Here is a 72089-nt window from a genome sequence, read left to right as displayed (position 1 = left end):
TTGTTGTTGCTGGCTGTGCTTTGTACCTCTTTGCTAACATGCAGTTAAAAGTACAACTTTTTGCTGAGTCCTGTCTTTCTAGCCAGTCACTGACCTCAACACAAAGTCTTCCCTCTCTCACATCCTCCCAAGTGATCTGTCTTTGGGGAAGACCTTAGAGCCAGTGGCTGAGGTTGGAATTCCATCTTTATAAATAGTGTCTGACTGCTGCCATGCTCTTAGGTCTTCTCACTACAGATGCATATAGGGTTTGCATATTTTATTATTTTGTTTATATAGTGCAAGGAATGCTTTTCTGAAGAAAAGCACTCTTTACCACTGGCCTTAGTTTGTTTGAGAAGCCACATCTGAAAAAAAATTTGATAAACACAATCATTTAAGAAGCAATATTCTTTTATCTATTATCCATTTATCTATTTTCTATCTTCTCTATCTATTTACCTATCTATCCATCTCTCTCTCTCTCATCAATCTATCATTAATCTATGAATCTGCCTATTTATCTGTCCATCAAACTACTCTCTACTATGCTCACCACACCATGTCTACATTCTCCATTCCTCACAACTATTCAGGTCCAGACCAGGGACATACAGTAGCTCACCTGAACTATAGCCACTATCCTAGCGATCTGTCTTCACTTTTTTTCCTGAAAGAGTTTTCCTAGTGTTGTGAGAGAAGATGTGAAGCTGCCTCATTACTCTTTTTTTTTTTTTTTTTTTTTTGGTTTTTTTGAGACAGGGTTTCTCTGTGTAGCTTTGTGCCTCTCCTGGGACTCACTTGGTAGCCCAGGCTGGCCTCGAACTCACAGAGATCCGCCTGGCTCTGCCTCCCGAGTGCTGGGATTAAAGGCGTGCGCCACCACCGCCCGGCCTCATTACTCTTTCAAATGCTTCTGTGATTCTTCTTCCTTAGACATCTCAGCTTGGTGTCAAAGCTCTTAAAATCATTTTCTTGTCCTTCCACCCATCTTTATTTCTCTCTAAACATTCTATTATCACACAACTTTATGAAAGCTACATAACTGGGAAGGGGTGGGGCCGGTTGGGCTTATAAGTCATATTTATCATTGTAAATTGTGTCCTTTATTGTGTAGTCACCCCACCCCTTTTGTTGATACATGAGTTACCAGGAAGCTTTGGTGACCTCAATAAGGCCAGAGGACTGGAACTCAGGCTCTTACCCAGGACAAAGTTTCTTATTTTTCTAAACAGTATGTTTAAGTATAGGATCTCTAATTAATGAGTGCTCGATTTAATTTCCTTAGTTTTGTGTCCTTAGGGAGATTATATAAATCACCTATGACTGAATTTTCTTTTCAAGATAACACAATAACTTTTCAAATTATTGTGCTGTACCCATTAAACTATCTATCATGTTATTTTTCCTCTTATGAGAACTAGGATGTAGAATTTAATTTTAAATCCTCCTAAAATACAAAATATATCTTTTATAGAGCACTGACAAGTAGCAATTTTTTTGTTTTTGTTGGTTTGTTTTTGACAATGCTCATGATGTCTCTCTGATTGGCTTGGAACGTGATATGTAGACCAGGCTGGCCTTGCACTCACAGGGATCTACGTACCTCTGCACTCTGGGAACAAAGTTTAACATAGTGCTCTGTATTTTAAGCAGTGAATCTATTAGTATTTTGGAAGAAAACCTGATTTTCACATCCGCCATATTTTCTGATTAAATGATCCTGAGCTGTATGCTTTCTGAATCATGCTCCTCTTTCCCTGACTACAGGGGGCTCAGGCTAACAAGTGTTATGCTCAGCAAGTGTTCTTTTTTCAGGAAATTTACACTGGGAAATTCATGGGACAATATCAGTTGTTCAGGGGAAGGGAAGGTGAGATACAAAGGAAAGCAGAGTTCAAACAAAGCTGAGACATACTATGATGCCAAAAGAGTAAAGAGCCATGAGCTCCTGCTTTGAAAAGAACCAGAGACACCCAGGCCTCAGGACTGAATGGAGTGAGTGTCTGTGGAATCTAATGGTCTTTCCATTCTATCCTCTAAGACATACAGTTAGCTTTCCATAGAAAGCTACTTTTCCTTATCCTATTGTCTACAGCCTTATGAATAAAAAGGTAAACAACTTTAGCATTTTATATGAAGAGAAATGCACATTGCTATTGTTATTCATTTATTCTTCTGTTGCAGACGAAGAAGGCGAAACTGATACAGAAAAGTAATTATGTAAAGTATATACAGCCAGAAAATGGCCAAGCTGGGATTCAGTCCAAGTTTTGCTTGGCTTCTTGACTCATTCTATTCTGATCCTGTTATAAAACAAAATATCTGTTGAGTTTTTCTGTATTGCACTCATTTTCTTTTTGATAGAATGATAGGCCCCATTTCTCCCTCGACAAGAGGAAATATGAATTACAATGGATGTGGGATAGCTTTTATGTGGAGTGGGCTGGAGATGCTGCCCATACATTTGGAACTGTGATCACCCTTTTAGACATAGACAGTGAGAAAGTATTATGAATGTTAGCACAGTTTTTCTTGAGAGATGTCTAAGACATATGGAGGATAAACATAATTCTAAAGGGCTGCTAGTAATTGACTCCTACAGAATGCAAGCTAAATGCACAGGCACAGTTATATATAGAATCTCCTTAGTGATTAGGATAGCATATAATCAAGTGTTAGTGGTTTTCTTTCTTGAAGAAATTGCTAATAATGCATGTGAGAAAAATGTCATGTCTAAACCATATAAAATAAAGGGAAACAGCAGTTTGGTCAATATAAAGATGTGAGAACACAGTTGGGAAGAGGAGGGTGTTCTCTCACCATGGTTGAGAAGGTATCATTTTACCATGGTAAGAAAGGATGTCTGGAATACAATTTCTTAGGGTCAAGTCACAGTCCTGTCACTTAGCTATGTCCAACAAAAAACTATTTAGCTTCTCTAAGCCTTATTTCCTCATAAATAAAATGTGGATAAATATGAATACCTGCTGTGGGATGGTCTTTCTGTATGCTGTGACTATGTGTTGCTCTCATTGGCTGATATATAAAGCTGTTTTGGCCAATAGCCAGGAAGAATAAGGGTAGGTGGTACATTAAAATGGAAGATGAAGATGAAGAATGGTGGAGTTGGGGCAGACACCAGCAACCTCTGAAGAAACAAGATACCAGAGTACTCATAGGCCATGGGTCATGTGGTGATACAGAGATGAATAGAAATGGGTTAATTTAAAACATAAGAGCTAGTTAGTAATAAGTCTGAACTATCAGACAAACATTTATAATTAATAGAAGCCTCTGCATGATTATTTGAAAATGGCTACAGGATGGGGCATAACAGAGAAAAGCCTCCATTTACATCAACATTCGGCAACTCCATCCACATAAAACCTGAGAGCTTAAAAAAAGGTTTTAAAACAGAGCCAAAAACAGCTTCCTAGTTCATATCTCTCATGTGGGCTACTGTACAGAGATGTATCCCCATGCATACTTGAGCTGTAACCCACTAGCTTACATGGGCCATGAACCAAGCATGTGCTACATGGCAAGTTCAAGGCTTTTGCTCAAACAGATAAGGCTAAAAGATACACAATAAAAAGAGGTCCTGACAGAAAAACCTCTAAACAAGTTCCAGTATGTTTTACAATGTATGTAGGCTTAAGAAAGAAATAAAAAGGTCATGGACAGTTATAGAAAGGAAAAATGATTAAAAAAGTAATACAATAAAGTCTTTAAAGAGAGAAGTAAAATAATAAAAAAAAATAAGCCATGTAGAGATGGAAAATATATGGGGAGTCTGAATCCTGTATGCTATTGTGTTGATTTTGGATTTTTTGATGACTGATGGGCAAGAGACAGCTGCTGGGAGACATGGGATTGAAAGAGAGACTGATGAAATATACCAACCCAAATATTTAAGAAGGCCTTGACTTTACAACAGAAGTCAAAAAATTTAATTGTAAAATTGAACTTAAAAGATGTATTGCTTTGGTGAAACAGTTTTGCTTTTTGTTTCCATAGGAAACAAGAGGCTGTGGATTCATTCCAGGTTAAGATGGACCAGGTTTGACCAAGCAAAACCTCCTTAACCTTGACAGGTGATACAAAGACTTGGCCATTATCTCAGATTTTCTCAGCATCCCCATAAGATTACCAGCACTCACAATTAACAGGAAGTAGTTTAGAGAACTATATCCAAATTTTGAGGTGATATTTTGTTCCCCAAAATATTGTACACCCTAATAAACTTATCTGGGGTCAGAGACAGAACAGCCACAATATTAAACATATAGGATAGGCAATGGTATCACATGCCTTTCATCCTAGCATTCCAGAGGCAGAAATCAATGTGTTCAAGGATACAGCCAAGCATGGTGACTCATGCCTTTAATCCCAGGGAGTGGTGGTAGAAAGCAGAAAGATATATAAGGTATGAGGACCAGAAACTAGAAGCATTTGGCTGGTTTAGCTTTCTGGCTTTGAAGCAGCACAGTTCAGCTGAGATTCATTCTGGATGAGAACTCAGAGGCTTCCAGTCTGAGGAAACAAGATCAACTGAGAAGTTGGTCAGGTGAGGTTAGCTGTGGCTTGTTCTGTCTCTCTGATCTTCCAGTGTTCACCCCAATACTTGGCTCTGGGTTTGTTTTTATTAATAAGAACTTTTAAGATTCATGCTACAAAATTTTCCATATATTGTTTATGAATGTTTGTTTTAGTTTAAGGGGGATTGGTTATAAATGGTTAATTGTCACAGTCAATCTGTTTCTAAAGAAAAAGGGGGGATATGATATAGAAATGATGGAAAAAAGGATAGATTATTATAATGGGACAAAAGGGTAGATTATTGAATCAACCTTAATCCCAAAAAACCCTCTTAATCTCAACACATTTTACATTGGTATTGATTTTGGTTTATGAATACAAATTTAAGGTCAATTTTGTTTTACTGTATTTATATTTCTACTCTTGTTTAAGATATTATGTTTATGCAGCTCATTAAAAATATATTATACAATTAAAAATACAGATTAATAGTCAACTATAATACTTAAACTTATAACCATATTAGGTTTTTTTAGTTATACAAAGATATATTTCAATTAGATAGGTAATATTTAAACACTTCAAAGACCTACAGAATATGACATTTAAAATGTCTTAATAACTTAGACTTTTCTCGACAATGAGACACATCTGCTCCTGGCAGCACCAATTACTTTAAAGAGGACCATGGGCATTGAGGAACATCCTTATGGAGTTTGCTTTCAATGTAGCAAGGCTAGCCACTTGGGTAAGGAACTGCCCTGGCCTGGACTGCTTGACAGTATGCTCAATAAACTGGACATGCAAAGCCCACAGTAAAGTGACCACTAAACTTTGCCAAAACAAGGCAGAATGGTCCCTCAGGTTTCTGCTTCACAGAAAAAACTATTAGACATTCTGTAGGACATAGAGGAAAGCAACTGATGAACTTTGCCACTACAAGTCAGGACAGTTCCTCAAATTTCCTACTTCACTAAAAAAGTATGCCAGAAACTCTAAGTTTATAGGCTGAAGATAGATGCCCCAATGTCACAGAAGTACTTGGGGTGACTTTCCAGGCAGCCAGATGTTTTTATCATTTATAGAATTTTGGAAGTTGCTTGCAATGCACTTCTTGTTTACTCATGTAATATTATATCCTTCTGGGGTCTTTCATGGAGTTGAAGACTAGACAGTTATAATTATAGTTTTCCTTATTTATGATAAAAGGTAAATTAGATAGAAAACTTTAGACTTACAAAGATAGGATAGATGATAAAATATATTCTTTAATTTTGCCAAATACAAGTGGACTAGATATTGTGACTGTAATTCTTGCTTGATAACTGTTTTGTTGTATGTAATTTTACTACATTAAAGTGAAATCCTCCCTTTTTGATTAGACAGAAAGGGAGAAGTACTGTGGGATGGTTCTTTCTGTATGCTGTGAATATGTGTTGCTTTTGTTGGTTGGTAAATAAAGCTGTTTTGTTCAATAGTCAGGCAGAATAAGGGTAGGCAGTACATTCAAACTGAAGATGGAGATGAAGAGAGGTGGAGTCAGGGCAGATGCCAGCAGCTACTGAAGGAGCAAGATACCAGAGCACTGGTAAGTCACAGACCATGTGGCAATACAAAGATGATTAGAAATGGGTTAATTTTAAATGTAAGAGCTAGTTAGTAATAAGCCTGAGCCATTGGCCAAGCATTTATAATTAATATATGCCTCTGAGTGATTTTTTTAAAAAATGGCTACAGTACAGGGTGGGACAGAGAAAAGCCTCTGTTTACAAGTAAGTGCCTCAGAGGTGATGAAAATACCATTTTTGTATGAGTACCTAACAGATGGTGTACCATGTAAATCTACCAATGTTATCATTGTCATTTCAGTTACTTCTTCATGAATGAAAATTACACAGACCCCATCCACACTTCTCTATCATCTTCTCTCTTCTTTTTATTTTTCAGTTCTTGTTGTTCTACTGCTTGGCTTGAGTTTCTGTTCAGCCAGCTTGAATTTGGGAGATATCCTTATCTTACCATGAAAGAGTTTCAGCACCATGGCCAGCAGCTTTCTGCTCTGGTCTCCATAGCTTCCCATTTCAAGTAGCTTTAGGTCACCAAACTTTGCAAAAGAAAACAGGAGAGTTTGTCTCTGGGCTGAAGTGGGAAATCAATATGTAATTAATGAGAGAAAACAAATGCAAGCTATTTCACATGGGCAGAATGTCTATCAGCACAAAAGATCTTGGCTCCAACCTAATTGAAAACATTTACATAGCTTTAAAGACAAAATATGTTCTAGGAATTTAGTTGTTCAGCTACACAAAGCACAGTAGATATAAGAGTTTCTTAACCAAACTCTACTCAGCAGAGAGAAGAAAAAAGAATTGACTCTGAAATTTATAGTAAATGAGGATATATTGACTACTGATTTTAGAGTTTGTGACTGGGAACATACACATTTTCTATGTTGTTGAAGGGATTATTCTCAGTGAGTTTGTGATATGTGACTAATATTTGGGGGAGGCTTCCCAGAGTTCTATGTAATTCATTTCAAAGCATGGAAGTTGTTAAGATTCAAATCTACTTATAGTCTCATGCACTAATATTGACCAACTCATGTAACTTAACTTTCTTGTTCATAGGGTAAGGATCTTGTGAAGATTTGCCTAAATCTTGGTAATGGCTTTCTATCATTGTTGCTTTTGTAGTTTTTCTTCATAAAATAATTACCCAAATTTTCCTTGCCTGGTGACTTTGTTTTCTAATAGTGTCCCATTGAAATTCAGCATTAAGGCAAATATTCACATAGTTCTTCCATCATCTTAGTTTTCATAAAAAAAAATCTAGCCTATTTGATAAAAATCTTTACAGACTTGACAACCTCAAGTCTGATATACCCTGTCACATCAAGAATCTGGAAGCCTTTTGGCTATGAGAGAGTTCAACCAAAGAATAAGCATTGGTTAGACATTCTTCTACTTATCTCTCTTGTGTCTATCTGCAACATGAGAAGTCCTCCTTAAAAGGAGATCCAAAAGTTATAATAGATTATTTCCTCCTGAGTGTTCATGTATAAACAGAACCCAATATCTACTCCCAAATGTAAGCTGGAGGATTTCCCAGACTCAGGTACCTTTAGCTCCTGTGATGACATTAGTGATGAGCCTGTAAGTAGTTTTAAATCTGAGTAATAATCCAACTACTATGCTTTGAAATGAATTACGTAGGACCATATATATATATATGAAATATCTCTATTTATCAATCTGCTGAGTACATTTTTTGTTGTTTATGTGTATATCATTTCAGAGCATGACCAATAAGGGGCCTCACCTCAGGGAAAGGATAATTCTTCTGCTCCCAGAAGTGATTAGGTGCCTGAAGTTCTTTGTCTAGGGGTGGGACTCAACAAAAATTTCCCTTTCCATGTTAACACTTCTATTGATATTGCTATTGTTCCACTTTTGTTTATATGGCCATTTCCAGGAGGTATGTTTTCATAACAGACTTCCTGGTATTCTGTCTCTTACAATATTTCTGCCTTCTCTTCTACAATGTTCTCTGAGCAACTGTTGCAGGAGCTGCAATGCAGATGTCTCCTTTGGAGACGGGTTTCCCATGATCCATTGACCTGAGCGCTGTGTCCAGTTATAGTTTTCTGTGATTGTCTCCATTTGCCGTAAAGAGTGACTTCTTTGATAAGAGGTAGTAACTATACTTAACTGGACATATGGGTAAGATTTAGAACAGTGGTTATCAACCTTCCTAATGCCGTGACCCATGACCCTTTAATACAGTTCATCATGTTGTGACCCCAACAATAAAATACTTTTCTTTGTTACTTCATAACTGTATTTGTACTACTGTTATGTATCATAATGTAAATATCTGTGTTTTCCAATGGTCTTAAGTGAACCCTATGAAAGGGTTGCTTGACCCCCAAAGGGGTTGCACAGGTTGAGAACTGCTGATTTAGAATGCAGTAAGGAATTATGCATATTAAAATTAGCTGAGCTATAAGGTCCAGCAAACATTCAGTCTTTTTAGAGTCAAGAAGTATTTTCATAAAAGTATTTCACTGCAGTAGTAACCAGTGGCTATTTGTCAGTTAACTCAAAGCTCACGCATCACAACCGAGTCATGCCCAAATGATACAGATGTTCTTCTCTGAAACTTCAGAGTCTGACGTACACTCATTTCTGTTCATAAACTTGCAAATCCCAGTGTAGCGAAGGGAAATATGTAACTGTGTTGTGATTATGTTAGCATTGGTGTGGGAAGTGGGAAACTGACTCTTTATTATTTTGATGACAATCCTGAGGGGATCCAGAAAATATATGATTTCATATTCTTTGATCTACATGCAATTTTAGATGTCTTGATATATTTCTAGTATTTTGATCTAAAATGGCATTTTCATTTTGGAGTCATGTGAATCTGTGTTGAGGGAGTAAGTAGCAGGGTGAGGATAAACTTCTGTTCTGGGAGAGGATTAACTTGTATTTTACAAGTTGGCACCCAGTGAGGAATCAGCTAGAGAAGGTGCCATATTCTTGAAGACTCATTCCATCATCCCATTTTCATCCATCACTCTCTGAGAAAGACTTCAAACAAAGCCCCTCACTTCTTCTCCTTGTAGTTTCCATACTGTGAGCCCAATTCTTGCTGATGCTGTTGGTGTGCTGCTATTCCAGGAACACTGAGCTATATTTGTGAGCATGCTACATTATTTCAGTACTTAAGGAAAAGGAAAACCGCAACTTGAATTGTTCATGTTTTGAGATTCACCCGAAGAATTATCTGTGCTAAATATTAAATATTTAAGCAAGCAAAGGGATTTTTGCTTAAGAAACATTCAGGTCATCTCCCTCCACATTTTATGCCCTCTTGGGATATTTTGATGTTTGCTTATCTTTCACATTCTTAGATTCTTAAGGGGATATTGTGACTGTTTTTTAGTCATTTACTTTTCCCCGGGCACCAATTCAGCTCCACCTAGCTGATATTCTAAACAGAGTCCTTTTAAATGACAGTGGGGTAAGGCACCATTCAGGAAAAATGGGGAGTTGACCCAGGAAAGTTAAGAGCAGGATTGGACATTTCTGAATGAGGTTAATTCCCAGCCCTTCCCTAGGAATTCATATTTCAGAACTAAGATCACTGTGTTCACATCATCTATTTTCATCCACAGTCTCACATCTCCTTCCTCTTCTAAGATGAGGCATTTTGACCAGTACTCACACTCACTCACTTACCCTAGAGATGTCCAACCCACAGAGAATGCACTTAGTCTGGAACTTGGCCCTCTCACGGCCTCTGAGGACAGCATTCAGCAAATGATAGCAACTGCTTACCACCTTTCAATGGGTAAACAAAAACGTATCACATCAAATGCTTAAAAGGGCTTTTCACCTAAAATCCCAACAAATTAATTAATGCTTATTTTGTATTATATTTGTTATTTGTGTGTGTGTGTGTGTGTGTGTGTGTGTGTGTGTGTGTTATAGGTATACATATGCCACAAATTCATGTGGAGGTAAAAGAACAGCTTTTAGAAGTCAGTTCTCTCATTCCATCTTGTTGAGGCAGGATCTTATTTTGATTCTGCCACTCTACATACTCCAGGCCAGAGGGCATGTAAACTTCCAGCCTCTGTTTCCCATCTTACTCAGGAGTTCTAGGATTACACATGTGAGCTTTTGCATCCATTTTTTAATGGGTTCTGGGAATCAGACTCATGTCTGTGTGCAGCAAGAGCTTTTATGTGCTTAGGCATCTGGCTGGCCCAAGAAATCTCTGAAACACCTCAGTATACTTATCACAGCCTCTGTCTCTTCACAGACATCGTAGGTTGCAGCTTAGGAAGGAGACCACACAGCTAGAAAAAGTCAAGGCTAGGACTTGAACTTGCTTTTCTACCTACTCTTCTCACCTTGCTGTGGCAAGTTAACTGACCTCCAGCTGATGACAAGTGGAGACAGGGGGCAGAACTCGCTGCTCTCCAGTTTGCCTACTTCCATTGGATGATGTAAAATTGCCCCCCAACAATTCCAGGTGCTCATGAAAGGACAGGCAATGGTATTAGCAATTCTCTATATTCCTTACACAGTGAAACCCTTTATAGAAGGTGAGATCTCTGTGGGGACAAAAATCCACGAAACATTTGTTTCAGGGAGGTATAATTCAACCGAAGGAAGGTGTCAATGTATTTTATGAGGAAACATGCACAGGAGTCTTGTCCAGCAACTACTCAATGACAAGAATGACCTTTTGGTCTTGTCGGCTGTAGTATAAGAAGGCACCTGGCTAAGTGTCAGGGGCCCCACAGTAAATAAATCAGGAGTTTGGTTCCTGGAGTATGGGGTCTAATAAGAATTCACGCTGGGGGCGGCGGCGGCGGCGGCGGCGGCGGCGGCGGCGGCGGCGGCGGCGCACGCCTTTAATCCCAGCACTCGGGAGGCAGAGGCAGGCAGATCTCTGTGAGTTCGAGGCCAGCCTGGTCTACAAAGCGAGTTCCAAGAAAGGTGAAAAGCTACACAGAGAAACCCTGTCTCGGAAAAAAAAAACAAAAAAAAAAAAAATTCACGAGTTGGATGACAGTGTAATCTTTACAACTGTCTGCCCATTTCTTAAGCAAATGTATCTCTCTTGGTCTTAATTCCACTGTCTGCAAAATAGATACAATTATTGTTTTATTTATAAATTGCAATAGGCTCTGGCAAAGTCAGGGGATGCTTATGAAAAAGAGTCTTATACCCTTAGGAAGGAAGGCAGCACATAACTCCTAGGTACTTATGTTATTAATTTTATTCAAAAATTAAAAATGGATTCAAAAGGCCACAAAGGAATTTTCTACTCTAAGCTGTTAGGAGGTTCCGGCTGAATGGATTCAGCCAAGCTTTTCTCTAAATGAGCAGGATAGAGCTTTTATTTTTGCCAGTCTGGGTTGTTTCTTTGCCCTGCACAGCTTTAAAACCTCATTGTGATTCATTTCAACCTTCAACATGTAGGGTGAATGCGTTTAGTAGCGGGATAAACTGAAGTGACATTTTGTTGACAGTGAGCAACTAGTTATAAAGCATGCTTAGAAAGCAGAGGCAGAAGGTAATTTGGTCCTTATGTGATGCCCATGGCTAGAAGCTCACTTACGTGCCTTCTTGGCAAATAACCTCTTCCTATGAATCAAGGAAATTGTAAGCGAGAGGTTTGTTTGTTTTACTTGTAGATAAATTTGCATTTAGACAATTTTTTTTTAACTGTCTATTTTTACAGAACATCTTGGGGCAAAGACCATGGGGCCCTGAGTTGAGCAAACTCATGTGAGTGACAGCTGTTCATATGTCAGGCATTTAACCCGCATATGTTGTGCTATTCTTTTGGGGCTTCACACTTGGGGAGGAGGGCAAGAGTGCCACTTCCATTAGGATTTCATGGAGTGTGGTAGATACTTTTAAGGATTGTCCTAATAAACCCATTCTCCTCTTCTGTCATTAGGAAACTTGCTTATTTCATTCTGAACTTCTTCAAGACTCTCATCTACTAGGACGGCAAGCAGGGAACAGGTGGACTTCACTATGATTCCTGGGACTATGTCTTAGTTGTGGTTTCTATTGCTGTGACAAAACACCATGACCAAAAGGCAAGTTGGGGAGGAAAGGGCTTATTTGGCTTACACTTCAGCCTTGCAGTTTATCACTGCGGGAAATCAGGACAGGAACTTAAACAGGGCAGGATCCTGGAAACAGGAGCTGATGCAGAAGACATGAAGGGGAGCTGCTTACTGGCTTCCTTATAGTTCAGAAGTTCGGTCCATGTTGGCAGGGAGCACAGCAGCATGCATGAAGGCATGGTGCTAGAGAAATAGCCATGTGTCCTACATCTTGCAGGCAACAGGAAGTCTGCTGACTGTCAATTTGAGTGACTGAGTAAAGCTTGAAAAAAAGACCTCAAAGCCTGCCCCCACAGTTACACACTTCCAACAGAAGGTGTGGCCCAGATTAAAGGTGTGCCCTCCAGCCTCAAGATCTGGATTAAAGGTGTGTATCATCTAGCCTCCTCCAACAAGACCACAATTTCTCCAATAAGGCCACACTTTCTAATAGTGATCATTCAAGCCACCACAGAATAGATGTTGATTTCCTGGAATACAAGGAGAGGGTCCAAAGGCTTAGTGCTATCTTTTTTTTCCCCTCTGCTTTGAATGTAGAAATTGCCTGGAGCTGTAGGTCAAAATAGTGAAACAGAAAGACAGCATACTACAGCTTAGTACAGCATCAACAGTAAAAGCAAGTGAAAAATCTCCTACCTGTGAAATGGGGAAAGTATGCCCTATTTATGTAAGTGTGCATAGTTGGTTCACCTATGTCAAATGCAACCATGACAAATAAAACAATAAACAACATAGTCACGTGTTCTACAGCCAATGCTTAGAATGCTACAATTCATGAATTGTCACCTTTACCACTTGGTGTTATCTGGTGACTGAACTGTACAAAGCAGGGATAGATAAATATTACTTTCTTAGCATAAATGACATATTGTATCAATGATATGCTATATACTTTATGAAACACTAGGAGTACAAAGATGAGAAATACTTTACTGCCCCTGAATCTTTCACAGTCTTTAAGGGATAATAATGACCTACATGGATGAGTAGAAGTGTGGGAAAATGTCTCTGAGTATGAGGTAGAAAACTGACTGATCACCAATAACTTAAAGACAAAAAGAAAAGGGAGTGTTCCAGGGATCCCCCTTTGCAAGCTCTCTTACTTTTCATACTTTATTCCATGCCCCCATATCCTTGTTAGTGTACCCTATTTGTGAAGTGTGCTCTCAGTTGCCTTAAAATAAGCCATCTATAACTCTTTCTAAGAAAGTAAGCAGTATACCAGCAATATGTTGCTTTCAGAAGGAGTCAGGGTATTGTGTACACCCCTGAAGAAGTTAAAAAGTGTGTGTTAAGTAAAGTGTGTCAAGTGGGGGAAGAGAATGAAGTATGAAAGGCAAGAGAGCTTTGACAAATATTCCCTGGAAGACTTCTTTCTCCCCTTTGTATTTGTGTTGATGTCCAGTTGTGAAGTAGCAATGCCTAGAGTATGGTCATTGGAAAAATCTATGGCCAGGAGTTGCTATAGCAGTGAATGTGGTGACATTACTAACCTGGGAGCTACAAACCTAGACCTTGAAATATAACAATAACAACAAAATGACATTTATAGACTATTTCTACAGGATTTGGTGCTCTCAGCATTATCTCATTTGATAACTGGAATTAATTTCTGAGTTAAGAATCATTATCACTTACTATCATACAGATGAAGGAAATAAGACTCAGTGAAAAGCAGGTGTTTACTCAAAGCAATGAAGGTCATACTGAAGATAAAGCTAGAACTGACCCTACATACAGTATCAGGGTAAGCATCCCAATAAGTTTCTTGGCTTTCTCTATGGTCCTAGCTTTTAGGATTCTTGAGATATTATGGAATATTATAACTTGTGGGATGTGTGGGTGGGGTGTTTTCTCAGCTAGTATCTGCAACTGTTACTTGTACAAAGTATAGTAAGCAGAGGTTCATATGCATATTTTGATTTCAATTTGTTCTGTTCTGGCTCACTTTTGTATTTTTCAAATTATTAGTTACTTTGGGGAAGGAAGGATTCTGAAGATGCCAAAATAGAGTGAATTCAGATGATGAGAAGGTTTCCAGAGGTTTTTGGAGACAGTTGAGTCACGGAAAACTTTGAGAAAGAAATGATGTTTGAACTTCACTTAATTGGACTGGTTTACATTGGTATCACTTTGGGCCAGGCACCAAACCTAGCATAGTAATTTAAGGTCCAACTTTGAAAAGTTATTTCAGTTTTATGGATTTATGTGGGATAAGCTGGTCATTGATGAAGAATGATTCATGTTAGAAATTCTTTGCAAAACTGAAGGATTGTGATGATGCATGTTCTTGGACTCTAATAAAATATTTGCAATATTCTCATCTCCAGTGCTTTCTGTACAATGAGATTCAATACCATGTGTCTACATAATTCAACATTTGTAAGATGCTACATAACAAAATATTTACTTGAACTTACCAAGAGCAATGTGAAGTAGGTAGGGGTGGTTACAGTTTATTGTGTGGAGGAGACTGGAACTAAGACATGTAAAATTATGTACCCATGGTAATATAGCTGAAAAATGAATCATGATGAAAATTTTGAATTCCAGGATCAGTGTCCTTTTCAGGGAACCATGGTACTTTCCTCACCAGAACACAGGAATCCATGCAGAACTATAACCTTTGACCCCTACCCCCATCCCCAGGGAATTGAGAAAGCCGAAGAGATGCGGAAGAGGAACTGTGATAGGTATAGATAAAATCAAAGAAGCTAGTGTGTGTGTGTGTGTGTGTGTGTGTGTGTGTGTGCGCGCGCGCGCGCGCGCGCATGTGTGCTCATGTGCATGTGCACCCCAAGGAGACAGGGAACAAAGTGTGAAAAATGTGAGAACTTGCATGAGGGCCATCAGCATCCTGATGATGCTCTCTGATCCCCAAACAGCAACATTTTCTGACATGTAGAATTTGGCAGCAGTAAGTTCATATCTGTGGAACGAATGGTAGGTATACGGTATACACTGTGGATAACGTAGTGAATGAGGTACTTTGTCTTTTCTCAAGGTGTTTGCTGAATAGGGAAAAGACAGTTCAGTGGGTATCTTCAGTCCATTGTGAGAGAAGCTGTAGGAGGACTAACACAAAACTAGAAGTTTTAAAAACCAATACATATTCTTACTGAGAGAGGCGCATTGGGAGTGAAATGCCAGGAATGAAGTTAGCCAAGAGAAGTGTTAATGAAGGGATGGAGAGACAGAAGAGCAGTCGCAGAGGAGATAACACTCAGGTTCTCAATTTATGCACTAATGTTTACCAGCCACTTCTCCTTAAACAGGGACATCTGGCCATTCTCCTGACATTGCTCCCATATTTTCTACCACATCTTGATGGGCATTTCTGAATTCTAGCAGAGAAATGACACCAGGAAGGGGTGATTTCTCCCTCTTACATATTCACACCACCTACCTGAGCATTTCTAGACAGACTGAAGAATGTGCTTGTTTTCTTGTATCCCCAGGGGACCTTGCTGATGCTAAGACAACAGCAATATGTCCTGTTGTGTATTTTGCATGTGTGTTCAGTGGTTGCCAAGATAGGATTGTTTAAGTAATACTAATTTCTATTTTAACAAAATTGGGAACCTGACATCTGAGATTTGCCTCTCCCCTTACCTTCTAGTGGTAGAACCAAAGAAAGATGATTTCTCATGACCACAGAAGTTGACCATGGAGAACTTTTTGGATTGCATTAAGGAGATGAAGGTATAACGTTACACAAAACCTTTTTGATGGATTAGCCAAAGCTACCCTTCTTACTCTAACTCTTGGTATGAAGAGCTTTAAGGTTCTGAAGACAAGCATACAGTGTGTACTGTTGATGAATAGTTTTCTGTGGGAAAGTCTATGAAGATCCCCGAAAACCTTGCTTTTGGTGTCCAGCTGACAGGTCTTCTTTGATTGCTGTGGATACTTTCCACAGAGATCTGAAGGAAGAAATTACCTGGAAGAAGGACATTTGCCTGAGCCCAGCCTTGGGACCTAGAATTATTGTCCCTCCACAAAAGCTGTTTGTTCAACAGTGAAGCATAAAATTAATTAATCTTATTAATAAAAACCAGGAGTCAGATGATGGGGTAAAACCTGAAAGATCAGAGAAGCAGGAGAGCAGCCACAGTTTCTTCCTTCCTCTTTCATTCCTCCAGTCCAAAAGGGCTGAGATCCTGTCTCAGCCTCGCCTTATCACTTCATGTTCCTCTCCGTACTGACCTCCAGACTTCTGTGGTTAGCTAGTAGCTAATTCTGCCCTCTGACTCCAAGCAAGCTTTATTCGTCAGAACACAAACAAAATATCACACAACAGGATAGTGTGCAGTTGAGATGCACGCTATGGTGTCCTGGCAAATGTTAGACCAATACAACAATACATACGGATAGATGTATGCATCTTACTGACATATAAAGAATGTGTAGTACACAACTTACAGTCACAAAAGATATGGCACTCTGTGTTATAAATCCCATAGAGCTGGTCGATTTTTAGAGAATGTTCTAGCTCCTTTTTTTTTTTTGCCATACTCTCGGCTCTGTAGTTAAACTATGGTTTCAGTTGGTGAATGAGCATTGCTGGCATATGCTTTTATTTATGCTAATGAGTAAGATGAATTGTGAAGCAATGGGAACGAACAATAAGATTTGTTGTTTTTTTTGCTGAATCAGAAAATGGTTTTTGAATACAGGGAATATTTCTTCTCACCAGATATAGGTCATGATTAGAATGATGTGTCTCCACATCTCCAGTCTTAGGATGGCAGGCACATGATACCATATTAACTTTTCTATGTGGGTTCTAGGGGTGCAACTCAGATATCCATACTTACACGACGGACAATTTACTAAGTGAATCATCTCCCCAGTTTTCAAGGAGACAACTTTTACATCCTCTAACAGATGCTATTTGGTGACTGTCCATTCCTTCACCATCAGAACGTATTACTTCTTATCTCAAGGCTTTCCCTAACATCATCAAATGAGCCAGTGTCTTGAGAATTCCTGGGTACAGGCCTCAGCATACAGAGGCTGATAACATGAATAAATGTTTTAGGTGCTCTAAGCTCATGGTGTAAGTTCACTGTCCCCTATGGTGCCACAGTGGGGCACACGTCCTTGTCTTCACAGTGATAACTCATTTGACAATTGCTTTTGACTTATTTCCCATTTTTCTTTTTCTCTGTCATCTGCCGTGTACTTGGTACAATACTTTGTAAGTGTTCAAAACCTGTACCAATTCATTGTTCTTAACAAAGGAGCCCAGTTGTCACCCTGGGAGTCTCAGGGGTGGTACTTCTCCACCGTAAGCTTGCGCATGTTTGTCTGATGTCTTAGTCGAGTATTGGTCTTCTCTATAGCATTTAATTAAACAAAATAACTCACCGATGAGGAATTGGGACAAATCTCTACTTCAGAAGTGAAGCCAAGACTCAGAGGAGGGGGAATCTTTCTGGCATTACTCAGCTCTTTAATGGCAGGGACAGGAATAGAACTCAGCAGTCACTTAACTCCTTTAGCACAGGAGCAGTCTTATCCCTGGGTATTGTGCAGAGTTTGTTTCTGCCCATCTAACTTCATACCACTTTCTCTAACAAAACAATAACTTTCCTTACAGCAGGTACTCCTTTCTCTTACTTAGAGTTCATGTGAATTATTTGAATCTGATCCTCATCTCCAGCTACTGAGTAGTATGTTCAGCTTTAAACAGCCATTGTGTCTCACCAGCTATTAATAGTTCAGGATAAGCATCTTACTCAAAGAATTTCAATCAGAGATAATCATGAGAACTCCGAATGACTCTCACCACACATGAGAGTCCTGAGATATTAGGAATTCAAAATATAACATAATTAAAAAGGAAACTACAACAGAATAGTAGAGGACAGTGAGGAGGAGGCATGTAGACATAGAGAGAGAAAAGAGAGGAGAAGGTGAGAGAGAGGGAGAGAGAGGAGCAGGAGTTTCAGAAACGGCTTTGATATCTGGATCAGAGGACATCTGAAGACATCCTAATTCTGGACTTTTTGTTACATAAACAAAATCTTTTTTTTCTTCTTGTAATTGGAGTGTGTTTTTCTTCCACTTAACTTGGGGAGATCTAATGATGCATTATGCATCCCCCCCAAAGGGAGACCCCCTTGAGCATTTGCTTAATGAATTTGGATTTTGTGGAGCCTCGGTGTTTAATGATGCATTGTTTACCATTGTGTCTCCAGGGCTCAGCTATTTGCCCAACACTTCCTGAGCCCCATTTAAGCATTTGGTGTCTGAAAGCCCATCTCCTTTACTCCCAATTCACGTTGTCTTTTCTAGTGGACATTCTAGGTTCTGAATTGAATTCATCTCATCTCTTTTTTTTTTTTTTTTTTTTTTTGTCTAGAATTTCATGTTTGGCACATTATTAAAAAAAACATCCTTTAGAAGGGGGTGGGGGTATGAGATGACTCAGCAGGTGAAAGTGTTTGCCCTGTAATCCTGTTACCTTGAGTTCAGTGCCCCAGAGCCCATGGTAGAAGGAGAGAACCTACTCCATACAGCTGTCTTCTGACCTCCACATGCTTACCATGGCATGCATGCATCCATATATATGCACACACAAAACACACATATATGCAAGACAATAATAAGTTAAAAGCAAATCTCTAGGAAGGCCTCCTAATATTACTAGCACAGTCTTAGGACAGAGCATGTGTGCATCTGGGCCACGGTCACCACATCACATCAGGTGGTGTTCTCTACAACCTGCAGGGAACACATCTGCTCAATGCTTAGTGCTGGTGCTCATTCTCCTTCCTTTTCTGGGAGGCATCAGGACCAGGGAGCAATTATTATTTTTGGCTTAGACCCATCTTGTCATGCTCAATACCATCCTCACTTCATAGGCTGACAGTCTGGGGCAGCCACTGAAGCCTTGTGCCCAGTGGATAGCTATTCTGGGATGTTTGTTCCTGACATTCACGGTGGCTTCCTGGCTGACTCATACCCCAATTGAGCCCCCATTGTGCTGGGCCAAGATGGCTCAGCAGCTAGTTTTGATGCCCTTAATCAAAGAATGACATCCTAGAATCTTGCAGTCAGCCATGCAGACTGGACTGGAAAGCAATTGAGGGCTTCTAAATTTAACCACAACCACTTTAGAAATGAGAATCTGAGAGATTTTGAGGATGGAAACGGGGTGTTCTTTACTTTTTATTTTTCTTCTGATGTTTGAATCGGCTTTCTGAGTTACATTGTGCCTGAAGTTTTCTTTGCCAGCTTTGTGAAGTTTGTGAAAGCCACTTTTCACTCTAAACACTGGTAATCTTCTCCTGCTGCCCTTGGTCAAGTGGTCCTCATAAAATCCAAACGATAGGGTTCTTAAAATGAAAAATGATCAGCTTATTAATGGTTCAGGACCAGTACTTAATGTCTTGTTGGCCACTGCATTATTAATCTTGCTTCTCATTGGACTCCCAGTGTTTGTGTAGCTTATACCATGAAACGCTGAGGAAATAAGTCAATAGAATAATGGATGAAGGTGTTGATATCTTATTTTTTCTCCATTGTTTTACTTTAATTATTTCAGTGAACTCAACAGTCACATATATGCATTTTTGTAGCCACTGAATGGCCTCTAAGTAAATACACAGGGTCTATTCTGATATCTTCTTAAATCAATGCATATTTTCCCCATTGGCTTTGTTTATTCTCACTGAGCCTTGACTAAGGCATTTTGTGCACTAATTCTTCCTCAGGAGTCAACCCCTAGAAGGCTCCTTGTGGTATTTACTATTTAAAAGTATTCCCACTAACAGCTTGGGGTTGTTCAGAGGCTCATCCTTGTGTGACCTTCAGGTAAGCAGGTAACCCTCCCTCCTAACCACAGGTCCTGTGGAATAATGCTTTTGTACACTGGTTTAATGAAACATTGATTGGCCAGTAATCAGGCAGGAGGTATAGGTGGGGTAAGCAGACAAGGAGACTTCTGGGAAGAGGAAGGCTGAGTCAGGAGAAGTCAGCTTGCTGTCCAGGGAGCAGCATGTAAAGGCACACAGGTAAAGCCATGGAACACTTGGCGACATATAGATTAACAGAAATGGGCTGAGTTTAAATATAAGAGCTAGTCAGTGGTAGGCCTGAGCTAATGGCCGAACAGGTTTTTTTTTTTTTTTTTTTTTTTTTTTTTGGTTTTTCTAGACAGGGTTTTTCTGCATAGCTTTGCGCCTTTCCTGGAGCTCACTTGGTAGCCCAGGCTGGCCTCGAACTCACAGAGATCCACCTGGCTCTGCCTCCTGAGTGCTGGGATTAAAGGCATGTGCCACCACTGCCCAGCCCGAACAGTTTTAATTAACATAAGTCTCTATGTGTTTACTTGGGTCTGAGCAGCTGTGGACTGTGGGGCTTCAAGAGCTGGACAGGATCAGGAAAACTTTCAGCTACATATGGGTATCATATCCTTTGGTTCAGTGTCTTCTGCAGGGAACCAGTGTCTTCCCAGGTGAATTTATACCTCTTATTAATTCTATCTATCTATCTCCTTTTTTTTAGTGTTTTTCTGTGGGTATAGGCATATAAGCAAGTGCACAGGCATGTTTGTCTGTGCATGTGGAAGCCAGAGGTCAACCTTGAAGTTAGTTACTCAGGATATATCCACCTTGTTCTTTGAGAAAGTATCTCTTACTTGCCTTGAGCTCATCAAATAGGCTAGGTTAGCTGGCCAGTGAGTGGCAGGGAACTGCCTGTCTCTGCTTCCTTAGCATTGGGATTATGTATGTGAATCACCATATCTGACTTTTTAAAATATGGGTTCTGGAAATCAAACCCAGGTCCTTGTACTTATATGACAATAGCTTTAATGACAGGCTGAGTTATCTCCCCAGCCTTGCTGAGATCTTTTTTACAAGGGCCTTTTTTTGTTCCAGATACCCAACTTTGCCCCTTTACTTTCAGGTAATTAACAAAAAATGCTACCAAAGGAACAGCAACATGGTAACAATGACATGATGCTAGCAGATGATTTGCATGACGAGAGGGGCTGGGTTCAGTGTTAAGTACTTTCCATTCACTCGATTCTCATCATAATCAATGAGTTAGGCATTCCTAGCTTCCCATTGTGTATGCCACTAAAAAGGAGGCAGAGCAAACCTAAGAAATACCAGCAGCTGGAGAGATGGCACATTCAGTAAAACACTTGTGTTATAAACATAAAGACCTGAGTTCGGATTTCTAGAACGCATGTTTAAAAAAAAAATCAAATGTGGTGACACACGATTCTAATCCCATCCATGGTAATATAAAACACAGAGACATGTGAACCCCTGAAAACCTGCCTGTGTGGCAGTGTTCCAGGCAAATAAGATGCCCTATCTTGAATAAAAGGTGATAGGGACCAGAGGACTGATACCTAAGATGGCTCTCTGACCTCTACACATCCATGCACACCTTCCCTAACCTCAAATATCCATACTCCCCTCACACAAATTCCAACAGTGATAAGGTGCCTAAACAAAATGTGAGTTCATGAGTCTGACTCCCAGGGTTTTAAACCCGAGACTTTAGGATCTCAGACTCCCCCCTTTTACAATTGTTGACCATAATTAAGTAAGACATTTGCATATGAGGCATAGCAGAGAGTCTGGAACTCAGTTGCATTTCATAGTCGTTGTGAAGGTAATGGAGATGATCTGCCAATGAGGATGAATGCTCACTTCAAGTCACATTGGTTCTTCAAATTATGTATTTGTCTCATTCATTACTTGATTATCAGCTGGTTACAGAAAAAAAAAAAAAAACACATCTCAGTTCCAAAATTCTGCTCCTCGGGGTACCTCAGTTTCCCTGTCTAGAATAGGAAACGTTGTTCAAGTTTTGGTCCAAATGCAGAGCTTTCTTCTACTCCATAACACTCGTTCTGTTCTCTCCCACAGCCTAGAGCATCTCATATGCACATGGCAGCCACTCAATAAAGAAGCATTGCATTATTAATGTCTAGATGTAGAATCTTAAATACATGGGTGCTTCTTTAATTTAGATTCTGATTAAGGAGGAGGAAAAAGATATGCCTGAGTTACATGGTGCATTCTGGTGGATGTCTAGAGATCTTAGCTGAGGGAGACAGAAATGGGGCATTTTAAAGTGGTGGAATGACGCGCACTTGGAAAGGAATCAGGGGATTGCTTTCACAAAGGAACACCCAGCTTGCTCTCTCCTCTGTTGTTTTCAGCCCATTCTTCAACTGTATGTGCCACAGGGTTTCACCAGTCAGGTTTTCTGCCTTCTGCTGAGAAGAAAAGGAAGGGATGAGAGGGAGTGAGTTAAATTTAGCAAGCTGGCACAAGACTCCAGGTGGAGGCAGCAGGCAGCTCCTACTTACTTAGCCTCCCCTGGGGCCAAGAATAAAGTTTTTCTGAAAACAGAGCAGAAGGGAAGAAGGAGCAGTGATGTGTGGTGACATGTGCTAACTTCTTCTACATCCCCTCTCCTAATCCAGATCTGCAGATCCTTTCAGCAGAGGAGTGCTCTACAAACAATTATCATGCACCAATTTTGAGCCAATCAACACCTTAGAGCCTGGATGAAGAAGTGAATAAGACATGGTAACAGGATCCAGAGTTCATGAATTACCATTTGGTGAGGTCGCATAGCAGCAAGTGTCCAAATGTGTTGCAATATTTTGTATGTAGAATCACAAAAAAAGGATGTTAGCATCCGTAACAGCAGCTTGGCTAGTGACAAGGACACACACGGGGACATAGGAGCTGCTTCCTGAAACCAGAAGGATTTGGTAGACCAGCCATATGCAAAGCATACAGCATAGGGAACAGAAAGAGCAAAGTTGTGTGGATAGAAAAAAAAACAACTGAACAAATTCAGTCGTGTCTTCTAAATCATCAGGGCACTTTTTGCTCCTTTGGAGAGAAGCTGCATGTCACACAGTAGACACAGCACAGCCAGATCTTCTTGCTTGGGGTCTCAACCAGGCTGTGTCTGGAGACAGTGACAGCCATGTGCAGATGGAGGCTCCCCTGCTTATGTGTGTGTCCTGCACTCAGAGCCACCATAACATTCTGTTAGTGCTCCCATCTCATGGATCCACATCTCATGGTCCAGTTCTTTCAGGTTGCTAAGAGTTACATTTTCTGGACAATTCTAGGCTGAAGCCTTTGTTCTTCCATCAGCAAGATTATGACACCTGACATTTCACCGGTTTCTTCCCACTCTGGACGGAGAAGATCTGTGTGAAATAGATGGGAGATATAAGATCTCTGCCTCTCGATCCTAACGAAGTCTCCAAATGAGAGCTTCAGAGTCCCAACTGGCCATCTCTTGTCATCAAACAAGGTTCTCTGTACTAGGACTGGGTTAGATCCAATTCAGTTGTTGGCCAAAGGGGTCCCATGGAAATGCCCAAACAACCCAGGCTGTTGCCAAGACTGTAGATTGACTGTAAACTGACAATGGGGCCCCATTGCTGAAGACAACACTCATACAAGTCTTTGAACAGGGAGAGATAGAGCTAGTGCTTGTGCAGAACTTTCATCCCTATGTTCCAGTCTCTTTGGAACAGGAAGATACTCTGCAGCATGGAGAGATATAAACACCAACCCAGCCATAAAACCTTTGATCTGCCATGCTGTCCTGCCTGTAAGATGTGCTGGGCCATTGGTGTCACAAAGCTTCTGATTTGATTGAGGCCCACTCAGGAGACAGAGCCTATATCCAACATTGCTTGGGTGACCAAGAACCAGAGACTGGATAGCACAGAGACCTAGGGTAAAACCAAATACTACTGATCTAAAAAAAAAAAGTAGTGATAAAATGGTTCCTAATGATATTATGCTATACTCATAGTCAGTGCCTTGTTCAGCCATCATCAGAGAGACTTTCTTCTGCAGCAGATGGAAACAAATGCAGAAATCCACAGAAAGACATTATGCAGAGAGGGTGGTGGGGACAGAGACAGAGACCTGGGAACACACAGCTCTAAATAGAATGTCTCCATCAAATCCCCACCTCAGGGCTCAGGGAACTCCTCAGAAGAGGAGGTGGAAAGAGTGTAAGAGGCAGAGGAGAAGGGGGACACAGGGAGTACAGTCCCTTTAAGTCAACTGAGCAAAACTTACAGAACTCAAGGAGACTGAGGCAGCAAGGTCCTGTACCGGCCTGCACCAGAGGACCTGATCCATATATATTATAGCTTTCAGTATAGTGTTTTGATGGGTTTCCTGAGTGTGTGAATGAGTGGGCCTCTATTCTTATCCCTTCCCTTAGGGTTCTTTTTCATTCTACCGGTTTGTCTTGTCCAACTTCAATATAATGATTTTTAGGTTACCTTATTATATTTTATTTTGTTATATTTTGCTTTTATCTTTTAAAGGCCTGTTCTTTGAAAATAAGAGATAGAGAGGAAGTGGATCCAGATGGGAGGAGATGCTGGGAGGAACAGGGAGGAGCAGAGGGAGGGGAAACTATAATCAGGACATATGGTGTAAGAAAGGAATTTATTTTCAATGGAAAGGCGGGGAAAGATCCTTGCCCCTTAGCATCTGTGAGATGTGGACCAGGTCATAGATACTGTCAGTGAGAGTCAATTTTCTCACCTGTAAAATGAAGCTGACAGATCTTGTATCTTTCTAAGGGTTAGATAAAGCAAAGATGTATTAGCATTTGGTTTGATAATGGTTGAATTCTCTCCTTACCTTTCAGAGGCTCACGAAGTCCCAAATTATTTCTTTCCTCCTTGGAAAACTGAACAACAGAAAGCTTTTTCACACAGAATGTTATGTAGCAATTTGGGGAAGACATACCCCAATGTGACCCAGATGAGCTATGCCTATGTGTAGTCTCTTCCCCCTGAATATGAATTAAATCTTTGACTTACTTCTAGCCAAGAGACTATGACAAAATTGATGGACAATTACTGCCTTGGTTAGGTTACATCATAGGACTTGTTTTAGCAGATGGGAGTGAGAGATTCTTCAGGCAGTCTTGAAGAAGCAAGTCACCATCAATGCAAGACAGTAAACTCCTCCTTGGAGGAGGTGTAAATGGGGGGTGGGTTGGGGGGGAAGGCTGGTGGGGGGAGATGAAGGAGGACAGGGGAATCTGTGGTTGATATGTAAAATGAGTAGAAAATATCTTAATAATATAAAAAAAGACAGTAAACTCTAACTACATCTAAGCCAGAAATAGATTCCTTTAGTGAAGTTTCCAGACACAGCCTGATTGTTGCCCTGACAGCCGCCCCCCAGACCCTGAGCAGAAGGTCCATATACATTGCATTCATTGTGTGAATCAATCAGCATATTATTTCAAGCTACTAAAGTTGTGGCAATTTGATGCAAATCATTGAAAACCAGTGTAGGATTTTTTTATAAGTGGTAAAAACTTAATATGTCTTATTCCATCACTCATGATGCATGTGCTCAAGATCCAAATGTCTTGTCTGTTAACCACTGTCACATGTAATGCCTTGAAGAATACAGATGCAAAGTGGCTCTGGGGAGAGGTCAACTTTATTTTTGTTTTACTTATTTGTTTTTAAATATTTTTAATTGAAATAGAATTACATCACTTCCCCATTTGGTTCCTCTCTTCAGCCCCTCCCAGTTACTTGCTAGGGTCAACTTTTTATGAGCTGCTTCTTACACTTCAAAAACTTTGTGCCAGTTGTAGATCACTTGAAATTGCAAGGAATAATGCAGGAGATCCGTGTATCCTCCTCTTAGTTTCCTAAAAGCTAGTATCTGCATAAGCATAGTACAGTGCTACAACCAGGAAACTGACATATATACATATAAAACCCTTATATATTTTTTTGTATACAAACTGCATATGCATGTGCATGTGAGCATGTGTATATGTGTCATGTATGTATGCATATTTGTGTGTGTTGTATACATATGTCTGCATGTTTGTGTATACATGTGTGTATGCAGGTTTTTGTGTATATATGTATGCATGTTTGTGTGTATGTATGTGTATTTCTGTATGTTCATGCATGTATGTGTGTGTATGCATGTTTGTGTATGTATTTATACATGTAAGTATATATGTATGTATATTTGTATGTATGTATATTTAGTTTGAAAAATTTATCACAAATATACACTCCTTTAACACTATAGCCAAGACTCAGACCAGGTCCATCAAAGAGAAGATTCCTCATCTGAGATGGGTTTCTGACTCCAAGTTTATATATGGTTCCTAGCTTTGTGGGCCTGCATTCGTTTGCCTATTACTGATTTCTTTGATTTGGAAGGCACACTAATGACTTTGTTTCTTGTGATTCTTGGACTTAACTATCATAAATTTATTTCTATGTTATCTAAATATAATTTCCAAGAGTTGTCCTTACAGGCATCTTGCATGGATGGGCTAGTAGGTCAATATTTAATTTCTTCACCTGAACAGACATGTGACTTTGTTATTTGGGATTACTGGCTTCAACTACTAAAATTTATATTTTTAAAAAGTGTTTTGAAATGAGTATTTTCTGAATTATATAATGCTCATGTCTTTGGGTGTGGGTGGGTCCAGATAATGAATAATCCCATTAGTCCTCAGCGTCATATCCGGATTCTGTCTCAGTGTGGGCTGCATTCCATCAAGCAGTTATTACGTTTCAGTAGTTAAATTGCTGCTGAGGCTTGTGTCCTCAGAGCTTAGCAGCAGACTTGTGCCTGAAGATAACTTCTGATTAAACTTCACCAGCCTGTAGTTCAAGACTGAGTATGTCTCCTAGGTGGGTGCAATGGAATACTCTGATTTACCAGATCTGAACAGAGGAATGAGGTTAATTTTGCTTTTTACTGATTCAGAAAGAAGAGGAGGAGTGGGTGCTGGTCTCCTGCTCTCATCACTTTCTTTCATGAATGAGAGACACCAAGTATAACACTTCACACCTACCTTTTGGTAGCTGAGCACCAAGAGAAAGAAATTCATCTGTGTCAAGAAGGCACAACCAGAGAGAATGAGAAACCTTAGTAGATGCTCAAAACGCAACACAAACAACAGAAAAATGACCTTCAATGACTAAAAAAACAAATTTCTCTATGGGAAACCAGAACTTTAGAGACTAAAGTGTAGCAGGAATCTTAGAAGGTCTTATTAATAAAATCAAACCTGTGGCCAGGTATTGGGGTGAACACTGGAAGATCAGAGAGACAGAACAAGCCACAGTTAACCTCACCTGGCCAACTTCTCAGCTGATCTTGTTTCCTCAGACTGGAAGCCTCTGTGTCCTCATATCCAAATGGCTCTCAGCTGAACTATGCTGCTCAAAACCTAAAAGCTCAACCAGCCAAATGCTTCTAATTTCTGGTCCTCACACCTTATATATCTTCCTGCTTTCTACCACCACTCCCTGGGATTAAAGGCTTGCTTTCTGGGATTAAAGGCATGAGTCACCATGCTTGGCTGTATCCTTGAACACATGGATTTCTGCCTCTGGAATGCTAGGATTAAAGGTGTGTGCTAACAATGCCTATCCTAAGTATCTAGTGGCTTTTCTGTTCTCTGACCCCAGATAAGTTTATTAGGGTACACAATATTTTGGGGGAATACAATACCACCGCACTAAGGTGTTTGCTGAGGCCCTTTGTTGTCCCCACCAGCACAGATCTGCTCTTTTCAAGGCCCCTCAGGTGGAGATTACAAGGCATCTCCTTGGCCACCGTGGATCATATTGTCTTAGCATTCAGGTTTCTGAAAAATAAACTCTTACGAGTGAGTCAGTTTAAACATCAGATATTACTTCTTCCTCATAAACAAACTGTCACTGGCTTCACTCAGTCAGATGACGAGCAGGATTTGAGATTCACAAAGATAACCTTTGTGGCCAGCAGGGCCTTTGGAAAGTGTTCTCCATGCAAGGATTTGAACAGTCGCTGTGTTGGGTTAGTCCTTTGAAGAACAGAGCCCACTGAAAGTTAAATGAGCATGAAGTCCAAACTAAGTCTCCAGCTTTCCTCCCTCACAGATAAACTATATAATGATCGATAATGGTGAATGTCTAAATATTTGTTTAAGGAGCAATCTAAAGTCTCTGATTTACATTCATGAGTTATAATATAGCTACACAGTTTGTTGGCATTCCTCCTTAACGTAATGATTAATTGAAGATTTAATGCAGAGCTAACTCTATTTTCCAACTTTGCCTGGGAAGTTGTCTTTTCTCCAGAAATAACAATTATTCGCTATAGGAGTATGTAAGAGAGATGGGAAAGTTTTGAATGTCTGACCATACTGGTTTCTTATTTTTCTTTCTCCCCATCCATGTAATTATATGCTCAAGGGAAAGTTTCCCATAGATTAGCTGCAGTTCAGTTACACAGAGGACTGAGATACTGAGTAGAACCAGAGGCTTCTGGGGTTCTGTCAGATGACTGTACACATCTTTATATGTTAGAGTACTCTACAAATATTATCATTTTAAAATACACCCTACATGAATGAGGTGGAGAAACACTGCCAAAGACCTCCTTTGTTTGTTACCAAAAGATTGGAAGTACATCCATAGCATTTTTTTCTCTACTGTGAAGACATTTAAAGTGCTTAAAAGGTGTGGGAAATCCATGGAGCCATTTGTATTTACCAATGTGTAGATACTCACTGGCTATTCTATTCACTATTCTTCACAACCCTTTGTGGGACATATTAGCAAGATGCTAAACAAACCCACTTCTTTCCATTCCTACATACCCACTGGATGACATTTTCTGGTCTCCTTCACAGGGAAGGTAGTGCTGGATTCACAGTTATTTTGAGTAGAATGGCAGGAAGTGGTCCACACCACTCCCATGTCCTTCCCCAGTACTCGCATTGGCTTATGTTATTTCTACTGTTTGTGGAAGTCTCTGAGTCCCTAGCACATGATGGAACCTGGGTCCCTGAACTACTGCACATAGATGGATTCTGAAACATCTCTGACTCCATGGACTATGGCATGAGCAAGAAATGATTTTCTTCTTGGTTGAGACTAGGTTTTTTTGTGCTGCTGTTGCAATTGGGTTTTGGATAATCTTGGTTCCTGTCATCCCTCAGCTATAACCAATGCCTTAAATTAACCAATGATTCAAAATGAAACTAGCCTCTTCTGGCTTCACCCAGATATCTGTAGATCTTGTTTCGAGCATTGTGTATGCACTGATTTTTTTTTTTTTTTTTGTGTGTGTGTGTGTGTGTGTGTGTGTGTGATACCACACTCTGGCTCTCAGGCAGATTATCTTTTTAACAGGTTAGAAATGTCTCTATTGCCATGTATTGCTTTTTTTTTGGTTTTTCGAGACAGGGTTTCTCTATGTAGCTTTGCGCCTTTCCTGGAACTCACTTGGTAGCCCAGGCTGGCCTCGAACTCACAGATATCCGCCTGCCTCTGCCTCCCAAGTGCTGGGATTAAAGGCGTGCGCCACCACCGCCCGGCTCATGTATTGCTTTTAATTGTTAACATATTTTCTTTTACATCTCTGATGATAAAGTAAGTACTCAATCATTTAATCATTCCTTTTGATTGTTATTGGGTCCTTATTTTGAGAGGGAAATGAAAGCCAACATTTACTATAAAAAATAGTAGACAAACATTATGGAAAACTTAGAAAATATGGAGAAGTCACATAAGTTCTTCTCACGGCAAAACCAACAACAACTTTGTCCTCTCCTATTTTTCTACTGTATGTGCCTTCACAATTATTTACACCATTTAAGTTGTCCCCTATACAGGATTAGGAGTTCCAAATTTTTTCACAATCTTTCTCAGAGCACATAATTTTGGAATATATTCATCTCTTATGGTTGAAAGTTTGTGGCTGCTGACTTTACTTGTACCTTTGTTTACTCATTTGAAAATAGAGATAAAGCTGTGAATCTTGTGTTATCTAAAATAGTGCTCTGAGAGTTGTACAATTATATATTAATGTGAAAACGAGCTTGGAGAACAGTAACAACTTGTTCTTTTTTAAAAACAGGACATCATTCCTGCTTCAGAAATTCTGGAGGATTCTGATTTGCAAGTTGATTAAGGCAAAATAATAAATGGTGTTTAAGTCTGCCTTTACAAGTAATTACTCCCAAATCTCCAGTTTTCCAGCCCTGGGAGGCAAGCAGTCAAGGCTATTTGTCAACTTAATGAAGCTGTTCTTGCTTTTAACCTTATGGAATAAATTTTTTCCAGCTTTAGGTGAATGAGTGACCTTCTATTTACTAGAGGGAGGTAGCCTCTTGTCCTCGGAGGGGCACTTTCCATCTTTCTCCAGCAGCTGTGCTAATGGGTGTCAAAGAGCAGATAGAGTGTGACAAAGAGAGGGCTCAGTGTGATGCTGAGGTGGATGTTCCCACCCAAGTACATGGTCAGCGACTGGAAATCTCAAGTCACATGGGACACTTCTGGAAACCCTAACAATTTAGTGCAGTTGATACAAGGAGTGAGCCAGAAACACAGGCTTTTATTTGTCTTGATGTTCTCAATGTCTGGCAGAGAGCCTAGAACATCTATAATGATGAAATAAATGAGATAATAAATGAATTCATAAATACATGAATGTATAAGAGGTATTTTGGGCAGAAGTCACCAAATTCACTTCTGTTGCAGTACTTCACATTTGTCAGAGCCTTTTGTAGGGGTCAGCACTATTATTACTTTTGGGGAGCAGGCAACTGAGGCTCATTCTGTCTTTTGTAGTTCCTCTGCCAGACAAGTGGCTATTGTAAATCTGGGAGAGGAGACAGTTTTATAGCTTGTGGTCCTGGATAAATTACCCAATCTTCTTTTGTAAGCTATGGCATATTAAAATGCCTATGCAAACACAAGAAATTTGCATATATTGTTTTATTTAACCAGTAAAACAAAGTTATCCAGTAAGAATGGTTATAATGGCCTTATAGCTGGAGAGACTGAACAACCAGGCAGCGACTAAGACCTCATAATTTATGATCAGGCAAGGTGGACCAGGGCTTTTATCTAGATGCTTTTATTGTTTGAGAATTTCATATATTTATAGGCATCCTGATGAAATTAACTCCTGCATTCTCTTCTCCTCAATTGCTCTCCACCCTCTACTACTTTTCTCTCATAACTTCATGTGCACAAAACCCCACTGAGTCTACATAATGCTGCACATATGTGAATGAATATAGGACCATCCACAGAAGCATAAGTAGCCTCTCAGGGATCACATGTGCCTATTTCAAATGGTCTTTAGTGTTATTTATCCCTCCCTATACAGGTCAACAATTTTCTTACTTGACATCAGTGGCTGACAGTGCTGGAAATGCAGAACTTCTTTTAGAGATGTTGACAAGTGAGGTCCCACAGAACCCACAAACATTATACTGCTGCTGCTCTTGGCTACCCTCCAGGACTTAACTCTAAGACCTCATTGCTGAAGACACCTCCTCATACTTGAGTCATAAAACATGGAGATACCAAGCTGTGACTGACTTGGAAGCTTCATATTCACTGGCTAACTTTCACAGTGCTGGCAGGTGCCATGCAAGCTACAAGAACAGAGAAGTCGTCATTAATTATAGCCAGCTGTGAACTCTAGTAATGACTGGCCTAGCAAGAAATGCCCTGTTTGGAGAAACTTTGCAGTTGAGGGTGATTAACACAGAGAAACACAACTGGCCAAGGTACAGAGACTAATGTACTATGTAGAGCTCTGCAATGAAAACAGTATCAATATCATAACCTCCTCCCAAGGCTTAGGGATATATGACAAAAATGCAGAATGGAAGAAAAGATCTGGGGATAAACATGGGCAAAGTCTGTGATAAACATGCACAAAAATATCGTAACAAAACTCATCGTTTTATATATGATTATGCACTAATAAACATAAAACCATGTTACTCAAAAAGAAAGAAATTTATATCAAGAGGAAAGAAATATCTTTCACATTGTCAAAAGATCAAAGGTGCTAAGGGTAGGGGCTGAGCAAATGCTTGGAGGGCAGATACCCCGCGTGTCATCTAGAGCCAGAGAGAAATGATAATATCATTTGAAGTTACTGTTTTTGCAGCATATTTTGTTCTGTACTGCTAACATGATTAGAGTTCTCTGGATGATGCAAGCCAACAGAAACAGATTGCAAATATTTTAACCAAAACGTTAGTGTGTTAGAAGAACACATATCATACAGAATCACAAATAAATTAAAATGCCTGTATTCTTAAATGGAGGTAAGACCTAATAATTTAAGTAGAAACAAACGTGCAGTATGGACTGATTCCAGTCACTTTTTTTGTGTTTTCTCTGCAGACTATTCAGATTCCCAAGACAGAAGGCTAGGTGGATGGTTTTGAGGGTTGTTGATCTCCTCTTCAGCTAGAGAAAGGCATTGCATCTTTATAAATGGTCCAGTAAGATGGTATGGAAAGAAGAGATTGTTCCCCAAGGGAAATCAGGGCAACGATATGAAATGAATAAACAATCAAATAGAAAACAAAGGCAGAAGAAGGGCTATTTTGAAGAAGGAAAGGAGCCATCAGGTGGTGGTTGGGGATAAAAGGATAAAGAAGGCAAACAGGGGCAAAACACAATGACATATATTTGTGACAATGCCATGATGAAACCCATTGTTGTGCACACCAACTAAAATAAATGAATTAAAAAATACCTCTCAAGAGAAAACAACAATGTCCATCAAACAGTTTCTGCTTCACTATACACAGATGTACTGTGTCCTTCTTGAGTCTGTCTTCTCCTCATTGGGCAGTACTTATTTGTCTAACAGGTGACCCTCCACCTTCATAAACTGTCCCTGATTCTGCCTTAGCTCTAAGAAATCTGCAATGGGCAGGTCAAAGCTCCTTATGGAGCACCTTGTTCTCCTGTTACACCAGGTAGTCCTGTCTACATCTTAGTAGGTAGGAGTGGGAATTGGCTCAAAATCAAATGGTTTTAATTCTATTTACCTGGAAGTATCAATGGAATTTTTTAACGATTTCTCTTTTATTTTGTGTCATATCTGAGTGTGTATTTATCAGTACATGCACATGATTGCTGTAGTCCGTGGAGACCTGAAAAAGGTGTTGTCTCAACCAGAGCTAGAGTTACAGGCAGTTGGGAGTCACCCAACCTGCCTTCTGAGACTCAGACTCAGGTCCTTTGCGAGAGAAGCACACTCTCTTAACTGCTGAGTCGTCTCTCCAGCCTTATCATTAGAATTAGTGCTAGGATAGCACTGACTCTGCAGATAATCTTGGGTAGCGTGGACCTCTGGCACCCACAACCTGCCAAAGCTGAAGCTCAAATAGACAGAATTATCAATGACTTGTAAAGAGTTTTCCAACAAAGAAAAATGCACTACTGTGCCTTATCAAACTGTTAGGGAGAACAATGCTGTGGGGGCAGGGTGGGGGGGAGGGAAGTGCAGAGATGACTGGCTAGACCAGTGGAAGCCCATGAACTGCAGACTATTGGGTGTGAAGGCCCCATGGGACTGGACTAGGCCCACTGGATATAGAAGATGGTTGTTTGGTTCCAACTGTTTGGGGACACCCAGGCAGGGGGATCGGGATCTGTCCCTGGTGCATGGGCAGGCTTTTGGGAATCCAGTGCCTGTGGTGTGGCGCCTTGGTGCAGTGGGGAGGAACTTGGACCTGCCTAGGCTCAGTGTGCCTTGCTCTGCGACTCCCCATGGGAGACTTTGATTTGGGGGATGTGGAGATGTGAGGTGGCTTGGGAGAGAGGGCTGGGGATGGGAGGAGGGAGGAGGTGGGATCTGTGGGTGGTATGTAGAGTGAGTAGAAAATTTCTTAATAAAGAAAAATGGAGAGAGAGAGAGAGAGAGAGAGAGAGAGAGAGAGAGAGAGAGAGAGAGAGAGAGAATATGTCCCCCAAAGGGAGTGGCAATATTAGAAGGTGTGGCCTAGTTGGAGGAAGTGTGTTACTGTGGGGGCAGGCTTTGAGGTCCCTTTTGCTCAAGCTTCCCTCAGTGTGACTGTCAGTTTGACTTCCTGTTGCCTATAAGATGTAGGACTCTCAGCTACAGCACAGCACCAGGTTTGCCTGCAGCCTGACTCCCCATGGGAGGCCTTATACTTTTGAAGGAGGGGATGGGGGGGAGGCTGGGGAAAGCAGGAGGAGGGATGAGAGTAGGGGTCTGTGGTTGGTATGTAAAATGAATAAAAATTATTTTTAAATAAAAAAAAGAGTTGCCATGATCATGGTGTCTCTTCACAGCAATAAAAACCTAACTAAGATAAATGCCAAATTTCTCAACTTATCTGATGAATTATTTTTAAAATTTTCTGGATTGTTCATTGTTAGTACATGATTTACTACTGATTTTTGCATTGCCGTTGTATGTTCCATAATTTTGATAGAAACTTAGAGTGTTGTTTTTTCACAGAAATAGAAAATCAATCCTGCAAATTATTTTTGTAACAGTAAGAATCAATTCTAGGATTTCACATATAGGCATGGGCTGTATTTCTGTGGCTCATCCCTAGCACAACACAGTACTAAAACTACTAACTAAACTAAAAAGCTTCTACATAGCCAACAAATCACAAAGTGCAAAGGCAACATACAAAATGAGAAGAGACATTTGCAAACCATTTTATTTGATTACAGGCTAATATGCAATATTTACAAAGAATATTCACACTTCAATTGAAGGGAAACAAGCAAGTGAATCTAAGTGGCAGATAAGTTGAAGAGTTATTTCTCTAAGGAAGGTTTACATGTAGGAACAGGTACATACAAATGTGTCTAACACTGTTAAAAATAATCAGTGCTAAGCAAAAGCAAGGAATGCTATCAACTTATATCTTAAAATGTCTATGATTAAAATATGCTAGCTTTGGTTTAGAGCAAAAGGAACCTTTTCACAAACACCATTGCAGGTCCCCCAGAAAATAAAAAATGGAGTTTCCTTGTGATACAGCTACTCCACCTTTGGTATTATATTCAAAGAAATAAAATCAGAATCTTGAGAAATCTGTATTCCTGTGTCCATTGTAGAATTAGTCACAATCGCCAAAATATCAGAGCAAGCTAACAGGGAATGGAAGACAAAAATGTGGTACATATATAATAAAGTATTAGCTACAACAGTAAGGATTTATGCCAGTGTGGGTGAACCCAGAGGGCATTTTGTAAAATGGGTTAAACCAAACATAGGAAGATAAATACTGTATTTGCCATTTGTGAAGTCTAAAAATCTTCAAACTCACAGAAAAGGAGTGGAATGTTACTTGTCAGGGGCTGGATCTGTAGGGAAACCTGAGAAGGTATTGCTCAGAAGCTACAAACTTTTAGTTACATGATCAGCAAGTTCTGGAGATCTACATGCATAGCATGCATGGTGATAGATATGTTAAGTGATCTGTGAAAACATATACAAGGCTTATACCTATATCAAGCCATGATTATCATACCATAAATATACCTGTATCAAGCCATCATTTTCATACCATAAATACATAAAACATTGTCAAGTGATTTTTACATCTCTTTAAATTTATTTAGAGTTTTGTTAATTTTTTGTTGTTGTTTTTTAAATCTTACACAATATTTTTATAATATCCTTTCTCCAACTTCTCCCAGATCTTCTTCACCTACATACCTACTCAATTTCCTGTTCTCTTCTTCACCCACATAAACATATACAAAGGAAGAACAACAACAACAACAAAATAATAGAATCAAAACAAATTAAAAACTCAATAATACCAAAAATGAAAAGAAAACACAATGCATAGACACAGACGCAGACACACACACACACACACACACACACACACACACACACACACACCCCAAAGAACATCGAGTCCATTTTGTGTTGACCAACTCTTAGACATGGGACCTGGTCTGGAATGCGGTTGATAGACCCAGTGGCACTCCGTTGGAAAAAACTGATTTTCTCTTTCCCAAGAGCTATCAATTAAAAATAGCTTCTCGGTTATGGGTGGAACTTTGCATTCATTTCTCCTTCTCTATGCTGGAATTTTTGTCTGCTTTGAACATGTGCAGGACTTCTGCATGTTGTCACCGTCTCTGTGAGTTCATATGTATATCAGTCCTGATGGGTTTGGAAGACGCTATTTTTCATTAATTTTTTTAAGGTTATACTCATTTGTGGATCATAAATATGCATGGGCAGGCTCCATTAGTAAGTATACTCACTGGCCCTTATTGTGGACTCCAAGACTTTTAGCATCTTTATTAGCCCAAGTATCAAATAATACATGTACAAAACTAGGGTTTTTAACCACATAATCATGCAACCTAGGAAAAACATCCCAAAATAATTAGAATGAAAAATTACTCTGTTTGCATATTTGACAACTAGCTAAGTGCACTGCTCACTGGGATGTTAGAAAAAAAAATGTTCTCTCGTTTCCAATTCAGGAGTCTGCTTAAGTGCCATGGTGATTTTTAAGCTAAGTTTTCTATTGTAATGCTTTTCCCTTTGTCAGGCAGTTGCTTCCCCTCCAGAAGTTCTTGGAAAGTCCCTCCTGTGCCTCTAGTGAACCTGCCGTGCCCACACTTACGTTACCTGAGAATGGGAGCTATGAGAAAGATCAAACTCAGGAAAATCAAGTGCAAATGTTTTCTCCAAACCAGTGATTTTCCCAACTGAAGAACTCCTCAGGGAATTTTAACAATTTTATTGCTGCTGAATTCTACCTTAGACCCAGTGAATTAAATTTTTTGGTAAGTTTTATTCTTTTTTTCTCTTGCTTCTTTATTTATTCCTTGAGAATTTCATTCAAAGTTTTATCCACCCCTCCCTCATCTCTCTTCCCATATCTCCCAGCCTTCTCTACTTGCTCAACTTTATTTTTTAAAAATAATCCATCAAGTCCATTTTGTATTACCGTGTATTACTGAATGTGTTGTGTGGACTTCCACTGAGCATGACTGACCACAGTCTTGAAAACTGACCCTCCCTCTCCCAGAAGTTACCAATTACCAGTGACTCTTCAGGTAGAGGTGGTATTCATGCTCATCTTCTCTTCTCCATATGCTAGTCTTGTATATGCTGTTAAAACCATTTTGAGATTACGAGGGCAACTATCAAGCTGTGTCCAGAAAGCATTTTTTCCTTGTACTTATCTATTACCTCTGTCCCTTACACTCTTTCTACCTCCTCTTCTTCAATGGTCCCTGAACCTTGGGAGGAGAACTTGTGGTACAGATGTTACAGTTAGAGTTGGGAATTCAGTAGTCTTCTATTCTCTGCACGTTGTTCAGTGTAGCTCTGTGTTAATTACCATCTATTGCAAATAAATGCTTCTCTATTTCCGTTAAAAGGGAAAAAAGAATGGAAAAAGAAATAAAAGCTTCTGTAATGAGGATTGAGTAATACATGAACTTATAATAGTAAGTAATTAAGAGTCACTTTAACAACATGTATTTAATATAATTATAGTGATAGGTTCTCCATTAAGATCTATGACCTGTCTAGACAATGTTCTTGACTCAACAGATGTGCAGTATCTGGGTTTCATCTTGTGGAGCAGAACTTAAATCCATCCAGAAAGTGGTTGGTTACTTCTATAATGTTAGTGCCGCTACAGTACCAGTGGGCATGTATTATCCTGCCAGTTATTATTGTAGCTCCTACAGTTCACAGTTGGTTATGACTGATGATCACCTTTTTCTTTCAGTAGCATTCATGAGATCTTCCATCACTATGAGAGTTAGCCAGTAAGGAAGTGTCACATCGACATCTTAGCTGTGCTCAGGCAATGTGGGTAGGTTGTAGAGAATCATGGAAAAATATCACTAGGAGTTCACATATGTGTAATGTTATATCTACTGCCTTGCTAAAGTATAGTATCAACAGGTAAACAAACACCCTTCCATCCCTTACAAATCTTACCAATAATATTTATTCTTATAATATTTCCTGGAGGTGCATGTTTGACCCTCTGGGATTACAGCATTTGGCTTCTCCATGATGTATCTTTATTACACCCACTTAGTTAAGGGAGAGGGTCTTTTAAGTTAGACTGCAAAAGCAGATGACATCATTCACTTGTTCTGTCATTGTATGGGCAAGGTTCCAGAGAATAGAAGACACAGGGGGTTTGCAGGAATCATGCTGTCTTCTAGGTAACATGAGTTTCTTGTCATTCCCAGCATGTGTAAGAAGGAGCAGTGACCCCATACCCTCCAGTCTTGGCTATATTTTTTTTGTTGTTTTGATGTGTCAAGAATATTGAAAAATAAAAAGAGATTTTCAGGGACTTGGCACTTAACTGACATTCTGTTTTCAGGGTTCATGCACGGGTCTTGACATGAATAATGTTAAAGACTCCACTGGTTATTGAAAAAACATAAGAAGACAGAGAAACACTAATCTGATCAAGAGAGTGGAAGCTTCCATCCCTGGGAATAGAATCCACTGAGCTCCTTGGTGCATGGAGGATGCTTTTGGATCCCACCAAGTCTCTGTTCTGGGATAAGAACCAGATCATTATTAGGTGTTAGTGAGCCTTGTCTTCCTTCTGCTTACAAAGTGTTCACTATAGAAGGAGGACAGGAAATACATTTGTTAAAAGTTTAGTGTACCTGGAACTTTCTTTTGTGCTCTTAAATATGTTTTTATAATGAAAATTTTTATTCTAATTTGTTCAGGAAAACCAAGGTGAGGTAAATAACTCCTTTCCTAGATGCCATCAATGAAATGGCATATGACAGGCAGATCAAATGACATTGAATCTGAGATAAATGACAGAAGCATAATTATTTTGTTTGTTACTATAGCAATGATAAGAGATACAGAGGAATGGCTGGGCTGGGATACCTGGTTCACCTGGAAGGCCAGAGAGAGCTGACTCTCCACTGCATTTTCATGGGCTAGCATGGCTTTTTTCTCATCTCTTAGCCTGTCAAGGCACTTCCTGTCTCTGAGACATATTCTCCATCCATTATTTATAATCTATCAGTGCCAAGATATGCTTCTAGCAATTTTTTTCTGCTTTATTCAGAAAGGTTTTCTTTTTTTCTTACATTTTTCTTTTTTACAATGAAGAAGTTTGTCCACTGTATTTTGTTTATAACAATAACAGTAATAATAACAATACCAATATAATGTGGCTTGCTTATGGTTTAAACAACCTTTTATGTGCAACAGTTCTTTAGCCGAAGTTCTGTGTTCTGAAGCTTTAGTTACCTGTGGGAAATCATGATATAAGAATGTTAATATTTTTTTTCACCCATTCAAGAAGGAGGGGAGAAACAAACAACATTTATATAACTCTAGTAAGAGTTTCATTATAATTATTATGTTTTATTATATGTTGTTTCAAATCTCTGTGTCTTATTCATAGATTATTATAGGCATTATAAGTATGATGGAATGATACACATACATATGTATATATACATTTCAATGTTATTTGCATTTTCAGGTGAATAATAAGAGTTTTTGTAACATACCAATATGGGAGTAGCTACACTATTTAATATAACTTTGATTGAACATTATCTCTATCACATATAACCTATATACATGACACCACTTTGCATTCACTTGGCAGGCTGGAATCAACATCAGATAAGAGCAGGTGTTGGAAAACATTTGGGAAATTAGAGCTCTCATACATTGCTGGTGAGAATGTCAAATGGTGAAGCAACTTTGGAAGTTTCTGTAAATAATTGAAAAACTATGTCCATACAGAAAGTTTTATATGAATGATCATAGAAGCATTTTTTATTTTTCATATAATATATTTTAATTAAGGTTCCTTTCCCCCTGCTCCTCCCAGTTCCTTCCTACCTCCTCTCCCATCAGGATCCACCTCTTTTCTGTCTCTCATTAGAAAAGAATAGGCCTCTAAGGGATAATAATAAAATAAAATACAATAATATTAAAACAAACCACAAAACAACAACAAAAAACAACCCGAAGAAAACAAACAAACAGAAGAAAAACGGCCAAAGAAAACCAGAAGTAACACGTATAAATGTAGAGACACACACGTTCACACCACAGAAATCCCATAAAAACACAAAACTTGAAGCCATAATATATATGCAAAGGGCATAGAGTTAAAAAATAACCTGACATGACATTATGAGACGAAGATCCTCCAAAAATTCCAGGGTTCTGGGCATGCAGCCTACCCTTAAGAGTAATGTGTTTCTCTAGTGAGACTCCCTTGTAGAAAGATTTTTTTTCACTTGCAAGTAGTTATCAATTGGAGATCGCTTCAGGGTTAGGGATAGGGTCATGTGTCTGCGTCTCTTTTCAGCTCTAGGACTCCATCTGGTACAGACCCATGCAGGCCTTGTGCCTGCGGCCTTAGTCTCTGTGAGTTATATGTACACCAGTCCTACTGTGTTTAGAAGGCTTGTTTCCTTGGTATTCCCTATCCCATCTGGCTCTTATACTTTCTGCACCTTCTTCCACAGGGTACCTTGAGCCCTGAGGAGAGGGATTTGATGGAGACATCCCATTTAGGGCTGAATATTCCAAGGTCTTTCACTGTCTGCATATTGTCTAGCTGGAAGAAGTATTACTTAGAATATCCCAAGTAGGGCTTAGCTAAAATGTCCATTAAGTGATGAAGAGATAAATAAACCATAGCTTATCCATACAATGGAGTAGTATTTAGCTCTGAAAGGATGACTACTCCAACATGAATGAGCCGATGAACATATGAGAAAGTATGAATGTATTGCTAGGAAATGTCTTGAACAAGCAAGTCTTTAGGGGCAGATAATAGATTAGTGGTCCTCAGGTGCCGGGTTAGAGGAAAAAGGGAAATGGTTTCATTGGGACAATGAAAGTGTTTTAGAATCATTTAGTGTGATGCAAATTTTAATGACCATATTAAACAATCAAATTGTGCAATTTAAAAGAATGAGTTTTGTGACATGCTATTAGTATTTCAATAAAGTAACTATGTAGAAAGAAAAAGCACATATAGAGAAGATATATCATACCCACATTAGCTTATCAGAATTAATTCATAGAGACTCCACAAAAAGGAGTCATTTTTATACCACTTAGCTCCAAAATAGGAACTGTTTTGTTTTTTGTTTTTGTTTTTGGTATGCAGTAAAAGAAATAGTGACATGTTTAGCAACAAAGGGGAAAAAAATGTGCTCTCTGTAGAGAAGGAATGCAGCATCAGTTGTGAATGACAACCTATGGATGGTTTAAGAGCTTTTAGAAAAGCGGCTTTGTCGTCTCATCTTGTGCACAGATGATATGAATTAATATGGATTAATCTCTTCTTTAGATACAACTGACACCTGCTACCTGTTAGGGTTTCTATCACTGTGAAGAGACACCATGACTATGGCAACTCATAAAGAAATCATTTAATTGGGATGACAGCTTACAGTTTCAGAGGTTCAGTCCACTATCATCATGAAGGGGAGCATGGAGGCATGCAGGTAGATGTGGTGCTGTAGTAGCTGAGAATCCTACATCTTGCAGGCAATAGGAAGTTGAATTGACAGTCACATTGAGGGACTGAGGAAAGCTTGAGCCAAAGAGACCTCAAAGCCCACCCCCACAGTGACATACTTTCTCCAACAAGGCCACATCTCCTAATAGTGCCACTCCCTTTGAGGGACATTTTCTTTCAAGCCACCACATTCCACTCCCTGGCTCCCAAAGACTTATAGCCATATCATAATGCAAAAAATGTATCCAGTCCAACTTCAAAAGTCCCTGTAATCTATTAACAGTCTCAAACTTGTATCTAAGCCCAAAGTCTCTTCTGAGATGCATGACAATCTCTTAACTGTGATACCCTTGTAAAAGTCAAAATAAAAAAGCAGATCACATACTTCTAACATAGAGTGGCACAGGATATACGTTATCATTCTAAAAATATATGGAAGGGAGCATAGTTAGGAAATACTGGACCAAAGAAAGCCTGAAAACCAACTGGGCAAACTGAATCTCCATGTCTGAGGTCAAAATGCTCTCCACATCTCCAACTCCATTCAGCTTTATTGACTGCAACATACTTCTTTCTCTTGGGCTGGTTCCACTCCCTGTTAGCAACTCTACTTGGCAGGTATCCCATGACTCTGGCATCTCTAATATCTTGGTTTCTTCAAGGCAATCTAGGCTTCAACTTCACAGCTTCACACAATGTCTTCTCTACTAGACCTCCATTCAGGAACACCCCTGACATGTGCCTGGTCTCAGCAACTTTATTCCATATCTCCTTTCTTCTATCCTTAGTGGTAAAGCCAGAACCCTGTGGCTGAAGCTTCCAAATTCTGCTGTTTACTGTCACGGGAACATGGCCCCCTCATTCAATTACATCTTCACTGCCTAGCTTAGCTGTCCTGGAACTTGCTCTGTAGACCAGGCTGGCCGCAAACTTAAAGATCTGCCAGTCTCTGCCTTCTCGGTACTGGGATTAAAGGCGTGCCTCACCCCACTTGGCTCTAAACTCTTCTTCAGTTCCTTTTTGTAAGTTGGAAACATAGCTGGATAAGATCTGTGTGCCTCTGCCTCCCCAGTGCTGGGATTAAAGGTATGCACTACCACACCTGGCTCTAAGCCTTCATTCAGTTCCTTTTCATTATAAAGCTTCCTTAGAGTTAACACCAAAAACCACAGGACAGAGTCTATACTAGGCTGTTTTGAAATTTCTTTGGCCAGTGGAATTAATCCAAAGTTCTTCACTTTAGACTCAGACAAACTTTTTTTTGACAAGGGCAAAAAGCAGTCACCCCCTTCACCAGAATATCACAAGAATATAGGCAACATACTAAAATTCTTCTCTTCCAAAACATCTTGAGGTAGCCCTTCACAGTTCTTCAAATCACACTCTCTACCACTGTCTTCCCCACTCCTCCTAGTATGGCCCATTAAGCAATGCTTAAAGTATTCCATTGCTTTCCTATTCCAAAGTCTCAAAGTCCATCTTACTCTAACCAAAAGTGTGGTCAGGCCTATCACAGCAATACCCCAGTCCCTGGGTACCAACTTCTGTCTTTGCTGGAGTTTTATTGCTGTGAAAAAGACACCATGACCATGGCAACATTTATAAAGAAAATATTTAATTGGGGGTGGCTCAATTACAGTTTCAGAGGTTCAGTCTATTATCATGATGACAGGGAGCATGATGGCATGCAGGCAGATATGGTGCCGAAGTAGCTGAGAGCTCTACATCTTGCAAGCAACAGGAAGTCAAACTGACAAGTCACACTATGGGAAGCTTGAGCAAAAGAGACCTCAAAGCCCTCCCCTACAGTAACACACTTCCTTCAATAAAGCCACATCTCCTAATATTGACACTCCCTTTGGGGGGATTTTCTTTCAAACTACCGCATACCCATTTTAGATAATGTGGTTCATAAAATATATCTAGACAGATGAGAAAGGTTGCTGACTTTCCTGTGTGAATTTGTTATCCTGTCACTTTGCTGAAAGTGGTCTTTAGCTGTAGTTTTCTGATAGAGTCTTTTATGACCTCCTATGTATAGTATCATGCCATCTGAAAAGAGGGATATTTTGAATTTTTCTATTCGTATCCCTTTCATTCCTTTCTGTTTTTTTTTTTAAATTTATTTATTTATTTATTTATTTTTTGTACAAATCATTCAGAGTGAGGTAACCCAGAAACACCAGTGTCACATGTTTGCTCTCATTTGTGGATGCAAGCTTTGAATCTTCAGATAAGTGTTCTTCAATCGGAATACTTGTAGAAATCAGGAAGCTGTTGAGGGGCCCCCTGGAGGGCTTTTAAGGGAGAGGAGAGATTATGAAGTATAAAGGGATAAAGGGCATTGGGAAGGGTATAAGAGGGAATACAGAGGAGGCAAAAACTAATTCTAAAAATGATATTAAAAAGTCATATGGAAACCTACTTCTGTAGGAGCTTCCTAAAATATACAACTGTACATATATAAATAGAGTTTAAAATGAATTACCCTATAATGCCGCTACTGGATATCATTGGTTAATAAAACAAAAGATCAGTGTAAGAAATGGGCTTTCTCTTTTGGAGATGTTGGCCTATAAGTTTCCATACCCCCCCCCAACATTACAAATAGTGTCATTGCTCTGCTTATCCTCCAGCACTTCACATCAAGACTCTATTAATGAAAACTCATGGACTTCAGCCAATGAACAGAGATATGGGATGAGTTGGGAGAAAGGAATGTGACAGAAATACATTATATGAAATGCTAAAAGAATTAAGATATTTAAGAATAGTATATAGTATGTATCCTTCAAGAGTGCTTTACTTGATGTGTTTAGGTTTTCATAAATAAATCACACTACACATACTAGTAATTATAAAATAATTATGAACTACTAACTCTGCATTTGTACTTTATTTTTCCTTTGTAAATGTGTCTGAAGGTTTAGTTTGTTAAAGGCTTTTATATATTTGGAAAGTAGCATTACAATTCTTTATTTTAAAATAATAGCTTTAATAAAGTTTCTGATTTTATCCAATTTATTCTATTTTTTATATATTTATAATTTTTATATATTTATTTTTATCTATATTTATTACTATATTGTTTGTTTAGTTTTCTATTTGTTCTTTTCCTTTGAACTTTGCTGCTGCTCTATGCTTTGGAGAGCACCTTACTCAGAGCTCATGACCAATGCTTTGATGTCATGATCTAATTTTCTCTTTTATGGAGCAGGTTTGCTCTCATCACTCACTTGAACTTCTCCATGGTTCTGCATTTTCTATGTTTTAGTGTTTTCTTTTGTCTTACATTTTAAATGTAAACTAAATTGTTTTTCAGACCTGCTATTTTTCTGTCGGTGGGTTTTATCTCCTGATAGCTCAGCCTTAAGCCTAGGATGGATGTGAAAAGATATCAAACTGGTTGTCTTGCAGAGAGGGACAGGAGTATGTGTTCATGCTGGTACAATTAGCTACTGATTCTCTTCCTAAACAAAACCTATGACCTTTTCTAAACTTCAAGGCAACAAAAAATTATTAAAATACAATGTGGCCTCTAGGCTTAGGCCCAGGGGCACAACCTATGCTCCCATGCCCCCACACATTGCAGCCCCAGTTGCAGGCCAGCAGGCAAGAATCCTCAAGGTCACCTTTCCACCACCACCCTCATTGGACCCTGCAATTTACCAGCTCCACTCTATCCCCCAAACCCACCCATCCACCAGAGAGCCCAGCAGCTTCCTGAGATACAAACACTGCCAGTGCTAATTGGACCAAGGGCAGCTAACTCCCTGAGTGAGACACAGACACCTTTGCACCAACTGGAGGAAGAGATGGGAAGATGCCAGTTCAAGAAAACATTCAAAAACATAAAGAGCAATGTGGCACCACCAGAACCTAGTTGTTCTACTACAACAAGACCTGAACAACTCAATGTAGAAGAAGCAAGAGAAAATGACTTTAAAATGACTTTATGAAGATGATGATAGAGGCCTTTAAAGAGGATATGAAAAGTCCCCTTAAAGAAGTCAAAGAAAAGACAAAAAATTGGAAGAAACCAATAAATAAGTCAATAAAAAAGTCAAGAAGACAAAGAAATAACAATCAAACAGGTGGAGGAAACAGTTAAAGACTTGAAAACTAAAATAGAGGCAATAAAGAAGACACAAACTAAGGGAATGCTGGAAATGGAAAATCTAAGAAAATGAAAATCCAAGAGTGCATGGATGGAAGAGAGAATCTCTGGTATTGAAGATAAGATAGAGGAAATAGATTCACCAGTCAAAGAAAACATTAAAGCCAACAAACTCATAACACAAAACACCCAGGAAATCTGGGACACCATGAAAAGATCAAACCTAAGAGTAATAGGAATAGAAGAAGGAGAATTCCAGCTCAAAGGCACAGAGAATATATTCAACAAAATCATAGTGGAAAACTTTCCCAACCTAAAGAAGGAAATGCCTATGAACAAACAAGAAGCTCACAGAACACCAAATAAACTGGACCCCAAAATAGTCTCCTCACCACATAATAATCAAACCACTAAATGTACAGAATAAAGAAAAAATATTAAGAGCTGTAAAGGAAAAAGACCAAGTATCATAAAGGAAGATCTATCAGAATAACACCTGACATCTAAATGGAGACTCTGAAAGCCAGAAGGTCCAGAACAAATGGTATTCAGACACTAAGAGACCACAGTTGGCAACCCAGACTATTATACCCAGCAAAACTCTCAATCACCATAGAGAGAGTAAATAAGATATTCTATGATAAAACCAGATTTAAACAATTTCTACCTACAAATCCAACCCTACAGAGAGCACTAGAAGGAAAAATCCACCCTAAGGAAGTCAGATGCCATGAAAACATAAGCAATAGACCACACCAACAAATCCCAAAGAAGGGAAACACACAACACAACCACTAAAAAATAACAGGAATTAACAATCACTGGTCATTAATATCCCTTAATATCAATGGATTCAATTTGCCTATAAAAAGACACAGGCTAACAGAATGGATATGAAAACTGCAACCAACCTTCTGCTGCATACAAGAAACACATCTCAACTTCAATGACAGATACTACCTCAGAGTGTGGACTTAAATGGACTTAAGAAGGAAGATGGTGTAGCTATCTTAATATATAACAAAATAGATTTCGAACTAAAATTAATCAAAAGAGATCAAGAAAGACATTACATATTCATCACAGGAAAAATCCATCAAGATGAAGTTTTAATTCTGAAACATTTATGCCCCCAATACAAGGGCACCCACATATGTAAAAGAAACAGCACTAAAGCTCAAATCACACATCAAACCCCACACACTAATAATGGAAGATTTCAACACTCAATTCTCACCAATGGACAGGTCTGCCAAACAGAAACTTAACAGGGAGATAAGGGAAATAAAAGACATTATGACTCAAATGAACCTTATAGACATGTACAGAACATTCCATCCAAAGACTAGAGAATATACCTTCTTCTCAGCACCCCATGGAACCTTCTCTAAAATTGATGATAAAGCAAATCTCAACAGATGAAAAAAAAATGTTCAGCTGAATCACCACTGGGTCAAGGAAGAAATAAAAAAGAAATTAAAAACTTCCTAGAATTTAATGAAAATGAATGTACAACATACCCAAACTTATGCGACACCATGATAGTAGTACTAAGAGCATAGCTCTAAATGCCTACATAAAGAAGTTGGAGGAATCTCACACTAGCAACTTTACAGTACACCTGAAAGCTCTAGAACAACAAGAAGCAAACTCACCCAGGAGGAGTAGATGCCAGGAAATAATCACATTGAGGGCTGAAATCAATAAAATAGAAACAAAAAGCACAGTTCAAAGAATCAATAAAACAAAGAGTTGGTTCTTTGAGAAAATCAACAAGATAGACAAACCCTCTTCCAAACTAACCAAAAGGCAGAAAGAGTTTATCCAAATTAACAAAATCGGAAACTAAATGGGAGATAGCAACAGACAATGAGGAAATCCAGAGAATCAACCTATACTCCACAAAATTGGAAAATCTAGAAGAACTGGACAATTTTCTGGATAGGTACCACATACCCAAATTAAATCATGACCAGATAAACATTTTAAATAGACCTATAACCCCTAAGGAAATAGAAGCAGTCATTAAAAGTTTCCCAACAACAACAGCAAAAAAACAAACCCAGGACCAGATGACTTCAGCATAGAATTCTAACTGAATTTCAAAGAAAAGCTAATACCAATACTCTTCAAATTGTTCCACACAAAAGAAACAATAGGAACACTGTCAAACTCTTTTTATGAGGCTACAGTTACCCTGATACTCAAACCACAGAATGATGCAACAAAGAAAGAGAATTACAGACCAATCTCTGTCATGAACATTGATGCAAAAATACTCAATAAAATACTGGCAAATTTGCTGCAGGCCGCAGGAATATATCATAAGAACTCAGCTGGTTATGGCAAAGTCACTACCTGGAGGGATCAGGGAATTTCTCCAGAGGAAGCCAAATCCCAAGGAGTTTTTGGTATTACTTGGCTTGTTATATATCAGCTGTATTCTGTTATGAAAATCATGTGTGCCTTCATAGTTTTCCCAATTAACTTTTCCCTAAGAAGGGCTAACAGTGTGGACTGATCACTCTCTGGACATACACATTCCAGGTATTTGGAGAACAGCCTCAGGAAAGGCTTTCTCTGGAATCAGATTATCTCCCTTAGCCACTTTCAAGGACTACAGGAAACACCACCCAGGTGGGTGCCCAACTTCCGAGGATAACAATAACAATGATAACAGCCCACCTGCCAGTCTCCTGACTTAAATTCCACAAGGAGACACCACCCAGGAGGCGCCCAACTTCCGAGGACTAACAATGATAGCAGCCCCACAGGCAAGTCTCCTGATCTAAGGTAAATTCTACAAGGAGACACCACCTAGGAGAGGTGGATGTTAAGTAATAGCTTTACACAATTTAGCTTGGACCCTCCCTTTATATACTGGGACTTCCAGGGCATGAGACGGAGAAGAGAAAAGACCAGAGGAACGAGATGGAAGATGAGGAAGAGCCAGATGGGGAGGTACTAGCTGGGTAAGAAAAAGCTGATATTGATTCAGGAAAAAGCTGAAAAGGACCTAGATGAGGCAGAATTAAGATGAGAGAATTAAGATAGAACTTAGAGGGAGCAATAGATAAGTATAGAGAGAAATTAGGCAAGAAAGGAGGTAGACATGAGAACAGAACTGAAGCTGTATATAAAGGATGTTATGCCAGAGGAATTAAAGCAAGTGGACGATAGAGCTCGGTGTGCTGAGATTCTATTTCCTGAAAATAGTCCTCACCATTAGTAGTTCTCTCTCCTGAGCCCCTGGGATGTATAATATTGAGGCTGGTTCCTCTAATATTATACAAGACAAATTGAATCCAAGAACACATCAAAAAGATTACTCACCATGATCAGAGATGCAGGGATCGTTCAACATATGAAAAACTGTCAATGTAATCCATCATATAAACATACTGAAAGAAAAAAGAACACACGACCATTTCATTAGATACTGAAGAAGCCTTTGACAAAATCCAACATCCCTTTATGATAAAGGTCTTAGAGAGATCAGGAAGAGAAGGAATGTACCTAAACATAATAAAGGCAATTTACCACAAGCCTACAACCAACATCAAATTAAATGGAGAGAAACTTTAAGGGTTTCCACTAAAATCAGGAACAAGACAAGGTTTTCCACTCTCCTCATATCTATTCAATATAGTACTCAAAGTTCTAGTTAGAGCAATAAGATAACAAAGGGAGATCAAGGAGATACAAATTGGAAAGGAAGATGTCAAACTTTTGTTATTTGCAGATGATATGATTGACTATATAAGTGACCCCAAAATTCTACCAGGGAACTCCAAAAACTGATAAACACCTTTAATAATGTGGCAGGATACAAGATTAACTCCAAAAAATCAGTAGTCCTCCTATATACAAATGATAAATGGACTGAGAAATAATCAGAGAAACATCACCCTTTATAATAGCTACAAATAATATAAAATACCTTGGGCTAACCCTAACCAAACATGCGAAAGACCTGTATGACAGGAGCTTTAAGTCCTTGAAAAAAGAAATTGAAAAAGATATCAAAAAATGGAAAGATCTCCCATGATCATGGATAGGTAGATCCAAAATAATAAAAATGACAATCTTAGCACATGCAATCTACAGATCCAATGCAATCCCCATCAAAATCCCAACACAATTCTTCACAGACCTCGAAAGACCAATACTCAACTTCATATGGAAAAATAAAAAAAATCTAGGAGAGCTAAAACAATCTTTTACAATAAAGCAACTTCTGGAGGCATCACCGTCTCTGACCTCAAGATCTACTATAAAGCTGTATTAATAAAAACAACTTGATATTAGCATAAAAACTGACATGTGGACCAATGGAATCGAATCGAAGATTCTGACATAAATCCATACAACTATGAACATCCAATTTTTGACAAAGCAGCCAAAACAGTACAATGGACAAAAGAAAACCTTTTCAACAAATGGTGTTGGCATAACTGGATGTCAACATTTAGAAGATTGCAATTAGATCCATATCTATCGCCATGCACAAAACTCAAATCCAAGTGGATCAAAGACCTCAACATAAATCCAGCTACACTAAACCTGATAGAAGAGAAAGTAGGAAGGAGCCTAGAATGCATTGAAACAGAGAACCACTTCCTAAATATAACACCAGTAGCACAGACACTGAGAACAACAGTTAATAAATGGGACCTCCTGAAACTGAGAGGCTTCTGTAAGGCAAAAGACACATCAAATAAGACAAAATGAGAGCCTACAGAATGGGAAAAGATCTTCATCAGTCCCATATCTGACAGAGGGCTGATCTCCAGAATATATGAAGAACTCAAGAAACTAGACATCAAAATACCTTACAGTCCAATTAAAAATTGTGCTACAGATCTAAACAGAGAATTCTCAACTGAAGAAGCTCAAATGGCTGAAAGGCATTTAAGGAATTGCTCAACATCCTTAGTCATTAGGGAAATGCAAATCAAAATGACTCTGAGATACCATCTTACACCTGTCAGAGTGGCTAAGATCAAAAACACTGCCCCACCTTACAGACGCTGTCTCTGTCCGTCTTTGCTTGCTGCAGCCATGGTCAACTCCACCATGTTCTTCGACATCAAGGCTGATGGCAAGACCTTGGGCCGTATCTCCTTCTAGTTATTTGCAGACAAAGCTCCAAAGACAGCAGAAAACTTCCGTGCTCTGAGCACTGGAGAGAGAGGATTTGGATATAAGGGTTCCTCCTTTCACAGGATTATTCCAGGATTCATGTGCCAGGGTGGTGGTGACTTCACATGCCATAGTGGCACTGGTGGCAGTTCCATCTACGGAGAGAAATATGAGGATGAGAACTTCGTCCTGAAGCATACTTGTCCATGGCAAATGCTGGACCAAACACAAATGGTTCCCAGTTTTTCATCTGCACCGCCAAGACTGAGTGGCTGGATGGCAAACACGTGGTCTTTGGGAAGGTGAAAGAAGGCATGGAGTGTTTTGGGTCCAGGAATGGCAAGACTAGCAAGAAGATCACCATTTCTGACTGCGGACAACTCTAATTCTTTCGACTTGCAGGCTTCTTGCCCACCAGACCATTCCTTCTGTAGCTCAGGAGAGCACCCCCACCTCATCGCTCGCAGTACCCTGTAAACTGCTCTTACTGAAGTTCTCTGGGTTCCATATTCTCCTCATTCCCCTCCCAAATCTAGCTGGATTGCAGAGTTAAGTTTGTGATTATGAATAAAAACTAAGTAAGAAAAAAAAGATCAAAAACATTGATAGCAGCTTAAGTTGGAGAGGATGTGGAGCAAGGGGAACACTCAACCACTGTTGGTAGGAGTGCAAACTTGTACAATCACTTTGGAAATCAGTATGGCGACTTCTCAGAAAATTGGAAATCAATCTACCTCAAGGCCCAAGGACACCACTCTTGGTCATATACCTCAGGAATGCTCAATCATACCACAAGGACACTTGCTCAACTATGTTCATAGCAGCATTATTCGTAATAGCCAGAACCTGGAAACAACCTAGATGCTCCTCACCTGAAGAAAGGATAAAGAAAATGTGGTACATATACACAATAGATTATTACTCAGCTGTAAAAAAACAATGGCATCATGAAATTTGCAGGCAAATGGATGGAACTAGAAAATATCATCCTGAGTGAGGTAAGCCAGACTCAGAATGACAAACATGGTATGTACTCACTCATAAGTGGATGCTAGATGTAAAGCAAAGGATAATCAGACCATAACCCACAGCTCCAGAGAAGCTAGGAAACAAGGAGGACCCTAAGAGGGACACAAGGATCATGTTGGGATGGGGAAACAGAGGAGATATCCATGAGTAAACTGGGGATGAGGTGGGGCAATAAAGGGAAAAGGATGGGGGAGTAGAACATGAGAGAATGGGATGTTTGAGCTGGGGGAGTGTTGGGGTGGGAGAGCAATGAAGGAGATATCTTAATAAAGGGAGACATTATGGGGTAAGAGAGAAACCTGGTGCTAGGGAAATTCCTAGGAACCCACAAGGATGACCCCAGATTAGACTGCCAGCTATAGTGATGAGGGTACTTGAATTGGCCCACCCTGATAATCAGATTGGTAAATAACCTAACTGTCATTATAGAGCCTTCTTCCAGTAAGTGATAAAAGCAGATGCAGAGGCCCACAACCAAGCACCAGGCTAAGCTCCTGGAGTCCAGTTGAAGAAAGGGAAGAGGGATTACATGAGCAAGGGGGTTCAAGATCATAATGGGCAAATCTACAGGGGCAATTGAACCAAGCCCATAGGAACTCACAAACTATAGATTGACAGCTGTGTAACATTCATGGGACCAGACTAGACCCTCTGCATATGAGAGACCGTTGTGTAGCTGGGTCTGTATGAAGTGCCCCAGGCAGTGTGATCAGGTTCTACCCCTGGTGCATGAGCTAGTCTTCTGGATCCCATTACCTCTGGTAGGACACCTTGCTCACCCTTGATGCAGTGGGGAGGGGTTTGGTCCTGTCTCAACTGAATGTACAGGCTTTGCTGTTGCCCCATGAGAGTGCTTATGCTCTTAGAGGAGGGGATGGGAGGGTGGGTCAGGGGAGAAGGCAGGGGGGGAGGCAGAGGAGGGATGAGAGGAGGATCTGTGGTTGGTATGTAAAATGATTAATTTTTTTTAAATAAAAAATATAATATGGCATTTTTACTGTCTGAGGACAAGTCTGAGGGTAAAGTAAAACCAAATTCCTGCTGCTAATACTCAGTCTTCTTCTTCTGCTGGGGAAGAATGAAGATCCAACTAAAAGATATTTGGAGGAATAATATTAAATCTTTGTATAAATATTTCTTCTGGTTATACGTCTAGAAGTGACATCTGTGCACTATGGGAGTCATGTTGTTCAACTATCACAGATGCTTCTCACTGTGTACTCCCAAGAGAAGACCAGGGAGGTTCCAATGCTCCCGTGTCTACAGTATACTCTTGTCAGAAGTGTTACCTTAGTGGATTGACTCTAAGACTAGGTCTGAATGATATCTTAACTTTCTTTTCCTGGTTCAAATGAACTTAACACAGTTTCAGGTTTGGCAATCACTGAAACATATGTTTTGAAGTTCCTATCAATGTTTAAACTGCTTTTAGAAAAGTATTTTTTAATTATTGATTTGTAGGGATTCTTTACATATTCTAAGTATAAATCCCCCCCACCCCAGGTTTTGACCTACCTTTTAAAACTCCTGCTGACACCAGAGGCTTTTTTAAATTTTTTAATTTTATTTATTTATTTTATATCCCAACCACATTTTCCCCTCTATTCTTTCCTCCCACTCTCTCTCTACCCATCTGCCCTCTGCTGGTCTAAATGCTCTCCTTCTCTTTCTCTTATTAGAAAAGGGCAGCCCCTCCCCACCATGGATATCAACAAAACCTGGCATATCAAGTCTCAGTAAGACTAATCACCTCCCCTTGTATTATGGTTGGGCAAGGCAACCCAATATAAGGAATAGGGTTCCAAAAACCAGCAAAAATTCTAAGACAGCTCTTGTTCCCACAGTTAGGAGTCCCACAAAAACACCAAGCTATACAATTGTCATATACATGCAGAGGGCCTAGGTCAGTCCCATGCATGCTCTCTGGTTTCAGTTCACTGTCTATGAGCTCCTATGAGCCAGGTTAGTTGAGTCTGTGGGTTTTCTTGTGATGTCCTTGACCTCCCTGGCTCCTACAATCCTCCCAGTCTCTCTTTATCAGGATTACCCAAGCTCAGCCTAGTGTTTGGCTATGGGCTCTGCATCTGTTTCCATCAGATGCTGGATGAAGCCTCTCTGATGACAATCAGGCTAGGCACCAATCTATAAGTATAACATAATATTGTTAGGCATCATTACATTGACTTTTTTTGTCTCCAGTTTTGTTTGGTTCTATCCTAGGTCTCTGGGCCATGCAGCCTCTGGGTCCTGGTGCTCTAGGCAGGGTCAGGGGTAGGGTTCACTCTCATGGCATAAGTCTGAGGCTGGAATAGTCATTGGTTGTCCACTTCCACAATCTCTGTACTGCCCTTACCCTAGTGCATCCTAGCCTCTCTGTGTCTGTGGATTGTAGCATGATGATCCTGTACTTTACAGCTAATATCCACTTATAATTGAGTACACATAGCATGTTTGTCTTTCTGACACCAGAATTTTTAATATAAATATAGTTTGTATTTAATATGGTATCATTTATGGCTAGATATTTTCAGATCATGATTGGATATAAAAAGTAGCCCGGGATGAGGATCCTAAGTGGCCTGATGATTGGGCTTAAGTTGCTCAAGTGTGGTGGCTAATTTTAATGATCAACTTTACTGGATTTGCAATCAGATAGGAGCCACATCTTCAAGATGCCCGAGAGGGAATTTCCATGCGGCTCAACAGAGAAGGGTAGACCCACAGTGAATATGGTAGCAACTTTCAATGGAATGGGATACTGGACTGAATAAAAAAGAGAACACTAGTAGAGAGCTTACATTCATTTTTCTTTGCTTCCTGACTGTGAATGAAATAAGAGCAGCCACATCTAGCTCCTATACCATGATTTTCCTGCCAAGATGGACTGTACCCTTGAACTGTGAATCAAAATAAATCCCTCCTTCCTGTGTCACAGCAATGAGAAAATAGACAACACGAGGAGTGGATATCAGGCAAGGTCAGGGGTGGGGTTTACTCTCCCAGCTGGAAATGAAGAGAGAAAATGACATAAGACAAGAAAGCCCGGTAAAACCTGAAAACCTGCCAATCATCAGGAAAGCAGAATCCATGGAGCCCAGGGCTCTGTGAATCCTGTGCTGACAGATTTCTGATGCTTACAATTAAGCTCTATCACCCCAGGCCTTCTGTGAGTTAATCACCCCAAATCCTCATCCTCAATTTTTTTTTTACCTCCAGCTTACAAGATTGTTGTGAGCAGATGCATTAAATTAATATGTGTCAAATTTATATATGAAATACATCGCAAAATAAAAATTAAGCTTTGGATTTTCAGAGGCATCTAAGGATAGGAGAGAAGCTCAGATTCCAAAATTAATAGAGGGGATTATTTAAATCTACAGGTAATGTAACAGTTGAATTATCTTGGGAGAAATTAGTATTTCAGAGTCCTATCTGTGAAACCCTGATAGTTAACATAACTCCCCCACCAGTGCATGCATGTTCTTTCTAAACTGCTAAGTAGTTTATAAATATTTGGTGATTTTACCATCTTTCTCCATTCATGTTTTTTTTAACCCCAGGCTATAAAGAAAAAAAAAGATAAATTAGATATACTTTCATGTTGGATACAGACTGCAACTAATGTGTATTTGGTTTCAACATTTCAGTCATGTATATTCATGAAAATAAGTGAGGAGAAAATTGCTTCCTGCCCAACATATTCCAATGAGGATTTTGATACACAGAACAATCATTTAATTGGTACATTTCTATTTCTACTCATGTCATGTTGGGACAAGAGGCTCCTTATGCAAAATGAGGAGATTTGCGAAGTGGAAGCTGATTTTTTGATTACCTGATGAGAAATTGGCATATTTTACTGACCGTGGGAATTCAGCTCAGAGAGCAAGGTCAAGCCACAATCTCCAAACTGTGACAGCATAAAAGTGATTGGAATCAGATTTAATAAGGATATTATATTCTATTTATTACTGTTATACCTGGTTACAGCAGGATACACTGCTGTAGATTATTGTGATGAGCATTACATTCCCACAAAGTGTCTATATTGAAGACTGAATCCCCAGTGTGACTTACCTTGGATTTAGGGATAATTAGGTTTTAGGAGATAAATTAGTCTTTAGTAGATAATTAAGGTTAAACGAGGTCATAAGGGTCCTAATCTTACAGAACTGGTTTCCTTATAACAAGTAGACACTGCTTTCTGTTTCTGTCTCTCTCCCTCTTTCTGATGGTCTCCACCTGCAGGCACCCAGAAAAGCTCAGTAATAATATATCAAGAAAGCTGCTGTCTACCAGCTACGAAAAGTTTCCATCAGGACCTGGAGAAGCTGGCATACCAATCTGAGACTTCTCAACTTTAGGACTGTAGGAAAATATATTCCTGTCCTAGAAGTCACCTATTCTACTTAAATTTACCAAGGTAGGTTGTGCAGATTAAAGTATGCACAAGGAAGACTGTTGCTCCTGTGTCTAGCAAACACTCTTGTAGTGAACAGGATCTGTATTAAATGCACAGAAGCTCCTGGGTTACCAGATGCTGTTAGAACACCGGTTTGTTGTTCCTTGACTCAGGGTTTATCGATGGTTGTCTAACCACAAGTCAGATCTATAGCGGGGGTTAAAAAAGGAAGGGTTGTGGGACCGTGCTGTCGAATGTATTTTTGTGTTTCGAAAACTGCCAGAAGATGCTTATTTTAACTATTGACATCTGAACTGAGACTTGAAGAATGTCTTTTGGAGAAATTAGAGCATCCCAGGCAGAAGTGCTATGAGTATAAAAGCTAGAGAGGAAATAGAAATGTTGAAGAAATCTCAAGTGGTATATGTACACAGGACATGGGATGGTAGGGTCAAAATGAAGAACCTTTTCTAATTTTATCTCCTTCAGTGACTAACACTGTTGGTGTTAACAAATCTCAGAACTGTAAATCCATTCAATTTTTCAAGGCTAGCATAGTATTGGGAAGAGAGCAATAGAGACTGGATAAGTTAAATCTAGTCCCCTACTCTGTCCAGATCTAGAAGTCTTTCTTCAGATCAATGTGAGGCTTTGGTTAATTCCAAGGGCTGTGCAAAAGTTAGTTTTGACCATCCTTTTTACCAGTGTTGTTACTGCATTTTTATGGAAGACTCGACTTTTAAATGTTACCACTCTGTTTCTTGTATATGGGAGGTCCAACTACTTCTAAGCTTTTGGAACAAAGAAATAAAATAATTGGATTTGTGTTTACTTTTAGATAGAGTCCATCACATAGATAAGGTAGCCTGGAACTCACTGTATAGCCCAGGCCACTTTCAAACTCGTGGTGATCTCCTGCCTCAGTATCCCATGTGCTGGGATTGCATGTGTGTGTTACCACATCCAGGTTGTATTTCGTTTTATTATTTTCCTTCCAGTTTGAAAAATAGGTATACACACACACACACACACACACACACACACACACACACACATATATATACATATATATATTCATGTAAGACACATGATAAGCCTTGGCAGTCACCCAGGAAGAAGTAATAAGAAGTAATATTAACTTGAGAAGAGCAGTTAGTTGCTCACTTTCTTAAGTTTCTGGTGCTAAGAGTTATGAAGCCTTTCTCTACAGCATGAACATTTGATCTACAGTGACTCATCTTGTTGAGTGACCCTAGGAATCAGTAAGTTTATGATGTCACCTATGTTATTAACTAATATTTGTCATTTTAAAAGCACTCCATCTATGGTAAATCATAGCTGAACCAAGAGAATGGAGCATACTTGGTTGGTATTCCTTGGCTTGAAGCTTCCCTGAGCCCAATGCCTCCGATGAGGCGTATTTATATGATGACCATATCTATGGAATTACTCAAGGTTACTTACTGTCTGTCAATTAATCAAATGCTTTTAAACCAAGGCTCGTATACTTATGCAATATAGACATTGTCTCCAGGTATCTTGTTTCACCATTCTTGTTGTCTTGGGTGTGGGAGAAGGAGTAAAAAAAAAAAAATAGCACTTCTGCAGAAATGAATGTCTGGTCCCACACTGGCACTAAATCCTGCTCCCTTCCTTTTTTTCTCTGAGTGAATCATTGTAAGCCTCATATGGCCTAGGGAGGTTCTGGGAGTTTTCACTATTTCAAGATTCTAACAGAACACATGGTATACCAGCTTTGTAGCAACGCTGTCATTTGTAAAGCGGGGGCATGCTGCCTCTTGCTTGGGAATATATGTTACTTTAAACTTGCAGAAGGTCTCTTGTGGACCATGTTGACTGAATTTTCCATATCAGCTTAACTCAGCTTTTGAATGAATGCCTAATTGCCTAGTTCATAATACTGTTTTTACCTCAGTCTACTTTGGATATCAAAAATAACAAAGACATGGAACATCATTGATTTGTTGATGTTTCAGGCTTTTTCAGTTAAACAAAAAGTTAGTGTCAACATCTGTATTTTATAGTTGCACATTACTTGTATTATTTACACATTAAGGTTCAAAATGTTCTGTGGAGTCCAATTTTTCAAGTGTACATGTGTTGTGTCACAGAATGCATGTGTGTGGAGGTTTGAAGATAACCTTAGGTGTTGGTACTCACTTATTTGAGCCATGATGGCTTTGTTGTTTACCACTGCGCATGGTAGGTTAGGCCTATGAACTTCCAGGAATTCCTTTCTCCAGTTTTTCAAATCTCACAATAGATTTCAACAAATGTTTTTCATTAAAAAGATTCAATGGTGAAAAATTGTACATTTTGATCATTCATATATAAAAAAATTTCCAACATCACTAGTTATCAGGGAACATACTGATTATTGAGAAATGTGAGATACTACATCACTCCAGTTGTTACAAAAAGATACATAGTAGTAAGTGCTGCTGATAATGTATAAAAAAGAGAATTCTGACAAAGTGAATCACTGTAGCTATTATGGGAAGCAGAGTTTTTTCAGAACATTAAGTTAGAGCTTCCATATGGTCTTACCCACATGTGAAATTTAAGACAAAAGTTGGATTCATAAAAGTTTAGATCAAAAGTCATTGCCAGAGGCTTGAGAGAGTAGAGATGGAGAAAGACTGATGAAATTACAGATATACAGGACTATTCTGACGTGCTATTGTACAGTAGGTGATTATAGATAATAACATACATAATGCATATCAGAAAACCAGAAGAAATGTTAGGGAAACTATACCCATGATACCACAACAATGTGGTTACCTATACCAGACATGAACAATGGTAATCTTAACAGATATAGTAATGTTGGAAATCTAATTTAGATAAAAATTATCAGGAAATGAATAACTGCTGATAAAGGGAGAAATAGTCTTCATTAAGGGTAAATTCATAATGACTATATAATACAAAATGGTCAGCCCTGAAATCATGTACATAAAAGCATTATTAAATGGTCTCAACAGGTTGCATATCTATCTATCTATCTACACACACACACATATATATATCAATAATAAAAAAGCGGCTATAAATTTAAGAGGAAGTAAGGGACGGAGGCGTTGGAGGAAGGAAAGGTGGAAGGATGTAATTATGTTTTAATTTAAAACAATATTAAAAATAGAATACTAGGAGGGATGATTTTGAATAGTTTTACTGCAAGAACTGATAAATGTTTGAAGAGGGGAGTGTGTTCTTCCTGATTTGAACATTGTACAGTATAGGCATGCATTGAAACAGTGCATGGCACCCCATATATGTATGTACCAGCTCAGTTTTGTATCGTTTCAATTGGAAAAAGTTCAGTGGCTTGTTTCTCAGAACAGATTAACTACTAGTAGATTTGTTCTCCAGTCCTCCAGCCTTCATTTCAGCATACTTCCCACTTTCCTTTAAAGCAGAATGTGTTAGCCATGCCACTCTGAGCCCCAGTGCCAAGGGAAGCCAGTAGAAACTGATTTTGTTTTAGGTCTTACTAGAAAGTGAGATGTTCGCCCCCAGCCTTCCTGCTGAGAAGGAAGCTCCACATCCTCATCACTAACACTCATGTCACAGTTTTGGTGAAGGCCTTGTCACAACTGGCAAAATTTTTCGTCAGCTGAAAGCTGCTCATGCATATTCAGAAATGCAAATTAGCATGTGTCCTCTTAACTGGAAGGAAGCTAATAACCTGTAATCTTTGCCCGTGGCACTCCAATACTTAGTGTCTTTATTAAGCAGTGGCAAGGGTGGAGGTTTTTCATGGAAACCTGTTTTGTCTCTTTTGACATTTGTGTACTAATTGTATGATGCCTTACATTTTTGATAAATGAAGTTTTCTTTGGGGGCTCTTACTCCTTATCTGAAACTTAGAAGACTAAAAAAAGTAAAGGTATAGCTTTTTAAATCATAGGATCTTAAAGTTAAGAGCCTTGTGATAGATGATCTCATTTGACATTTCGATGAGACTTACAGTCATCAAGGAAACAAACTCCTGATCATGTCTTTGAGGACATTTCTCAATTAGGTTCACTGAGCTAGGAAGACTCAGCCTAAATGTGGGTGGCACCACTCTCTACACTGAGAAAGCAGACTGCATGCAAAGGAGACACCCAGCTGACAACCAGCATTTATCACTCTTTTTTTTTCTGATTGTGAGTGGGTACCTTGTGACCAGATGCATCAACCTCCTGTCCCCATGCTTTCACCGCTGTGATGGACTGTGATGTTAAGCTATGCGAGCAGACAAATCTCTCCTATCTTAAATTGCATCTGCCAGATGTTTTGTCACAGAACATGAAAGGTGACTGATACAAGATACATCAAAACAACCTCATTTTATCAGCCAAAGAAAATGGAGTTCCGGATGCAAAGCAATCTTTACATAGACACATGTCCCATACTGAGCCTCCCTCCATCATCCCTTGATTCTCCTCTTCCTGCTCATTTTATTGCTTGCCATTTGTTTCATATCATGCCTAGCTTACAACAAAGAAAGGCAATGCATTCTCAACTGATTATACACCGTTATCAGGCCAGCTCTTCAGAATGCAGAGATGTGGAGCTTCACAATTAGACAGAGAAAACAAATAAAGGTACAAAGAAATGCATCTAATGAGTTGTAAGGATATATACATCATGCCTTGGACTAGGACCGCCATAGTGGACAACATATTTAATCACTTACCATTTGTTTAACACATATTTTGGACAGTGAAATGTGACTAATGATATGGGAAGTAATGTAAATGAAGCATGGTACAATCCCTGCCTGCCTAGAACCTGCAATTTAATAAGGAGCCAGCAAAGAAGCAAATGTGTTAGTGACTTGATCTCATTGCACACACAAATACACACAACAACACATCAGCAAGACTGGGAATCTGGACCTTTAGCTCAGAGAATAGCACTTGCTTTATATGGAGGATGCCTTCAGGCCAGTCTCTGCTACTGCCCAAACTGAAAAATATAAAAGAGGATAGAAACTATTTCTTCCTATGCCATGTAGATTTCCATCACACTTTCCCCTCATTTATGCAATTGTTTCTTTCTTGGCCACTCTGGCAGATTATCCTTCTCACAAGGCCCTATAACTATCTTTTCTTCCATACATTTATTGGTCATCTGGTCTTTGGAGAACTGTCTGTTTAAAACTTTGCCTAGGTTTCTCCTCCTTTGCTCCTCCTAGTTCTTCCTGAACTCCCTTCCTATCTACATCTACCCCTTTTCTGTCTCTCCCTAGAAGACAAGAGATAGTAATAAAATTAAAAAGACAGAACAAAAACTAACACATTGGAATTGAACAAAACAAACAGAAAAAAAGAATTGAAGAGGAGGCATAAGGAACAGAGATCAACTCATCTGCACACTCAGGAATCCTACAAAAACACTAAACTGGAAGCGATAATACATACACAGAGAACATATAGGGTGAAAATAGAGAATAAAAATAAAAACAATAAACACAATTTTAAGACAGATTTAAAAAAGGCTCAGACATGACATTGTGAGATGAGGAACCTCCAATTACCCCATTGAGTTCTTCTGTTGGCCACCCACTGCTGGGTACGGGGCCTACGCTTAAGAGTAGTTTGTTTTCCCAGTGAGATTCCTTTGGGGAAAACTAAATTTTCATTTGCAAGTGGTAATCAATTTGGATAGTTTCTTGGTTGTGAATGGGGTCATGTGTCCACTCTTTCAGCTCTAGGATCCCATCTGGTGCAGACCTGTGCAGGCCATGTACATGCTGCCTCAGTCTCTGTGACTTCATATATACATTAGGACTGTTGATTTCGAGGGCCTTGATGTCCTATATCACCACTGGCTCTTACACTCATTCCATTTTCTCTTCTGAGGGGTTCCCTGAGTCCTGAGGGATGATTTGATGGAGACATCCCTTTTAGTCCTGTGTGTTCCAAAGTCTCTCACTTTCTGCACAATGTCTGGCTGTGGTTCTTCATACTTGCCATCTGTTACAGGAGGAAGACTATCTCATGATGTTTGAGAAAGACACTGATCTATTAGTATAGAAGAATGTTATTAGAAATTATGGTATTGCTACTTTAATCTTTGTCAAAACAGCAATATTTGGTTTTACCCGAGGTCCCTGAAATATCTAGTCTCAGGTTCTTGGTCACTTAAACAGTGCCAAGTATAGGTTCCATCTCTTGGAGTGGGCCTTAAGTCCACATATTGGTTGGTGACTCTCACAAATCTTGTGCCACCATTGCACTAGCATATCTTGCAGGCAGGACACCACCTCTCATCTATCCACAGCTATCTATTCAATTTTTCTTTCCTATGGACATCAATCTGTTCCCCCAGTCCCTTACTCTATACCTAATTTCTGTAGTTCTATGGATTGTAGCTTGGTTATCATTGACTTAACAGCTAATATCACCATATAAGTGAATACAAAACCATATTTGTCTTTCTGGGTAGGGGTTACCTCACCAAGGATGATTTTTTTTCTAGTTCTATCATTTTCCTGATTTCATTTTTTTAAAAGCACAAAGTAATATTCTGCTGTGTAAATGAATCATATTTTCTTTATCCGTTCTTCTGTCAAGAGACATCTAGATTGTTTACAATTTTTGGCTATTATGAATAGAGCAGCAAAGAACATGGATGAGCAACAGTCTCTGTGATATGATGGAAGCATCCTTTGTGTACATGCCAAGAGTGGTATACCTGGATCTTGAGGGAGAGCAATTCCCATCTTCCTGAGGAACCGTCACACTGATTTCCATAGCGTCTGTACATCACACTGATTTTCATAGTGACTGTACAAGTTTGCAGTCCCATCAGCAATGTATGTGAGCACCTCTTCCTCCATATCCTTGCCAGCACAAGCTGCCATTTGCTTTTATTGATGTTAGCCATTCTGAAGGGTGTAAGAGGAAATCTCAATGTAGTTTTGGTTTTCATTTCCCTGATGACTAATGATGTTGAACTATTCTTTGATTGTTTCTCAGTCATTTGAGTTTCCTCTCTTGAGAATTCCATGTTTAAATCTGTTCCCTATTTTTAAATTGGGTTATTTGCTTTCTTGATATCAAGTTTATTGAGTTCTTCATTGGATATTAGCCCTCTATCAGATTTGAAGTTGATAACAATATTTTCTCATTGTGTCGGCTGCCACTTTGTCCAAATGATTGTGCCCTTTACTATGTAGAAGCTTTTCAGTTTCATGAGGTATCATTTACTAATTGATCTTAGTATCAGCACTGATGTTGTTCTGTTCAAAATGCTTTTTTCTGTGTCAAGGAGTTCAACACTATTATCCACTTTCTCTTCTATCAGGTTCAATGTATCTGACTTTCTGTTGAGGTCTTTGGTATATTTGGAGTTGAGTTTTGTGTAGGGTAATAAGTGTGGATCTATTTGGATTTTTCTACATGCAGACATCCAGTTTGACCAACACTATTTATTGAAGATGTTATTTCCCCCATTCCAGGCTGTGTCTATGGTTTCTTTATAAAAAAACCAGGTTACCATAATTGTGTGGATTTATGTCTGGACCTTCAATTTAATTCCATTCATAAATATACCTGTTTATGTGGCAGTACCACATTGTTTCTATTATTATAGCTCTGTGGTACAATTTGAGGCTGGGTATGGTGACTCAAGATTGTTTTAACTATGTGTGTGTGTGTGTGTGTGTGTGTGTGTGTGTGTGTTTCCATATAAAACTAAAAATTGTCCTTTCAAGATCAGTGAAGAATTGTGTTGGATTTTTGATGAAGATTGCATTGAATCTGTATATTGCATTTGATAGGATGGCCATTTTTTACTATATTAATACTACCTATCCATGATCACAGAAGATCTTTCCATCTGGTATCTTCTTCAATTTCTATCTTCAATGTCTTAAATTTTTTTTATTATACAATTCTTTCACTTGCTTGTTTAAAGATACACCCCCCCCAAACATTTCAAATTATTTGATGCTACTGTGAAAGGTGTTGTTCCCCTCATTTCTGGAATGAAGTCTTCTTGATCATGGTAGAGAGACTTTTTTGACTGCTTCTATTTCACTAGGGTTATTAGTCTGTTTAAATTGCTTATATAATTTTTTTAAAAAGTTTATTAAGTGGTATGTATCAATAAACTTATTCATTTCTTTTAGATTTTCCAATTTTGTGGAATGTAGCTTTTTAAAGTACGACCTAATGATTCTTTGGATTTCCTCAGTTTCTGTGGTTATTTCCCTATTTCATTTCTGATTTTGTTAATTTGGATATTTGATCTCTATCTTTTAGCTAGTTTGGATAAGGGTTTGTCTATCTTGTTGACTATCTCAAAGAACCAACTCTGTTTCACCGATTCTTTGTATTGTTCTCTTTGTTTCTATTTTATTGATTTTCAGTCCTCAGTTTGATTATGTCTTGCTGTCTACCCCTTTTAGGTGTGGTTACTTCTTTTTGTTCTAGAGCTTTCAATTGTGCTGTGATCTCTCCAATTTTTTATGTAGACACTTAGTATGATGATCTTGCCTTTTAGAAATACCTTCATTATGTAGAAATATCTTCATTGATTTCTTTATTAACTTCTGTCTTGACCCTTTGTTTCATTCAGTAGCGAGTTGTTCGGTTTCCATGAGTTTGTAAACTTTCTGTTGTTGTTGAGATCCAGCTTCTATCCATGGTGGTCTCAAAGGATGCAGGGTGTTACTTCAATTTTTTTTTTGTATCTTTTGAGACTTGTTTTATGTCCAAGTATGTGACCAATTTCAGAGAAAGTTCCATGAGATTCTGAGAAGAAGATATATTCTTTTGTGTCTGTGTGAAATGCTGTGTAAATATGTTAGGTCCATTTGATTTATAATACCACAGTTAGTTCCAGCATTTCACTGTTCATTTTTTTTATCTGGATGACCAGTTTATTGGCATTTGCAGGGTCTTTAAGTCTCCCACTCTCAGTTTGTGAGTATCAATATGTAAATTAAGTTGTAGTAGTATTTCTTTCATGAACTTGTATGCACTGTGTTTGATGTATAGACGTTAAGAATTGCAATGTCTTCTTGGTGGATTTTTTTCTTTGATGAGTATGTATGTAGTGTCCTTCCCTATCACTTCTGATTAGTTTTGGCATTGCTATTTTGTCAGATATTAAAATGACTACCGTAGCTTGTTTCTTAGGACCATTTGCTTCTAACATCCTTCTTCCATCATTTTAACCCAAGGTGATATTAAAGTGTATTTCTCAGATACAGCAGAAGCATGGATCCTGTTTTCATAACTATTCTGTTATTCTATGTCTTTTTGTTGGGAGAGTTGAGACTACTGATGTTGAGAGTTATCATTGAGCATTGTTTGTTGATTCCTGTTCTGTTGTTGTGACTGTTGTTGTTTTGCTGTGGTGGTAGTGGTGTGTGTGTGTGTGTGTGTGTGTGTGTGTGTGTGTGTGTGTGTGTATGTGTATTTCCCCTCTTGATTTGTTGGTCTGGGATTATTTATTTTTTGTGTTTTCTTAGGTATTGTAACCACCTTGCTTAATGTTTTTCTTCTAGTGCCTTCTGTAGAGCTGGTTTTGCAGGCCTTTATCATGGAATGGTTTATTTCTCCATCTATTGTGATTCACTTTTGCTGGGTGTATATGGGTTGGTATCTGTGGTGTCTCAGAGTTTGTAGAACATCTGCCTGGGCCCTTTGGCTTTTAGAGTCTCATTGACAAGTCAGGAGTTATTCTAGTAAGTCTGTCTTTATATGTAACTTGGTCTTTTCCCTCTTGTAGCTTTTAGTAATCTTTTTTCTTTTTGTTCTGTACATTTAGTATTTTGATTATTCTGTGTGGAGGGGAGTTTCTTTCCTGCTTCAGTCTATTTGGTGTTCTGTATGCATCTTGTATCTTGATATTATATCTCTTTCTTTAGGTTAGGAAAATTTCCTTCAAAGATTTTGTTGAAAATATTTTCTGAACCTTTGACTTGAGTTTCTTCTCTTTCATCTATTACTATTACTCTTAGATTTACTTTTTTTTTAAAACAATGTACCACATTTTCTCAATGTTTTGTATTAGTATTTTTTTAGATTTAACCTTTTCTTTGACTGAGGTATCTGTTTCTTCTATCATGTATTCAATATTCCATTCCTGCGATCTTCTCTTCCATCTCTTGCATTCTATTAGTAAGGCTTGCCTCTGAGTTTCCTGTTTGAGTCCCTAAATTTTTCACTTCCATATATCCCTCAGTTTGGGTTTTTCTTATTGATTCTCTTTCCACTTCAGGTCTTAAACTGTTTTATTTGTTTTCTTTCACTGTTTGCTTGTGTTTTTTATAGATTTCTTTAAAGGACTCATTCATTTCCTCTTTAAGGAAATCTATCATATTAAAAAAAGCGATTTTAAGGTTTTTGTCTTGCACTTCTCAGTGCAATTCTCAGGCCCTACTCTGGGAGGTTGCTGGGATCTAGTGGACACATGTTATACTGGATATTATTGATTGTGTTTTTACACTCATGTCTAGGCATGTGGGTTTGGAAGACTGTAATTCTAGTATCTGATCTTTGTTGGGTAGGTGCTTCATTCCTTGGCTTCTGTTGACATCTCTGGTTCTACTGAGAGTGTGGTGGCTGTGTGTTGCCTCACTGAAAATTCTTCTGGAATCCTAATAGCTGTGGCAACCAGGGGTTCCAGGTAAAATGTGTTTCTAGGTATTGGGAACTTACACTTAGGAATGGGCTAGGAGGCAGGGCTAAGGGGATCCCTAAGAGGGAAGAAAGTGGAGTGTTCCACCATTATCTGCTTAGTGTCCCGGGGATTGGGGCAGAAAGAAAGAAGCAGCTACAGCAGGCATACTTGGGGATGAGACTGGGGTATTGGATTTGGAGGAGAGGAGAAAAACGTGAAGATCTGCAGTTAACCTGCCTTCATCCCTGGCCAATGTCTCACAATATTCTTTCAATCCCTGATCATGGAATGTCTTATCATCTCTGGTTGTTTCTTTAATTTTTTTAGGGCTGTTAAAATTTCATTGTTGATTAATTTCCTTGATTAAGTTTATTAGTAGTTATTTATGAGGAGGCAAAGTGAACGTGAGTGTTTTTTTATTTCTTTCTAAGTATTCATTATTTCTATTAGAAAATATACTCATTTAAACTGTTAATGTATTCATACATATGTGTCCACAGAGGCCTGAATTGGGTTTTGGAAATCCTGGAGCTGTAATTATTGGTGATTGTGAACTATAGAACTGAACTCTGGTCCTGTGTATGAAAACAAGTACTCTTCTTCACTGCTAAGCCATATATTCCTTACATGAAAAGTTAATGATTACTATATGTTGCATTTGTATCCTGAAAAAAATTAAAAAGTGTTTATTAAGTTAAATAGTTTTCTAACGGGTATTTAGGCTTTTTAAAATATATAAAATGCAAAAAGGGCTAAGCTGATTTCTCTCTTTCTATTTTATCCTTTTTCTAGTGTTTCTTAATTTACTCCTTTGTCTAAGAATTCCAGCACTAGACTTGAAAGAACGATCATTCCTATTTCCGATTTTAGGAGATGCCTCAGATTTCTCCTTACTATTTTTATACCAGCTATAAATTTGTCCTGTATATCTTTAATCATATTGAGGTCTATTTATTCTAGGTCTAATTTCTCAAAGGAATTTCATTATGAAGTGATATTGAATATCAATTTAAAGGGCATATTCTATTTCCATTTAGATAGTCACATGGTTTCCCCACTTTAAGCTTGATATTTGTTGTATTGCATTTATTGGCTTGCTTATGCTGAACCATATTTCCATCTGTGGAATGAAAATGACTTGGTCATGGTGTCGATTTTTAGAAACTGTGTTCAGTGTTCGCAGCCGTCCCCGCACTGCCGCCTCCCTAACGCCAGCGCCGCCTCTCGCTTGCAGAGCTCCAGCTGAAGGAGAAGCGGGGTAAGTAAGGAGGTGCCCATACCATGGCTTGTACAAAGCAGACTGCCTGCAAATCCACCTGTGGTAAAGCACCCAGGAAACAACTGGCTACTAAAGCCACTCACAAGAGTGCGCCCTCTACTGGAAGGGTGAAGAAACCTCATCGTTACAGGCCTGGTACTGTGGCACTCCGTTTAATCAGACGTTATCAGAAGCCCACTGAACTGATTCGCAAGCTCCCCTTCCAGCGTCTGGTGCGAGAAATTGCTCAGGACTTCAAAACAGATCTGCGCTTCCAGAGTGCACCTATTGGTGCTTTGCAGGAGGCAAGTGAGGCCTATCTGGTTGGACTTTTTGAAGATACCAACCTGTGTGCTATCCATGCCAAACGTATAACAATTATGCCAAAAGGTATCCAGCTAGCACGCCGCATACACAGAGAGCGTGCTTAAGAGTCCACTATGAGGGGAAACATTTCATTCTCAAAAATGTTTTTCCTCTTCTTCCTGTTATCAGTAGTTCTGAATGTTAGATATTTTTTCCACGGGGTCAAAAGGTACCTAAGTATATGATTGCGAGTGGAAAAACAGGGGACAGAAATCAGTATTGGCAGTTTTTCCATTTTTACTTGTGTATAAATTTTTAATATAAATGCAAGATGTAAAGCATTAATGCAGGCAAAATGTTTCAGTGAACACATTTCAACAGTTCAACTTTATAACAATTATAAATAAACGTGTTAAAAAATTTTTTTGGACAATGCCAGCATTTGGATTTTTTAAAAATAAGTAAATTTCCTATTGACGGCAACTAAATGGTGTTTGTAGCATTTTTTTTTATCATACAGTAGATTCCATCCATTCACTATACTTTTCTGAGTTGTCCTACCTACATGCAAGTATATGTTTTTAATGTTGTCTGTTTTCTGTGCTATTCCTGTAAGTTTGCTATTAAAATATATTAAACTATAAAAAAAGTAATTGTGTTCACTTTGATTTGCAAACATTTTATTGAGAAATTTTGCATTGTATTTATTATGGTAGTCGGTCTTTAGTTCTCTGTTGAATAAGACTTACTTCACTGATGAGTTTTACAGAATGTATCTCTTTACATTTGTAAAATAATTAGTGAAACATTGGTGTTTTGCTCAGCTCTTGTTACTTTCCTGTAGGGCTTTGTAGACAACTGTTCAGTTGTCTTCCCCCAAATTTCACCAATTTATGTTTCCATCAGCAACCTCATGAATGCCTAGGTTGTATTTTCTGAGTACAACAATGCTCTATAAAAGAACTTTCATTCACTCATGAGTATTAAATTATATAGGAGAGTGAGTGAAGAGGAATCTGAGATGTTAAAACCAGATAAAGCTTTTCCTGGGCAGTGAATTAGAGATTAATTAGTCACTTGATGAAGCATAGCTTTGAAAGTTCTTGACTTCTTTATGCACTGATTTTATGTGTATGGTGCATGAATAAAATTGAAGTTAGGTAGAATACTAAACTCTCACATATTAGTAGTATATCCACCATGTCCCAAGTCATACAGATATGCAAATGATACTATTGCCTTGTAAATGAGATAACTAAGTAAGAAACTGAAAAATTCTATGGTGAGTATTATTTTATGCCCATGCATACTATAGAAACAAAGTTTATAAAGCATATTTAGTCTGGTGATGAATTATAAACTCAGCTTCCTACTCAGTGTTCACAATAATTCTATGATGTGGTGTGTGTGTGTGTCTGTGTATGCTCTAGATAGAAAACATGGGCTCAATTATTTCTCCTCTTATTGTAGACTATGTGACACTATGGAATTTTATTGTTTCTAAATAAATATCATTCTCCTCAAATTGTAAAGGATAATCACGGATATTATTCACCTCATTGTAGCATGAATCTTAAAAGTTCTTATTAATAAAATCAAACCTGAGGCCAGTTATTGGGGTGAACACTGGAAGATCAGAGAGCCAGAACGAGCCACAGCTACCTCACCTCGCCGGATCCTCAGCTGGTCTTGTTTCGTCAGACTGGAGGCTTCTGAGTCCTCATCCAGAATGGGTCTCAGCTGAATTGCTGTCAAAAGCCTGAATGCTTAACCAGGCCAAATGCTTCTAGTTTCTGGTCCTCACCCCTTATATACCTTTCTGCTTTCTACCACCACTCCCTGGGATTAAAGGCTCACTTTCTGGGATTAAAGGTGAGTGTCACCATGCCTGGCCAGTTTCCAATGTGGCCTTGAACTCACAGAGATCCAGAGGGATTTCTACCTCCGGAATGCTAGGATTAAAGGTGTGAGTGCCACCATTTTCTAGTGGCTGTGTCTAGTGTGTCTAGTGGCTGTCTGTTCTCTGACCCCAGATAAATTTATTAGGGTACGCAATATTTTGTGGAACACAATACTACCACACCTCATAGAGCTGGAGAGATCAAATGAGATGAACTTTCCATTGAGTACACGTTCATACACATAGTATTTTTAGTATTTGAATGTTTTTATTTTCATTTTAATTTTCCACATTGAAATTTAAAGGTCAGAAAAGCCAAGCAGGTTGTTCCAGGTGGTAAGATCACATAAAAACAGTGGGATGGCTTTGAGCTCAGGTTTACATTAGAATCTATTCTGCTCCTTGAGTTCCACAGAGAAAATTATGTTAACACTTAAAAAATTCACTTTTTATTTTTGAGGTTATAATATGATATGATATGATATGATATAATATAATATAATATGATATGATATAATATAATATATAATAACTAGATCATTTCCTCTATCCTTCCTTTCTCCAGAACCTCCTGTATAGCCTTTATTTTCTTTTAAAACCATGGCCTCTTTTTACATTAATTGTTGTTAATGTAAATATATATATAAATATATTAATAAATATATAAATACACCCTGCTTTGTCTGTATGTAACTTGTGAGAATGTTTTCAGATAATTGGTCTTGAATAATCAAGGGCATGCCTTTCCCTGGGGAAGACTATATCTCCCACTCTCTGTAGTTCTTAGTTGTGTCTAATTCTTTATATAGGGTCGAGGTCTCCTGGCCTTAACAACCTCCCATTTGGCACTACTGTTGTCCTTGTTCAGCTCATATTTAGGCAGTCATGCTGGTGAGACTTTATGAGTGTAGATTCTGACATAGTTATGAGTCACAACCTCACAACAAACTCCATGATCATCTGACTCTTAGTGTCTGCCCCTCTCTTTTACAATGACCCCCCCCACGTTTTAGGTACAGACATATCTATATATTGTAGATATATCCATTGGAACTGGGCTCTACAACTCTGTATTTTGATTTGTTCTGTTTTTGTTTTTTATTTTTGTCTGTTACAAAGAGAAGTTTCCCTGATGAAGGATGAGAACTACTATTATCTGTGGGCTTAAGGACAAATATTTCAAGTGTAGCTAGGGATTATAATAAAATGGTGTTTATAGCTTCTCCTCCAAGATCTACTGTTTCAGTAGCCCTGAGTAGTTGGTTAGGTTTACAGCACTAGGCAGACTTTTCTCTTATTTAATAGGTCCATTTAGAGAGTTGTTCATATGTAACCTTTTAAAATATGACATTAGCATTCTCATGAGGAAAGCATCTAGGTTTAACGTGTTTTCACACCAACTTTGTGAGCATTTCTTGAACATGTATTTGGTGGAAGACAACAGCAGAACACACACACACACACACACACACACACACACACACACACACACACGCTCTAATAGCAGATAAGAGACAAAGATACCACCTGCCACTTCAATTCTGTGGAATTCTAAAAGTCCTAATATCTATCAGGAGTAGTGCTGGAGAGATGATTCAATGGGTAATAGCTTTTGCTCTTCCAAGGACCCCGAGTTTGGTTCCCAGCACCTTTGAATAATTTTGCATGTATGTTCACTAGAGATGTTGACATGCAATTTTCTTTTCTTGATGTGTCATGTTACTGTCATATGAGTAATTTTAGTCTTACAATATGATTTTGAGAATGTTC

At 38.9% G+C, this 72089-nt stretch overlaps 1 protein-coding gene and 1 pseudogene across 1 annotated transcript; both read left to right on the top strand.

The window, feature by feature from the left end:
* The first annotated feature begins 50684 nt into the window (after window positions 1-50684).
* Window positions 50685-51160, top strand: LOC114697697 (annotated as a pseudogene).
* A 16976-nt stretch (window positions 51161-68136) lies between these two features.
* On the top strand, window positions 68137-68544 carry LOC114697698 (histone H3.3C-like). The gene has a single exon (XM_028875990.1). It carries the CDS (start codon window positions 68137-68139, stop codon window positions 68542-68544), a length of 408 nt encoding a protein of 135 aa, XP_028731823.1.
* Window positions 68545-72089: the final 3545 nt, after the last annotated feature.

The sequence above is a fragment of the Peromyscus leucopus genome, chromosome 20, assembly GCF_004664715.2.
Source record: "Peromyscus leucopus breed LL Stock chromosome 20, UCI_PerLeu_2.1, whole genome shotgun sequence".
NCBI classification, from domain to species: domain Eukaryota; kingdom Metazoa; phylum Chordata; class Mammalia; order Rodentia; family Cricetidae; genus Peromyscus; species Peromyscus leucopus.
Note: the sequence above shows the minus strand (reverse complement) of the source record. Positions and strands in the feature narration are given on the sequence as shown.

Bases quoted from the DNA above. Each gene is read 5' to 3' on its own strand.
- LOC114697698 (XM_028875990.1), top strand. From the start codon at position 68,137: ATGGCTTGTACAAAGCAGACTGCCTGCAAATCCACCTGTGGTAAAGCA.